This window comes from Saccostrea echinata, unplaced genomic scaffold (assembly GCF_033153115.1).
Source record: "Saccostrea echinata isolate AGI-Se365-2 ecotype Australia unplaced genomic scaffold, CSIRO_AGI_Sech_v1 ptg000033l, whole genome shotgun sequence".
NCBI classification, from domain to species: domain Eukaryota; kingdom Metazoa; phylum Mollusca; class Bivalvia; order Ostreida; family Ostreidae; genus Saccostrea; species Saccostrea echinata.
The window spans coordinates 1,080,588-1,152,676 of record NW_026889782.1 but is presented as its reverse complement, the minus strand read 5'-3'; the positions used below and the strand labels follow the sequence as shown (position 1 = coordinate 1,152,676).

Below are 72,089 nucleotides of genomic sequence, written 5' to 3'. Positions count from 1 at the left end.
GGGGTGTGTTGTTTGAGTCTAAAGGGCTTCTATGTCATCCTTGTTATAATAATAAAATAGAACGAAAATCACAAGTGCTCCATACCCTCTATCAACAAGCGGCACAAAATTCACGAATGTTGCATATCCTCTATGAAAACTGTTGCATATCCTCTATCAAAATATGGAAAGAAAATCACAAATGTTCTGTACCCTAAGTCAACTGGTAAAGTTTGAGGCTGACTGGACTTAAGAGAAAGAAACCATGCACCGAACAAAGATTTTAAACAAAGAGGCTATTTTTGACCTTGACCCTTGACCTAGAAACTTCGCTTAAGGTCACTGCACATCCATTGACCAGTGGCACTCTGAGAGTGAAGTATGAGCCACATTGGACCAAAAGGAGAGAAGATATGCTCCGGATCAAGATTTTTCATATAATTCTTCTATGACCTTGACCTTAGACATAGAAACATGGTTCAAAGTCACTGCACACCCTTTACCCAAAGACACTCTGTGGGTGAAGTATGAGCCAGATTGGGCCAAGGAGAGAAAATATGCTCCGGACAAGAATTTAAACAGAGAGGCTATTTTTGACCTTGACCCTTGACCTAGAAACTTCGTTCAATGTCACTGCACATCCATTGACCAGTGGCACTCTGTGGGTGAAGTATGAGTCACACTGAACCAAGAGGAGAGAAGGTATGCTCCGGACAAGGATTTTTCATATAATTCTGCTATGACCTTGACCTTAGACCTAGAAACATGGTTCAAAGTCACTGCACACCCTTTACCCAAAGACACTCTGTGGGTGAAGTATGAGCCAGATTGGGCCAAGGAGAGAAGATATGCTCCGGACAAGAGATCTCGGACGGACAGACGGACGGACAGACGGATCACTATAGGGCGCCCGCAGAGCGGGACCCTAATAACCGAGAAAAGCTTTAATTAATTTTTATATTCATCGGCACCTAAATTTCAGATACGAAAAAAAATGTAGTGTTTTTCGTTAACATTCATAATTTCTATATACTTTAGAGATTCACCGTCAAACTTTCAGGAAACTTTCCTTTAGGTCTCTTCTGCAGTTACCGAAAATTTTATGTCGATCCGAGGTGTTCAATGAGTGTTTTAGAGAAATATTCTAGGTTGCTATTGATTTGATTTTTTTTTTTCGGGGGGGGGGGGGGAGAGGAGTAAATTAATTATTGATTCTGACCTTTTTGTCAAAGGTCAAGGTCATCAAAGTTCAAGGTCATAAAAAACCCGGAAATAACTGTTTACTTTCTGGGGTTTTTTTTACTTCATCATGACCGAAATTACTCCAAACAAAATGTTCATTCTACACCTAAATTATTCACAACTGATCATCACTAAAGGTTTCCATGAAAAAATTACTAATGTTTGAGACAACTTCCGTTTTTGGGGTCCGCACTTCCGGTGAAAATATTTTGCATGGTCATGGTCTATCTAACATCCGCATTAGCCAAACATTTCTGTAAAAAGAAAAAAAAATTGAAAATTTCACTTTTTTGCACCCCTTCCTCTCACGACCGGAAGTGACGGCAACGTACGATTTTCACATGATGTAGATAAACTGGTTACTGACTATTAGTTGTGAATGTTTTAAACTTCAGTCATGTAGTGTTTTTTGAGCAATTTGGTGAACAAAATCTCAAATTGAGGACAGAAAAAACAAGTGACCGGAAGTGGATTTAATAAGATGGTTGACGTCACTGTAGACAATTACAGCCTCAATAACATATAAAAATCATTTCAAAAACTTTATCTATAAGCAACATTTATGCAAAAGTTAAAAATTCCGTAAATTACGTAGTTTTTCTCTTATAATCGGAAGTTGTCGTTTTGTTTTTTTGGTTTTTTTTTTTGGTTTCCGGTGAGACCAATACATATCGAAACTGTGAAGGAGATACATATATATGTTGCAAGATTTGCTTTAAAAAAAGAAAAGTTGAAATTTTCGATTTATTTGATCACTTCCTGTGACGACCGGAAGTGACGGCTGACGCTCTTATCCCAAATGGTTTTGCCTACTTCTTAAGTTCCAATTCTCATTTAAGTTTGGTGTCTTAATCTCTTACTATTTTTTAGATATCACTCGGACAGGTTCTCATTTTGCGGACATTAAAACACGCGACCTGAAGACAGATATTTGACGTTACTCTACGCAGGTGAGTTAAGGCTAGGTATAGGCATTTCTATGCAAATAAACTAATTTAAATACCTACAAACTATATCTATCCTACAGAGAAAGTTAAAACTTATTGCCTAATACATACTTGGTACCCACGACATGAGATAGCCAGTACGCATTACGCATTATGACGTCATATTATGACGTCATTGTTCTTTACTACACAAGATTATAATGGACATCAACAAAAATACTTCGGCGCAAGGGCATGCTCTATTTTATTTAAAGGAAACAAGGTAAATTTAGAAGCAGAATATTCCAACGTTTGCTGATATTGCTGCACAAATATCAACAGCTCAGTTGTATAATTTCTATTTGAAAAGTTTTAAGTTGAATCAGGGTAAAAATGTTCAGTCCGGTATAAGTTTCCTCAAATTCCGATCAAATGAGAAAATGCCTAGGATTTGTGCAGCAATTCTATTAATCTACAGAATATTCTTCTTAGCATTATACAATTTTTATGTAAAAATAAATAGGGTAATCCCTTGCGCCGACGCTGTTTTGTTGATGTGTTATATTACCTCCAGTAGGTAAGATCAATGACGTCATAATGTGTACTGGCTATAACATATCGTGGGTACTAAGTATGCACAAGAAAATAAATCAAAACATTCTTTGAATAATAAATATACCTCTTACACGTTTTTATTAGCTCATTTGCATAGAAACGCCTATACCTAGCCTTAACTCACATGCGTAGACATTTGCAGTCTGAATTACATATTTAGAAATCATTTCAAATACTTCATCTATAAAAGATATTTATGGGAAAGTAAAATACTCAAATTACCTAGTTTTTCTCTCATAACCGAAAGTTGTCGTTTCCGTTTCCGGTGGGACCAACATATTTCGAAACTACAAAGCAGATGCAATCATGTGATTATGATTTAATAAAAAAAACTTGAAATGTTCTATTTGTTTGATCACTTCCTGTGACGACCGGAAGTGACGGCTGACGCTTTTAACCCAAATTGTTTTGTCTACTCGTCAAGGTCTATCACACATATAAGCTTGGTATCTTAATCTCTTACAGTTTCTGAGATATCACTGGGACCAAATATTTTTGAAATAAACAAAAATTGAAAATATCTGACGACCGGAAATGAATTCTGAAAAAAAAAGAGAAAAAAGTATGGGATTTTTTTGTTTTCCATCATCCCTGAAAATTTCAAGAACATCCATCCAGCCATCTCTGAGAAATCGAGGGGGACAAGAAAAGGGGAAAAATAATAATAAACAGTATAATCACTATAAGGTCTCCGTCTGGAATGGAAGACCTTAAATACAGTAGAATTACTATAAGGTCTTCTGTCTGAAGCGAAAAACCTCAATAAGAAATAATACAATCACTATAGGACTTCCGTTGTGAACGGAAGACCTAATAATAATAAGAAACAATGGAATCACTATAATTAAGGTCTTCCGTGGAGACGGAAGACCTAAATAAGAAACAGAGTAAAAACAATATGTTCCCAAACTTCGTTCGGGGAACATAACAAACAAGCTCACATTCAATACACTGATCTCTTTCGCCACGCGGCTTCCCAGAGTGTAAACAAGTTATGAGTTTTTATTATGACATCACAAAGGCAGCATTATACATTGGCGAAAGTTAATGTCATATGGGCGCCATAAGTATATAATTGAACATATACATAGTAATAAAATTGACTGCTACTTTTTAGTTATACCGTTCAATTTACATTTAGTTTAGGTTTAAAAAAATCTCACAAAGTAATCTTCCTTGGTCCTCCGTATTTGTTCATTATTTTCTAAAACTTCATAATATATATATATATATATATATATATATATATATATATATATATATATATATATATATATATATATATATATAATCATTAGGATACGTATTGAAAAGAAGAGTTATCGTTATTTGATCTTCACTGCGTTACTAAATGTAATTAGAGGATAAAATTAATTCAAACTCACCATATATTTCTAGCTCACACAGTTTCATATTAATCGAGGTCAAATTCTTTGACCACATCTCAATGTATATGCTTGCTGCATCACGTTGAATGTTAAATTCTGTTGTGTTCAGATTATCCGAGTCATACGTCTTGTAGACAGTGTAGGGCCACTTACTAGGACTCAAGTTATCGTAATATCGAACTGCTACTTTTTCCTCAGAAAAAATCCCTAAAAGAAAGGATTTTCTTCATTCATACACTGCAAAAAGTCGATTATATATTTTTTTATACAAACCATTTTTTTTCAATGTACATAATACGTAAGGGCATAAGCACCAGAGTAAAATACTATAAATGATCAAGGAAATGGTTTGTAATGACATGTATATACATGTAATATCACAAAATAAACTGATAGGAAACAACATGGTAGGTAATCAGCACACATACCTCCCCCCCCCCTCTCTCTCTCTCTATATATATACCCTAAACAAAACAAATAAAAGGGTCGGCGCATATAATTGATTTCTATTTGGGATAAAGAATTGCGGTTGCAGGGGGGGGGGGAGAAGTATTTGTATTTTTAATTTAGTACAGATAAAATATTAGATGGATGCTTGTATTGATTAAACAAAATGAAATAAACACGCTAGCTATTATCTCCGGATAAACTGCACAACCGATCTCATAAATATGAGAACAATTGATGTTAATTGATTGAAATATGGAGATAACAAACACTAATCAAGCTCAAAAGTCTAATGAACAATACATGTACAAATAAGGAGCAGAGCAAACACGGACCTTTAAAAATATAAGAGGTCGAATCTGGTGCCATTGAGGAGTAAGCATCCCTTTTCGACCTGTCACACCCGCCGTGTGTTCATTGTCACGATCAGTCAAACGGAAAAATCGTGGACATTTCAGTGTTTAGATAATGATATAGTCTTTAAAATCAATTTGGCTTTGCGCTTTTTAAAAAAAAAAATCCCTTAGGGAAAAAGTTAAAGATTAATATTTAGATAAAAACTGACAAATAATAAACTGAATAATACACACGCTCGATTAAAACCGGTGTCGAATTTTACACATACGATAACGCACGTTCCACACAATCTTGGAAGAGGCACTCTTGCTTACATGTATCATAAAAATTCACTTAGATTGTCTGCTTAATACCCAGCAGCAGAGAAGATTTTCACAGATGATCAAGGGCTACCCAACTCTCTTTAACATGTACCACCAGAAACCCTGATCCAGGGGCTTTGGCTCGTAATATTGGAAAAGGCACACTTGCTCATCAATATTATTATGCATTTTTATTGTCTGCTGAATACTCATGAGCAAAACAGACTTTCAAAAAAGAATTGATGCATTCTCACTAGTGATTGATACAGCTCCGCCCTAACACCATTGCTTATCATAAACAATTACTTAAGTTTGTTTGGTTATACCAAAAAGCAGAGACAATTTTCACAGAATTAATAATTTTTCTTTATATGATCAAAAGACCCCCCCCCCTCCCCGAATCCTTGAACCAGGGCAAAGAACCTCATGATTCTGGAAAAGGCAACCGTTTAGTTTGTCTGCTAAATACCAAGAATAGAGAAGATTGTCAAAGAATTATTACATATTCACTATATGATAAATAGACCACCGCCTTATCACTACCCCTGACCCAGGGGCTATGATAGATTTCACAATTTTGAAGGAAGCAGCCTTGCTTTTAGTTTGTCTGCTAATTACCCACAGAGAAGAATTTTAATGAATAAATGCATTTTCATTAACTGATAAACACAACCCCTGCCCCTACAACTTCAAAACCCCTGTCCAAGGCCATGCATTTCGGAAGAGGCACTCCTCATATCTATACTCTTAGATAATGTGATAAATATACAAGGGAATATTTTTGAGGAATGTATGCATTTTCACTATACCAGTACGATCTGTAGAGCTCCGTCCTTTCACCGACCCCAGACTCTGAGGCCATACGTTTCGCAATATTGGTTCAATTCTCAGTGCTTTTAACACTCATGCTAGCAGTTTTCTCCCATTCCACTATAAATACTATTAGCCCAAACTGGTTAAACATTTCTTTAGAGGTATGTAAGAAGAATCGGAAAATATTCAAATGTTGACGAACGACGTCAGACGAAAACAGTCACTCAGGTGACTTAATCCAAGCAACCTTCTGAACACACACACACACACACACACACACACATATATATATATATATATATATATATATATATATATAATGTAAATTTATTATCATACCTTCGAATAACATTCGTAAAGATTTAATGCTGTAATTCTTCCCAAGATCTAACGAGATAATGAAGAAAATTCCATAAAAATTTAAACAGGTGTCAATAGCATCACCATCTGTTATGGTCGTCGTTTCTATCTTCGTCCGATCCATCATGGTAAACTCAGTAATCCTCACATTTTTGCCAACTGAAAGGTTGTCTAAAATTTTAAAGTTTGGAAATATTATTAAAACATTTATTTTATTTCTTGGTGCGTTTATTTGTATCTACATGAATATATTCCTCGCTTCATCGTATGTCCATTTGTCATTCCAAAGTGACGATGTGGTTTACATGAAAAATGTTTCTTTATAGAAAGGACTGCCTTATCACACTATAAAATTTATTAATATTTGCTGAAAGAAGCAAGCACTTATTTAAGGAAGCTCATCACACCCATAGTTTATTATACCCCGCTTTTGCGAAAGCTAGTAGACATTAAATCTCATTCGTCTGTCAGTCTGTGTGTCACTAAACAAAATTAACCTTGGTCATATCTTTTGAGTGAGAAATAGATAAGGCTTTCATATTTCACATGTGCATTACCTGTGACAAGACCTTTTAAAATGTACCATGATTTTTTATTTCGAGACCGTGACCTTGAAGTTTTAGCTTCTTTTCTAAAATGTTAATATTTTTTATAACTTTTGAATGAGAGCAGACAGGGCATTCATTTTTGAGATGTACATTCCCTATGACACGCGACCTCGGTAAATATGGTTAATCCGAAGGACCGGTCTCGACGTCCAACAGTGGGATTCGAACCTGCGACGTAAGATCAACTCCTTACTCCGCGACTCTACAACAGTAGCACTACCACTGCACCAAGCCGGCGACCGACCTTATTTTAAAATGAAATCCATTGAGCGGAAGTTACTTTCGTGTCCAAACAAAATTCAGAATTGGGCCGACGAGAATAGTTTCAAATTTTCAAAAACAAAACTGCATGTGTACATTTATGCACAAAGGCTCTAAAATGCATAAAGGTTCTAAATATAATTAGTGTTATTGCAAACACTAAATGGGGAGCAGATACACAGGAAGGTCGCCCACAAATCTTCTTATACTGGTTGTATAAAGCAAAAATTTAATCACAGCTAATCGTGTAGAACTCTTCTTAAATTCTATCGCTCATTAATCAGATCAAAATTAGACTATGGTTGTATTGTTCTTGGATCAGAAAGGACCTCCTACTTAAAGGCGCTTGATGTTATCCACCATCAAGGCTTTCGGCTATGTTTAGGGGGGGGGGGCATTTGAAATTCAATTTTATACGACTTCCGTCCTATTTCAGAGGGAGGAAATGAACGAAGACTCATCATACAAGCATTTGTCGTAGTTCACAAACTTTTCACTCATTTAGACAGGTCCCAATATACCGGTGAAGGTCTTCAGATTTAGACCTTTACTTGACACTCAGCACTTTTACTTGGCACTGAGCAGTGAGTTTTTTTTTTTATCATGCATACGTCTACCACGACAAGGAGCCTCGGTTGTAAGGTTTCATCCGAAGGACCCGCAACTTTCACTTCAAAGTGCCGAGCGCTTGGTGAAGGAACAGTTGCTACCTACAGACCCTGAAACGTGCTACTACCCCACACGCACGCTGCACAAACGGTACACGCTCGCTACACGGTTTGCACGAAACGCTACACGATTTGCATGAAACGTTACACGATTTACACGAACCGCTTTGCACGAAAGGCTGCACGGTTTACACGAAAGCCTGCACGAAACGCTTTGTACACGTTTCTCACACGCTTTGTACACGATCCTCGCACGCTTTGGCCTCGATCTGGATTTTTTCTATTCGGAATCTCTCGGAATTTATTTCAATTATTACGGATTAATAAAAAATTAGGTAAGAATTGCAATCATTCAGATTAAGTTAAGATTAAAAGTCGCTACACGAGTACTATATTAACAGATAAAATACTTAATGTTCAGTTATAATTAATTAATATTTGTCACTGAGTATGTGACCCGCCCGTTGAAATGCTTATCATCGTCTGTGTACAAACCTTTTTTCACTAGACTCATGCGCACTGAGAAAATAATTATATTTGTAATTCATAATCTCTTACAGCATTTAATGTTTTTACAATTATAGTTTGATATATAAAAAGTAGTTTTATTACTGACAAATAAACTCAGTTATTGATTTGAAAAAAAAATGATTAAATTGCGTATGATTTCTGTAAACGGATTGATTTTCTTTTCCTTTTTTTTTTTAAATTATTGATTGATTTATACATTTTTTTATTTAGTAAAACAATAATTTCATTTGATTAAATAAGGTACTGTTTAGAATTTGCAAAGGTAATAAGTAAACTGTATCAAACAGAAACATTGTGCAGGAAAGGGGGGGGGGGCGTAGATTACCGAGATCTTACTGTTGTATCTTCAAATCTGTACATGGTTAAATGTAACAGGCACTTGTTTCAGTAAGTATACCATCGGGAAAAAAATTATCATTGAAACAAGTGCCCGTTGTAAGAAAAAAAAAAAGGATATCCATATCCAGCGGGACCCGATATATACAATTCATTAAATGCACATTATTCAGAATGGTAAATATATCGTTTCATTACAGAGTTAAAATTTAATTTATCATTAAAATTTTATATGGTAGTAAAGCCGGAGGATAGGTATTGTAATTCTTTAGTTCTCTGTTGAGGCATTGTTTATCAAATAAAAACAATATACCCACCACCTTTTAAAATCCTTGATTTCAAACCCCGTCTAAATTTTTATGTAACCAGTAGTCGCGGCTCTTAACAATACCTTCTATACATGTATATATGTATACTTGTCCAATGTCCTAAAAACTATAAAAAAAAAATGTTCTAAAACTGCGTGATTAATAAAACAACTAATATATAATTATTCAGAATTTATTTCTTTATATTATTTTATTCACGAATACACTGGCAAATTAATTCAGAAATAATATATGTTATGCATAAAAAAGACTATAAATGACTCATCGTTTCAAAATTATTTGTATCACAATCTTGAAATATAAGAAAATTATGCTCGTTTATAAAGAAAAATCAATTAACTGTGCTCCCCGGCCTAGAATTCCAATACTTCACATTTATAGCAACGCACTAAATTTTGCATTTTATTTTTCACTCCTGCAATATCTATCTATTATTTTGTATTAATCACCGCGATATGTCCTTGTAATCTCGATATCCCGTAATTGTAAAATGGTGAAGAGATTCAAATAAATAAATGAAAAAGACAAGACCGGATTCCAAATGAATTTTCTTTAAAAATGTTCAGTATTGCTCCCTTTAAAAAATGTATTGAATCAAATACCTTAAAAATTTATGTGCATATAATTAATTACTTTGAACACATTTTCTGTTCATCTTTATTGAAATAAAAAAGAAAGAAAAGCAAACAAATATGTAATACATTACCGAGTAATTTTATTTTGTTGTTTCCCTATTTTTTTTTTCACCCTTAAAATGCCACCAGTATGATATATCCGAAAAATATTAGTTACAAACAACACAGAATGACATGTTGATCCATCGATAGCCATATTTAAAATAAAAGGACTTCCGAATGAATCCTATACGTTTCTCACACGATTCTTACACGAAAGTCGCACGTTTCTCACACGATTCTTTTACGAAAGTCACACCTTTCTCACACGCTTCTCGCTACACGGTCTGCACGAAACGCTTTGGCGCTTACACGAAACGCTACACGGTTTGCACGAAACGCTGCACGGTTTACACGAAACGCTACACGGTTTGCACGAAACGAAACGCGCACGAAAGTCATGCGCTTCTTTTTTGGGGTAGTAGCACGTTTCAGGGTCTGTATTTTTTTTTATCGACGCTGGGCAGTTGGGGCCGTGATTCGAACACACGACCTTCCGATCACGGAGCGAGCGCTCTACCGACTAAATCTACCGTTACGGCCACAGACAAGAGATACACAGGATAAAGAGCGAAACACGCTTGCAGCAGAAGGAGATATGTAATCTTTGGGCTTAAATGATACTGTACAACAGATCCAAGTTAGAAAACATTTATGAAAGATAAAAGAGGAGGCTTGTAAATGAAGTCATTGCAGATGCAGGTGCATCTCTGGGGTTCAGGCTAGTTTCCCCTGCGACATTAATCTCGTATACTTCTAAGTAGAAAATGGTGACTTGACTTCTAAAAATGGATGCTACATTCCAAATGGCAGGACTCTAAGGCCGACAAGTTTGCCAAACATCAGAGTCTACAACCAATCGTCCGATATATAACCAATTTCACTCCGTCGAACTTTGTGAGAGAACCCCACTATTAAGAAGTGAAAGTCTTTCGAGATAAAATCATATTTCAACGCCAGAAATAAACTTTTTGTCCCTGTATATGTCCTGATTATTATAGTAGTATAAGTGGACTTTTTAACAATACCCAAAGACGTAAGCGTACTCATGGAGACCATTCTTTCTTTAAACTTATTATACATGATGTCTCTCTTGATTCACTACTACCTAATGTTAAAAAAAACCCAGTTAGGTCTTCATCACATTCGCAACAAACTGGTCCTATGAAAGTTTTAAATACTCTATTTGAAAAAGTCAAAGAAAGTCCATATTTAGATTCATAGAGGCTCGGATCTAAGACAAGGGATATTGCAAATCATAGGCTTTTTAAACTGCCACGTTTTACGGAAGAAAAAAAACGCTCAAACAACCTATTTGTTCCTTATACTTCAATTTGCCAACATAGGAATTGACCGTTTAATGTAAAGAATATTCTTAAGCACAAAAGGGTCCAGTCTTGCATTCCAAGTTGAAGTCCTCACCTTGTATTTCTTAAAAATACAAATCGACTATAGCTTTCAAATTTTTTAATTACAACAAAAATAAAGTGCCTAGATATCGATCATCTGAAACATAATCTTCCAAATTGTTCATGTTCCTCGCCCTACAACTATAGTCTTGCTGGACACGTCATTACTGGTGATGTAAATATAGCTAATAAGGAGGACCTTAAATCACTTACTTTAAAAAAGTCTAAATTAAGGGCAACCATGAGCTAGAAGACATCGACACTTTGTCAAAATAGGTTAAAAGCATTAGATGGATATTGAAATCTCGCATTGAGCGATTGAAGGGCAATATGAAAAACATACATCTTTCTGTCTTCAATAATTCAGATCCGCCCGCGTAGCGCAGTGGTTAGAGCGTTCGCTCTAGAGTCGCGGAGTAAGGAGTTGATCCTTACGTCGCGGATTCAAATCCCACTGTGGAACGTGGAGACCGGACCTTCGGATGAGGCTGTATAAACCGAGGTCCCGTGTCGCAGTATGTGCTAATACGAAAAAGATTTCTCACTGCTCAATGGCCCTGAGTGCCGAGTATAGGTCAAAATTTGCAGCTCATCACTGGCAAGTGGTGGCGTCTCCATATGAGTGGAAAAATTCTCGAGAGGGACGGTCAACAGTAAACAAACAAACACTAAATCAGAAGTGAAAAATGAAATATGAAGGAAAATGAGTGAAATCAAAAACTGACATTTAGAATTACATTATCTTAATACATTTCTTCTCCTACAGTTTAAATTCTATGTTATCAAGGTACAGTACAGAAGTAGACTACACGAAGATAAATATTTCTGTATATTAACAATCGATGTTGCCATGTGTCAATATAATTGAAATTTCTGTGAAATTCCTTCAACACATTACTCCTCCTACAGTTTCCGTCATATTTCAGTAAGTCTTTGTACACAAGTAGACTATACTAAGATAGATTTTTAAATTAATTTTAAGTTTATACTAGTATAATAATAGTCTCGTCAGACTTCTGGTAAAAAAAATGTACGTCAGGTAATAATATAGTTTCAGTGAATATTTCTAATATATTTCATATACAATTAAAACAGTGTTTTGAAGGTATTTCCATCCTCACGAATTTATTGGTTCAAAATAGAAAAACTGCATTTATTTTCACTGAATATAGTTTGAATTAATAAATAATCACCAAAGAATGTATAGGTTGCCATATTTTTTAAGACGTAAGACATACTTAAACAAGAAGTATGTCAGCATAAAAAATATACATTTTAGTACACAGTATAATAAAATAAAATGTAAAAACTGGTTCAAATACATAATTCTGATTCTGAAAGTTCCACAATAATTGTTACTTTATAAATATGTTTGAATTACGAATATCGGTGAAACCATTTTATATTAGAAGTACAATATAGAAAATACCTAAATAAAGATACATCAGCAGGAGTTACTGCCCTTAGCAACATTTTTTAAGGATTAAATAATTTATTGAATAAGGAAAATATTCGATTTTTTATCTCGTTTACTTTAAACTATTTTTCATTACACCCATTGAAAAACATTTTTTGAAAGATATTTTTCTTTTGGGTATGAATATAAATAACAACAGTTTTAGCTAAAATCTATGAGATCACAGGAGGGTGATATTTCCTTAATTGGTAAAGGTCCATCTAATGGCAAACCGAAAAATTTTAACATGGCAATTTCTGCAATTGTTACATTTTGGGTGACAACTGATATGTTTAGCAAATGGATAAAATTGCATAAATTGATCGGGACTAAAAAAAATGCATACTATTCTTTTTGCTACGGACAAAGATCTACGTAACCTTATCACGTATTAAAAAAAAAGAAATATTGACTTACAAAATGCAGAAATTCCATACAGGAGACAGATGAAGACGTAGGAATATATCGCCACCTTCTTCATATTTACTCGAGTCAATACAAAATACAGAAAAGAAAGAAAACTTTTAAATCTTGATTTAAAAGGAACGAAGAGTATTGGATTCCAAGAATTTCGTTAAAGAATTTCTTTAAATAAAGATTCCACGAATTACGTTAAAGAATTTCTTTTAATAAGAAATGCATACATTAAGAAATCTTCGTAAAGGCAATATATCGTGCAAAAATTCCTGTTAAAATGCAAATGATTAACAAGATTTCAATTAAAAATTCCAAATTTCCGCTTATGTATGTCTTAATTTGGACCTTGGTTTCTGTTTGATTTCTTAATGATATTAAATTCTTTTAACCAGCCTTTGTATTTGTTAAACCGTTACAAGTTTCTGAGCCTGATTTTTTTTTCTTTCAACTCTTAGCACGGGAAAAGCAAAGGCTCAATTTCGTAAAATTTAAAATGTTGCATAATTTTTAAATCCTTGATGCTGTCTATGAGTTAAACTCAAAATTGCACCGTTTTGGTATTGGTTGAGTTCAACATGCATCGGACACATTCCTTGTCTCCAACCAACGTCACCAATACAAAAAAAAAAAACTTTAAAATATTTCTAACACAAGGGATCAATCGCGAGTTAGTCCCTTGAGGTAAAAGTTAATTTATAGTTACAACTGTGAACCCTGCAACCAGGTTGTAAATTAATTCAACTGACCAGGAATAAAGAAAATTAAGTTAATATGAAAAATATTCTCTGCAAAATATGACATTTTTACTGTTCTTTAATCTTTCTCAAAAATTGTCTAAAAATACAAAAAATGTCTAAAAATAACAAAATAATTGAATATATTAAATAATAAAATAATATTTAATTTAAATTATTTTATTTTAAAAGTATATTAAATTAATGAAAAAAAATAAATTAGACTTTTTCTTTTATTTGAATTTTATAAATTAAAAATAAATTTAATGAAATCTAGATAGTTATGAATGTCAAAAATAGCCATTTTTGCTTCGTGATAATTTGTCGTTTACTGATTTTTATTTGAAAGTTAAAAGTACATGACTATGCCCCTCTTATAGTCGTGTACTTATTTTAATTTTCAAATAAAAATCAGTACACGACACTATTGCATGCATTAACTTCTTCCTCGTTTTCCCTTTCGTGAAGATCATTTTATTGTGAAATTTGACACATTTTTATTGCAAATATCGGAACTGAAATGCATTGGTTTTTAGTCAATAACCATGGTCAGGAATCCTTCAAATACAAAGGTTTTTGTAGCTATTTACGAGGACGGGACTATCTTTTCTAGAGATTAATGAAATATAATTATTAAAAATAATTTCAAAAATTATCTTCTACTTTCAACATAAGTGCTGAATCGATCACATCAAAAAGTTGACAATATCAAGGGGTATGCAGTCAACATTCATTTCTGTATTTTATCATTAATACCAGTTATATCGAGAAAAACAGAGAAGCAGGAATCGATGTTTTCTCAAATATTGTTTTAGTGTTTGTAAGGTAAATTATTTCTGCTTGTGTTAAAAATATGCTCATTCTTCTATAAACATTGACAAGGTCCTTATGTCATTTCATAACGTTTAATAATTATTTTCAATGTAAAATCACTCCATTCTAATGAGTCGGAAACGTGTCCCTTGTTCGAAATTTTTTTTTTCTTCCTAACAAATGCATATGTGCACATTGATAAACGTATCGCCTTTTCTGGACACCACGTTAAAACTTGAAACTTATGATCTAAAAAATTTGATTTAATATTCATTTAACAGTAAATTAAGTAAGGCTTAGTGTCAGTTACAGATTTTTATTTTCTTCTTGTGAATTAAAATATATTTCTATTTAAAAAATATTCTTTACTGCTGCACAATGTTTTGCCCCAAATCCATGATTATTAATCAATCTACAGTTGTTTGTCAAATTCAAGAAAGCTGCTGGAGTGTCATAGCTCATTTCTTATTATCGAGACCCGGTGTTTACTACTGCGCAAGCATACTGATAAAAATAGTAGTGTATTAAATTCATGGCATAAACAGACGAATGTTAATAACGTCCGATCAAATGCTAATACATTATCATTAAATGATTTATAAAATAATTTGAAAATGTTCTTGAGTATAGAGTTTTCAGCGACATTAGAAATATCTAAGAAAAAGGTAATGGAAAATTGTCACTCTACAGCCAGTTAATAAGTCCACAAAATCTAAACAAGCTTGAAATTCATCCATACTTTAAAGGTGCTTAGACACGGATTTGAACTTAATATTTTCTCAAATTTTCTGTATAATATCACGACTTATATATTGCAATAACATTTCACACGAAAATATAATTAAAAACTTATTTTATCTGAAAATTATTGGAACTACGAATTCCGGGACGCGTTTGATTAACACATCTTTGCACTCACACAAATTTTAACTTTATCCTTAATATTTAAGAAAAGAAGCGATTTTGTTGTGTATAAATGAAAAATATTACATCTACAATCCAGAAAATTCAGAGTAGAAATGTTCGAAAGCAAAACCATCTCACCAGTATTGTCAGTCCGTGCTCTATGATGTGTACAGAGTTTAACAAATTGAACACACCCGTGAAACGTAAACTATTTTTGTAAACAGGGCACGAGCTTTGTTATTGTTAATGTATACGATTCACCGGGTGTGTTCCATTGTTAAACTCTGCACACACCACTGAGCACGGACTTACAATACTGTGAGTGGATTTTGCTTTCGAACATTTCTACTCTGAATTTTCTGGGTTATAGTTTTAATATTTTTCATTAATACGCAATAAAATTGCCACTTTTCTTAAGTATTAAGAATAAAATTAAAATCCAACGCGTCCAGCAAATAGAAGTTTTAATAACTTCGAGATGAAATAGGATTTTTATTATATTTTAGTATGAAATGCTATAGCAACATACAAGTCAAGAAATTATACAGAAAATTTGAAAAAATATTAACTTCAAATCTGTGTCCAAGCACCTTTAATTTTTCCTAGAAGCTTCGTTCTTTTTTTTTTTTTTTTTTTTTTTTTTTTTTTTTTTTTTTAACTTGGTTAAGAATAATCCCCACAAATTACAGAATTATTATTTTACGATAAAATGCCTTTCTATAACGAGAGAAAAGAATGAAAATATTTTGCTATATAAAAGAATTCTCAATAAATTCTAAACCATGGGGGGGGGGGGGTTATCTAGAACCACAAGTATTTCAAATAAATACAAGTATACAATCAATTCAGGAGAGAGTGTGATTAAACAAGAAATAATTAGCCACAAAGTTTTTGTTTTTTTTTTAATGTAGGTGGGATTTAAATCTATTAAGCCAAATAACCGGTGGGATAAGTTATTTAGCTCTTATAAAAGGAAATTCTAGCCCTTTGATGTAAAGAAAATTCTAACCCTTTGATGTTCCTACAGTTAGACGTTTGTTTAGTGAAAATTGCTTATTTATAAAGATCTGAAAAGGAAAAGTTTTCAGCCCAAAAAACCTAGATATACATGAAATAAGGTGAATCATTCAAAACTTAACCCATTTTGAAGCCCCTTTAATTTAATAGAAATCATTTTATAATGATCGGACTATCCTTGTTTGTCGTTTATATGTAAATAGTTATTCAAACTTACACCTTTAATTTAATACAGAATCGGACTATCTTTGTTTCTCATTTATATCTAAATAGTTATTTCTAAACATATGTTACATCCTCGATGAATTCATTGATTCTATCAAGTTTCAAAATAAAATGTCACAAGATGTCTCAGATGATATATTCTGATACTTTTGATAGAGAAAATAAATTTCCTTTCAATTCATTTTTTTTTATTTTTTGTGGATAACGTTTCCTTTTTGTCAAGTCAATACGAAACGAGACGTGTTTCTTAAACACAAACGCCCCGAGAGTGGCTTATTCCATTAAAAACCTATAAATCGAAGGGTTTCAATGAAATAAATTTCAAAATAAGAAATAACTGTCAAAGTGGATATTGCCGTTATGCCGCATATGAAGTTGGTCATTTTCCCGTAAACCTAGCAGAAACATGCCACATACGCCATATATTAATATGATTTTTTGAATTTGCCTAGGTTGTTATGATATTGCAGGAAACGTCAATCAAATAATCAGTGTCATCTCAATAATTTGAACAACAATTTGTTAACAAACATAAATCATACACCGTACTGAACAGTGATAAATATATTTATAACTACCTACGTTTTTTTAAGACTTAGGACAGTTAAGATTAAAAATTGATGTCAAATAAATAAGAATTCATAATGAAATGCTCTTCCTGTAGGGTACGCAAAAAATAATTAACATCAATCATTGAATATACAGCTTTTCAACAATACATATAAAGCAACAAAATCATCTGTAGTAGATAAATCACAAGAACGTAAATAAATTACTGTTTGTTTAACACTTGGAGCACAGAAAACAATGTGTAAACTATTACTGGATGTCGATAATACTAATATCGATCCTTTTACATTTCATTTTTTTTTCTTTAAAAAAACACACTGCTATATGCAGTAAAAAAAGGTAAACAGTAATAATATATATATATATATATATATATATATATATATATATATATATATATATATATATATATATATATATGTATATATATATATATATATATATATATATATATATATATATATATATATATATATATCCTCCAAATATAAAGTATCTAACTTATGTGGTTCAAACATATATACACTACGGTCAACGCGGATCCCGTATTTTCCCGCGCCCCCGCGATGGTGTTTTAATCCTTTCCGCGATACACCGTCGCGGTTTTATCATCGCGGTGATCGCGGGGACACGAGATTACCGTGACGGTGTGCTCTACCGTATTTTACTCAATGTGAAGTCGGTAATCCTTAATGTCAAAGTAAGGATATTAAATTGTGAATATATAAGATCGTTTTTTTAAAATGTGGCTTAAACATGTTAAAGTCATATATGGCATATTTTTGATAAGTTCAGGCTTACTAAAATTAAAAAGGTCTTTCTATTCGTTTTATTACCTTATATAAAGTTAGGACTTTTCTGTAAATTACACAATTTAAATCAATCGCGTTTTATAGATATTAGAAATTAAAAACAATAACTGATTTATTTTATACAGTCTCCGCATTTAAATATCAGACACAGTTTAAAGTCAATTTAACTACAGAAACGTGGGGATATTCAAGTTCAAAATCGGCGAAAATTTTAATTTGAACATAAATAACAAATATCATGTTCATCTACACTCAATCTCGTATTTTTATTTTTTAACTCAGATATGCCATGTATAGCTTTGAAATTCTAGAAATAATTCATAATTTTTTTTTTCAGTCTAAAGGGTGATATTTGAATGATACTTGGCATTTATTTTATCAAAATATTATCATTGTTGTAGTTTCTAATAAGTAACCTGAATTATATTATGGAGATCTATAACTCAACATAATTTTTTTTATTGTATTAAATATCGATTCGATTTATATTACGCCCTTTTTTCATCATAACAGTTTTTTCATACAGTATTACTGCAGTGGGTTTTTTTTTTTTTCAAATTGAAAATTGAAATGTATATATAACTGAAAAAAAAAATGAAAACACATAATTTCACGCCAAAATACCTCTTCCAACATATTCAAATATTATTTACAATAATCCCGCATATTTGAATTAACGATATTGATCACCACCTCATTTGTTACTTATGGGCCTGAATGAAAAAATGGATAACAGCTCTGTTAATCATTCTAAAAGAAGTCAACAATAGTCATTTTTATAAAGCTAAAAGAATTAAATGGTTGCGTTCTCGGCTGATAATTAATCAGAGAAGTCATGAACTAAATAAGTTGAAACTGACCAAACATGTGTACATGTATTACACAATCACAGCGTGTGCAGTGGGGCGTAGCTAATCCTATCGGTCGCCCACAATAAGACTATGGGTTCTCGGAAAATTCACTAGATGATCAAGCCCTTTTACGATAACCATGTTTTCAAGCCGTAAAAACTGCATGTATTACATGACCATATTTCAGTAGCCGGTCTTGACACCTTGATCACCCATCATACATGTACTGTAGGTTATATCAACTCATCAAACGCAATCCTGAAATCACAAAAATATCGTTAAACTCTTAAAAAGAATTTTAAAAAAAATAACAATAAAAGTCTTCTTTTTATAGGTCGGCGATCTTGAAAAACTTGGGACTGTTAGAGTAATTATTGAAGCCAAAGAGAAAGGTTTCACAAAACAGAAACTTTAAAAATCATTTACGGGAGTGGGTGTTAAATTACACACTGTAATTTTGGGTAGAGAAACATGAGGATTAGTTTGTGTGTGTGTGTGGGGGGGGGGGGGGGGGTTAAGAATAAAAATCTAAAATAAACGGCGAGGAACATTTCAGGAAACTTGTCTGTACGTATATGTTTACACTATACTGTATATATTTATTTAATCAACACACTTCATGAATGCCCAAAATATACATAGCATATCTTTAGAAAATAATCAATAAATATGAACAGTACGTCTCATTAAAACCACCACCCCCCCACTTCTCCTATCGTCGTCGATTTTTGAATATGAGATACTTATTAAATCTATTTTTCTATGTAATATTAATGCATAAAACTTGCTGTTTGTTTAAAGCTTTCAAATTCTGGAGGAATTCTGAATGAAAGGACTATATTCTGTAGTGGCCAGGATCTGCCCCCAAAATAAAACTTTGATGGAGAAATCTTTAATTATGTTCTAAACCAGGTGGATATTTGCAGACTTCAATGCATTAAATATTTTTATCAACTATGACATCATTAGTTAGATATGACGTCAATAAAATGACGTAAATTCCAAATTGCAATGATTTTGAGAGAAAATAGCGTATTTTATGTCGGTATTTTGATTGGAAATTATCGAGCGCAGGTCTGCTCAGATTAGATCTTTTGATATAATGTGTAGAATAATAATATCAATGAAATATGTGAATATGGTACCTGAGCAAGCTTGCGCTCTATAAAAACTATAGTCAAAATTGAACAAACTCTGTGCATTTTGGCCTCTATTTTAAAAATAACGGAAATCCAAATAGTTTGTGACGTCACAGAGACAAGAAAAGCCAGCTAATTTTTCCAATTTCATAATATATTGTCTTAATTTGGATTTATTTATACAATATATGCACTTTTTCTCATTTCAAGAGATTTTCAAAATTTGACTATTATGGGGGCAGGAATACGCCCTTACCGTATATAGTTCTTTCATTTTTCTAATAGTTCCTGAGAATTTAATGTTGTGTTGATTAATGAATCAATGGAAAATGTTGTATGAAATAATTTGCTACTTATAAAATGGACAAATTATTTCATAGTTTGCGATGTATTTCAAGTTTTACGACGCAGATTCCTATTCAATATTAATGCAAAATTTTGCATGTCCAGGTATACAAAACAGGTAAATCACAACTTTAAGAAATCTAATCTATCTAATCTATTGTAGTGCAGACGTATGTGTATATCTATTACATAACACTTCCTGTCTTTGTTAGTGCCAAGGTTCTGACTGTACAAACTCGAACCTAGCCCGGGGATACATAGAACCTTCTATTCCAATTGTATTTTATCAGTTTAAAGTAAATTAAATTTCAAAATCGAATGTTGCATATTTGCACATGCTGTAAGATCCTCTGAGCTATTAATAACGTTTTTTGTCTGTAATTGAAGGTAAATAAATTAAAAAAAAAAAACAAAAAAAAACGTAAATTCAGGAAGGGTTATCCATGGTATCACATGCATGAAGATAATGTGTGATGCCCAGAGCATGGGAAGTCAGTCAATAGGTTAACCGTCACTAGAAAACAATCAACGAATGAAAACTTAAACTAACTTTGAATCAGTTTTAAATTTTTGAATTATCAGTTGATTATGGACCGAAAATAGGGTAAAGCTTGCTATTTACGAATAAACATGTATCTAAAGTAAATTAAAGTTTGAATGATAATATTTATAGACAGGATATATTTTTTAAATCATATTTTACACCCGAATCATTGTTTGTTTGTAATACCTGGATAAATACCGTACAAAGCGCACTAGATCGGAAGTCATGAAAAAGAGTCTAGTATCATAATACATGTTGTACGTTCATACGTACTTTCTCAAGTTTAAAATTTTCAAGGACACTTGAATTATTAATAAGTAATACAGAAAAAATATCTATTCATTTGAGGATTTTATTCTGAGCGCCTTTTTTTCAAATATTGCGACTATTTTAATTATTTAAAATGGTTAAATGACGGAAAAGTTGTTTTCAATTGACAATTAAATCATTGAGTTATCGGATGATCAATAACTGTGATATACAAAATTAATACATATGTATAATTACGAATAAGTTACGAACAATAAATGAACACACAATATATATATCTAGTCTCCATATCATGCATTCTTTCTTTCCTTTTCTTTTGTTTCTTTTTTTTTTATTTTTGAAAGAGGTGTGAAATAAGTAAAAAGATAAATTAATCAAATATAAAAAGAGAGACCTAAATAACTGCTAAGACTGATTTTATCCTTTTAATTTTTTTTTTTTACTTCTATTCATTCTTGTTCTGTTTTTTTTTTCCGTCGGGGGAGGTAACTCGCGTTCATGAAGAGAATAATTTTTACCTGAGACGGATAACACAAACCGCGATGGTGTGGATTAGTTGAGGACCCGTACCGCGAGAACACGCGGTTTTACCTGAGTTACCTGTGTTAAACCGCGATCAATTTCACACCGCGAGGACTCGCGGTAAATACGGAAACCGCGTTGACTGTAGTGTAGGAAGATCAATATACTTTAACAGGACACATTTTTGGTCTTAATGATCACGACGCTTTGAGGATCTTGCAACTATATGACGTGTCTGAATGATCGAGACTAAATGAAAAGACAAAACAATTAACACCCCCCGGATCTTCGATCTTGGAGCATAGATATACATTTCAAAAAAATAATGTATGATGTATACATATCTCACATCATGGGAATGCTTTTCTTTTTAAAGAACACCGCCACAACAGTTTTTTTTTTTAAAAGCGATTTGTTTGTTTCCCCTATGTATATGAAAGCTGACCCCTAACCTTAGTTCTCCGAGGTCATGTAACATTAAAACCAATACTGCGGCATATAAATCGTTAGAGCCTGAACAATGGACCATGGAGCCATGAGGTCCACAGTTATGGTAAAATGTTGAAAACTTATTTCTGGGCTCTAATTGGCGACTAAATTAGTCGCCATGGCGCCTAGAGTTTTTGATTCTTTTGATATCATATATATCAATCTTTTTGGTTTAAGTTGGGTCTTCATATTGAAAATTATCTATATATTTCAGCTATCCCATTTTCCGAAAGACTCTTAACACGGGTTTATATATACACAAAAGGCACAGAAATTATCAATAGTGAGCGTAGCCTAATGGTGTACGCTGATCTATTTTTGTATTTGGGGTCTCCGGTTCAAGCCCCTCAAGTTCCAGAATTTTTTTTTCTTCTTCGTATAAATCATAGTTATAAGTAAATGTTTAGTTATTACTTTTTTTAACTTTAGTTAATTAATTTTTAATTATCGTATTTTCCACTTCTATACACATCAGAAATAAACAAAATAGATATCTATATACATTTTTGTTCCAACCTGTTTGCGTACCATATATATTTTGTATTTAATGTTACGGTGTAAAATATGACCTTTCTGACTTATCATAAATAACTGTGTTAATTACCTTTTCGGACTTTGTATCAATTGTAATAAACACTTTTCGTATATTTCGTCAAATGTGATAAATTCTATAAATTCTGCATAGCCTTAGTCCTACCTGAGGCACAGTCAAAGATGGACAGTTAATCCCTTAATTGATTTCTTTTTACATTGATCTACAGTTCATCTTTCATCTTCTTTAATTATATTATATACATGCCGCAAAAATATCATCATTTGCTCAAGAATTTTTTGATAATTGATTTCTTCATATTTTCTTGTTAATCTTTTTTTTTTGTTTAATTCTATCTTTGTTCAGTATATATGTTTTTGTTGTTAAAAATTATAGTAAGTTGGAATCGGACCTTCGGAGCTGATAGTTCTCAAACTCATGTAAAAGTTTATTCCATGCTGATTCTATATAAAAGTACATAAACTATAACGCGTGGTGGGTTGTTTGAGGTCTTATGAATCTAGGTTCAACAATAAGAGGAAAACTCTACGGTAAGCCCAGAATCACAGCTGCTTTTTCAATAAAAATGGAACTCGTAAATATACTTACCTTGTCATTGGTCATTTGCAAAATTACTTTGTTAAAAAACAATCTGATTGTACAAGTACTCTGAAGTTGACATTTAAAAGATGCTCAAGTGTCTGATCGATAATATCTATGTGGTTTTTGGAGACCAGGTCTTCCAACAATCTATTGGAATTCCCATGGGTACCAATTGCGCCCCGTTATAAGCAGACCTATTTTTGTATTCATATGAAGCAGAATTTGTTCAAGATCTTTTACGTGAAAAGAAGAAAAGAAGAAAACACTTGCTGTGGCCTTCAACTCGACATTTAGATATATCGACGACGTATTGTCAATTAGCAATGGTTATTTCTATTCTTATGTCGAACGAGTCGCCCGTGTGGCGCAGTGGTTAGAGCGTCTGCTCTAGAGTCGCGAAGTAAGGAGTTGATCCTTAGGTCGCGGGTTCGAATCCCACTGTGGGACGTGGTGACCTGTCCTTCGGATGAGACCGTATAAACCGAGGTCCCGTGTCGCAGTAGGTGCTGGCACGAAAAAGACCCCTCACTGCTCAATGGCCGTAAGTGCCGAGTATAGGATACGTCTCCATATGAGTGAAAAATTCTCGAGAGGGACGTTAAACAACAAACATTTCAACGATATATCCTAGTGATCTTGAGATAAAAGATACCACAGAGTCTGACACATCTGTTTCATATTTGGATATTTTATTAGAAAAAAAACGTTGATGGTAATCTAACAACAAAGCTTTATGATAAACGGGATGACTAACTTTTCAATCGTCAACTTCCCCTACTTATACAGCAATATACCTTTATCACCTGCATACGGAGTTTATATCTCTCAGTTGATTCGATACGCCAGAGCATGCTCTACGTATGAACAATTTCTAAAACGCCGATACGAAAAGTGATCTAGATATTTCATGAAAACAAAAATTTGAAAACAGTGAAGAAACTATCTTGATACCTAATTCTTTAAAATTTCAACTTAGTATTTTTAATATGATGAAAAATAATTGATTTGATTATAGTGATATATGCATAAACGCAGAGAGGCTGCCTGTAAAATAAACGAGAAGTATCTCATCTACACTTTAAAAGTGTTTATCGCGAATTTATAACCCGAAAGAGAGCATAAATTTACAAGGAAATCTTTTAAATGATATACATGTAATATATAGGACAAATCCTCATATCCATTGCGCCGAGTGAATCTATTACTGGTAATAGGTACTTTCCGTTTAAACCTGGTAGTAGGCGAAATACTTAGAAAGGGCGCTATACCTGTTTCTCCATAAGTCTCCAAATTGGCGACCATTTTAAATTGACTTAGCGATCCTCAAATTTGATTGACAATCTGATTTAATATTGATTTAACAGTATTTTAAGGCTTAGTGACAGTTTAACAAGTTTCTATTTTCTTCTTGTGAAATAAAATTTATTTATCTATAAAACATTTTCTTTCCAGCTGCACAATATTTTTCCCTAAATCCATGATTATTAATCAATCTACAGTTGCTTTAATGTGTGTTTTAATTCATTTCTTTCTTTTTTATCTTTCTTTTTATCTTTTTTTTGTGATGGGTTGTTGACTACTTTGAAAGCATGCTTATGAAAATAATAGGGTATTCATGGAAAAATGTAAATAACGTCCGTTCAAATGCTAATACATTATCTATAAACGATAAAGGATACAAAGATAACTGTTTATAACACTCACACCCCATTCTAAACCGTCAAGGGAGCTCGGTCGGTAGAGAGAGCACTCTAACCGTTTATAGTTTAATATGGTTTTCTTTATTTTTGTAATTATTCTTTTAAGCTAAAATGCCTTTCTATAACGGGAGAAAAGAATGAATATGTTTTGCTATACAAAAGGATTCTCAATAAACAACTGCGAACGATAGTATTGTTCTCCCGCCTACCTTCAAGTCAATTTTCAAAAGTTAATATATTTGAATGATTTTTCATATTTATATAGATATTTATATGAATTTTCATTAAACATGACTTATTTGGGAAAACGATGAGAGATAACTCTATAATTTTGGTAAAACTTGTGTTTTTCACTATAGAAATCAATGGAAAACGGAAAATATTTTTAAAACATCTTTCCCCCTCCTGAAACAAAAATTCCATTTTACAGGTAATATGTATTGTTAATTCACAAATTCATACCAAAGGTTTTTGTGTTTCACGGGGGGGAACATATGTTTACAGAAAAAAACGACAAAAATGCTCATTTTTTCACCAATTTCGAAGGCGTTTACAACTTAAATGTTGTATTTTATCAATTACATATGTTTAATTTTATATGTGTAAATCATAAGGAACGATTAAAAGAACGTTTATCCATATCCAAGAATATTTTAAAATATGCTGATGCTTTCAAGCCTGATTTCAATGGAAAACAACGTCTACCCCCCTTATAAAAAGACCTGGAATTAAGAGTAATTTACTATTTAACACTGGTATTAAAATTATAAATCAGTTACCATTGAACTCTTCTTTGCATTCAAGAAAGATTTTTTGGACAAATTACCATTAGTATTGAATTAAATGGGTGTAAAATGTAGGCGGTAATCGGGAGTTAGCGTGCTTAGTTCTTCTAAACCAAAGGGGATTTTATCTAAAACCTTCATTATCCACAAAGCGTTTTTTTTGTGTACGTGGGATTTAAATCTATTAAGCTAGTTACCCGGTGGGATGTCATTAAGCTCTTTAAAAAAAATTCCAGCCCTTTGATGCTCCTACAGTTACACGTTTGTTTATCTATGTTGCAATTAAAGATCTGAAAGCAATAGTTTTCAATCCAAAACCTATCGGTGTTTTAACAGACAAAATGCTATTTTGGCCAACTTTGGAGATTAATTTTAAAGTTGCAAAAATAGATTAGATATAGATGATATAAGGTGAATCATTTGTCATTTCTGACATATTTCATTTTGTCAAATAAAATCTCCAACATGTTGAAAACTTACCCATTGTGAACCCCTTTTAATTAAATACATATCAATTTATACAGATAGGACTCACTCTGCAACTCGTTTATATCTAAATAGTAATTTTCCAAACGGTTTTTATATTCTTGATGAGTTCATTGATTTTATAAAGTTTCGAAATGAAGGTGGTCGCAAATGGTCTCTGATGGTACATTCTGATACAGAAAATAAATTTGCTTTCAATTCATCTTTTCAACTTTGTGGATAACGTCTCCTTTTTGTCAAGTCAATACGAAGCGAGATGTGTTTCTTAAATACAAACGCCCCGAGAGTGGCTTATTCCATTGAAAATCAATAAATCACAGAGGTGTCAATGAAATAAATTACAAAATAAAAGAAATAACTGTCAAAGTGGATATTGCCGGTCTGCTTCAAATGTGGCTGGTCAGTTTTCAGTATACCTAACAGAAACATGCCACATACGCCATATATTATTATAAATTTTTGAATGTTCCTAGGTTGTTTTGATATTGCAGGAAACGTCAATCAAAAAATCAGTGTCTTCTCAATAATTTGAACAACAATTTGTTAACAAACATGAATCATAAACCGTACTTACTTAACAGTGATATATTTATTATTACCTAGGGTTTTTTAATAAGATTTAGGACAGTAACGATTACAATTTGATGTCTAATAAATAAAAATTCATAATGAAATGCTCTTCCTGTAGGGTATGCAAAAATAACTAACATCAATCATTCAATACAGCTTTTCAACAACACCAATATCGATTCATTTAATTCATTTTTTTCTTTAAAATTAATGTAATATGCAGTAAATAATGGTAGTAATAAAACCTCTCATATATCTCTTCCAAATTTAAAGGGTCTAACTTCTGTGGTTCAAACGTTATTAGGAAAATAAATGTTTGTATCAGGACAAATTTTTGGTCTTAATCATCACAACGCTTTGAGTATCTTGCAACTTTATGACGTGTCTGGATGATCAAGACTAAATGACAGGACAAAAAATTTACCCCCCCCCCCCCGGATCTTCGACCTGAAAGCTATAAATATACATTTCAAGGAAAGACTGATATACACATCTCACATCATGCGAATGCTGAATTTTTGAAAAATTAACTACATGTATGCCGTTGCAGTTTTTAAAAATGAAAGCTGACCCCCAAACCTTATTTCTTCGAGGTCATGTTATTGTCACTGAGCAAAATTAACGTTTTTGAATTAAAATAACTTTTTAATATATTATACTAAATTTGGACGTCTATCTGTGACATTCTTCATCTGTTTTTACTATGTGTGTATTTCTAATTAATTGTGTCTTATTTATCTCATTTTCTTTGAGGCAGGATTAGGACATTCCAATTGGCACTCAATCACTCTGTCAAAAGAATTGATATTCCTTAGGTGAAAATGCCTTAGTACCTGTTAATCCCGTATCAATTACTTTGTTTATATAATAATTTAGTAATTTCATTCATGTCCATTACAACAAAGATGTACATCTGTTTATCAATTAAATCAGTCAGTGTCAGATTTGAATCATTTACTCTCAATATTACAAAAAGCGATGTTCATTATACTTTCTTCAGTTTGGAGGCCCGATGCTCTAAAGGCCACATCCAACTCGGTTAAGACTTGTAAGATATTGTTGAAATTCATGTTGATTGTTATCTACCATCGTCTATAATAAATTCGGAAACCTGATTTTACCAGTTCATGGATTGTATATTGGAAGCCATAGGGAATACGGCACCTTTCTCATTTACCTTGCATTACGGCCCCACAGCGACGCAACTTTACTACCCGCCATCCTTCCATCTTTCCCGTTTACGCTTAAACAGTGGATATTGTCAAAGAATTACTTTAATAACTCTATAACCAAAATCTAACTGGTTATACATGTATTACATTAAAACAAATACTGCAGCATGTAAAATTTTAGGGCCTGAACAATGGACCAAGGAGCCATGAAGTCCACAGTTATGTTCAAATCTCTATTACACACACGAAACCTTGTCACTGCGCTGTAGAATACACAGTTGGAACTATATGCATTTTCAATACTCTACGAACACCAAAATGTATATTGTTTTCACTCAATTTAATCAAAAACAACAATCCTGTTAAATTATAGTAACCCTGTGCGTTCTAAATTATTTTTTCATTTTTTTTCCTCGCGATGTTCATTTGCGGTATTTAACTTTCGACGTCACAAACGATTCTTACTTCCATTAAGCACGGTAATTCTGATAAATTCATAAATATGATAAACAAAATTAAAACTATGGAGTGAGAAAATTAGATAATGTAAATATAAGCATTTCAATGCTTAAATAATAAGTAAATCTAGCCATAAGCAAATAGGAATTATACCTGTACTTGGCAAAAATACTCTTATTTCAGACAAGAGCAATGGAACTTCGGAGATGGGCGAACATAGCGTGCAGAAAGCCTATAGCTTCAGAAATATAAAAATCATGTTCAGTTTGTGAATTTTATATTTAGAGTAAAGTTCTCATTATTGAAATTTATGAAATTGTGATAAACAACACTTTTCTGAGGAAAATTTTCTCCGCAAAATTTATTCTTTTATTAAAAAAATTAATGTGGTATTCGTGGGGTTCGAACCCTAGCAACAAAAAATCCTGAGCATCATTTTCTTTGGAGACTAGCACGCTAACCACTAGACTACACAAGTCCTGACGAACAGTGGCATTTAAATCATGTTTGTGATATGACCATTGACTTAAGGGACTTCAAGTATTTCTCGAAAAGATGCGAATTTTATGTCATAAAAGTATATTTTTAAGGTATAGTGGGTCATTGATCCATATTTTTGGTAACCCAAAAATGTGTATTTTTATGCAAACTTTGAGGATTAACTTTCAAAAAGGTGGAGCGAAGACCCACTCATATCGAAAAATAGTGTCATAGTATGAGAAAATGACCCTTTTTGCCCGCTTTAGTGTGTGTCTAATATTTCACAGGCAAATAATTTCAATCTTTGAGGGATTTTTGCAAATTGTAGAGATTTTACATAAAGTATATTTTAATGTTAGACGAAATATCAAGGAAATTTTTGATATAATTGAAATTTAATTTTTCATCACCATGTTTGTCACACTGTAGGCTTATCGCTCGTCATGTTCACCCATCTCCTGTACAAATTTTGCATGGGGCATAATGGAGAACTACTGCGTGGGCATTAAAAAAGAGCTCGGTGTATTTAAACCAACTTAAACCAGAGAAATCTGGATTGGGTTACGTTCTTTTGATATCATAGTATAGACTGTTATATCAAAATCTTAACTTGGCCTCATCGTCGCAAACCACGTTTTTGAGTTCACAAGCTGATGATAGAGAGAATCGATGTGAATCACCCGTGGGTTACCGACGATGTCTTGGCCTTCATATTGAAAATTGTCTATATGTTTTAACTGTCCTTTTTTTCCGAAAGACTCTTAACACGGGGTTATATATACACGAAAGACACAGAAGTTATCAATGCCAAGCGTGGCCTAATGTACGCTAAACTATTTTTTGTGTTTTGGGTCTCCGGTTCATGTTCCTCAAGTTCCTGATTTATTTTTCTTGTTTGTATTAATCATAGTTATAAGTACGAGTATATGTTTAGTTATAACTATATTCTTTTTAACTTTAGTAAATATTTGATTATCGTATTTTCCACATTCTATACACATCAGAAATGAACAACAAGATATCTTAAAATTTTTGTTCCAACCTGTCTGCCTACCATACATTTAAATTTAACGTTACCTAGACTTATTATAACGGGATGTTTGACTTTTTTGGAAAGAAGAGACACATATAAAAGAGAGAAAGTTACACGTTGACGACATACTTAAGCTGCAGTAGCATGAAAAAAGTCAAGAAAAATCTTAATACTTCATTCTGTAAAATGTCAAACTAGGAAAATATTTTTAAAGATAAACACGATATATAAACACGATTTTTTTTGATGTGAAACAAAATGATTAAATTATTTGAGAAACATGATGTGTAATAAAAAAAATAATTACTTTCCGCAAAGTTTTACTAAATAAGTCGTTGTAATTACATAACAGTTAAGCAAGATCTGTAATTAAGGATTCAACCTTTTCATGAATTTTCATGAATTGAAGAAGGAAGTGCGTAAACAGTATATAGACACGCATGTCCGCGTGAAATCATACAGGACGAGGTACGTTGACTACGATTATGGATAAAAGGTTAATATCTGTCATTACATAGTAGATGGTTAATACTGGTTGTTTTAAAAGATAAGTATCTTTAAGCATTAGATGTGTGCCATCAATGTCAAAAGTTATTTGTATACCAAACGGCCTACCTCGTTTTCTTGACGCCATTTTTGTTTATTAAACTAAAAGTAGCGACGGTGTCACATGACGCATGAATTTAAATAGAGGCATTACTTTCCTAGTAGGAAAATAAATAATTATAATTTGAGGTCTTTATAACGCTTTCATTTTCAATTGTGTAATTTACAGTATTTTCGTAACTTTATTTGGTAAACAAAATAAATAAATTTCCAACTTTATTTTTAACTGACGCAAGTTATAGCGTGTATATCTTTAAAATTATGAAAAATACTTTGATTTGATTATAGTGATATATGCATAAACGCAGAGAGGCTGGTTGTGAAATAATAAAAGAGAAATATTTCGTCTATACTTTAAAAATATTTCTCGTGAATTTATAGCCCGAAACAGAGCATAAATTTACGAGGAAATCTTAATCATTTACATAATATACATGTAATATAGAGATCCAACAGGTCGAGGAAACTATTTACTGTGACGTCAGAATAAATTTACATGCTAAATGAGGCACCCAACGTGACTGGCAAACCGACCAATCAGCTAAATTAGTTGCACTATGGATTACTACAAAAAATACTACATGTACGTTTCGAAAAGGCCAGTTTTTGAAATCGCCCTCGGAAAGACATGATGCATTTTTCCAAGCATTTTACACACTAAATATAATATGTACATCATTATCTACTAGTTCTGTGCTCACATTTACATACACATGATTTACAATGGTAAAATTTGGGTTTTCTCCACTCCATTGCACAAGTCCGTTTGTTGATAATAGCCTGGCAGTTTTTCCCGTGCTGTACTATCGGTCAGTATGGATTTCACGTGACTATTCCCTGGTACAAAACAAATCGACTCCGAGGTGTACTCACGTATTTTGATTGTTTACTACCTATACAACTTCGATATATATGCTACTCAATACACGTTCTATGATCAATGTACATAAGAATTAGAATGCCGTACAGCAATAGACTTACGTTTTTTATAACTGCGTTAACTGTTAATTTCTAGTAAACAAATAACAAAGTAACAACGAATAAAGCCAGTAGCATGGCAAATTTACGAATATCAAGTTATAAAAACTGGGTTCTTATTTACTTGTGAAGACTTTGTGAGCGGTATTTCAACGTACTATTTAACACAGAAAATCGACTTTGTTTGTTGATGTGAGCATGGAAAATCTTAATTAGTACATATTCTTCGTATTTTTACAAAAACATTAAAAATAGTTATTAGATGACTTTCCCGCAGTCATTTGAAATCGCGTCCTGAATTTGCCTGACCCACGTGTTTGTAGTAAAATACAAGTAGAGCTTTTTCAAAAAGCTTACCGTCTTTAGCAACAACCTTAAACAGTAAACGGACCTAAACCTATCAGGCCGTATAATTCTTGAAAATTTCTTGGCTCTGTATTTCTTCATTAGTTTTTTTCTGACATAAGCTCTACCAAGTGAAACGTGAACAGATGCTCGGCTGTCTCCGTAAACTTCGACTCTGCTGCTGAGATCATTCGGCAAACCTCGGCTGATTCCGTCACCTTTGTGATATGTAGATGAGGTACGAATCGGCCGAGGTGTTGCCGAGTGCTGCCGAGATTAGGAAGACAGTGCAGAAGAAAGGGTAAAAGAATACATACAAGTTGTAAAGCTTGCATGCAATAAAGATCAATTCTGTTAACAATGAAAATATAGAAACGTTTTTTTGGTAATTGCTATAAAAAAACTATCATGTTAAATCGAATTAATTAGTTCCAATTTCCACTGTTCGTTTTGTCATATTTTTTACGATTGAAAATCTTGAAAAAAAAAGTCGGACGAAAATTAGTTCATCAGAAAATTATCTCCCTTGCCTTGAACAGCATTTCAGCCAATGAAATAATTGAAAATTTTCTCATCATGCAATTTCTACCAATCACAATAGAGAGGAAGTGCATAGTCCGAAGACTGTAAAATACATCAACTCTGTATACCGTCTTCCAAGGAAGACGATAATAAACATGTAGTAGACCATCATGCTTTTCGGCTCATTCATTGGATTGGACGATTGCTCGCTGTAAGCTCCTCTGTGCGCAATGACAACAATATCCATATACAGTAGATTCCTCGACCTGTCCAATGTGCTGAGTAAATCTATTAATAGTAATATGTACTTTCCATTTAAACCTGGTAGTAGGCGAAATACACGGAAAGGACGCTATTGTCGACCATTTTAAATGGACTTGGCGATCCTCAAATTCAATTGAAAATTTGATTTAATATTGATTTAACAGTAAATTAAGGCTTAGTGTCATTTTAACAAATTTCTATTTTCTTCTTGTGAATTAAAATATAATTCTGTATAAAACAAATTCTTCACTGCTACACAATGTTATGCCCAATCAATCTACAGTTGTTAAAATTTCAAATAAATCGGGTTTTGAATACTGCGCAAGCATGCTGATGAAATTAATAGTGTATTCATAATGTTACTTACGTACGTTCAAATGCTAAAAGATTTTCTTTAATTTTGAAAATAATTTGAAAAGGTATTTTAATAATATAGTTTTCAGGGAGATTAGAAATGTCAAAGAAAAGGGTAATGGAAAATTGTCATTCTACAGCCAGTTAATAAGTCAACAAAATCTAAACAAGCCTGAAATTCAACCATACTAAAAATAATTCCAAGAAGCTTCTTTTTTTTTTTTTGACTCTGTTAGGAATAAGTTCCCACAAATTACAAATAGAGGCTGGCAGAATTGTGATCCAATTATATCAAGAGATGAAAGATATTGTATTAACTGTCTACGAAGTAAATATTGTACAATTTTTAACAATACATGTATAGCTTACGAAATTCTTAATCTTGCAGATGTAAAATCAACAACAAATATCTTTAACTTCATACGTGAAGCTTTTAACATAAAATCAAAGCGACTATATTTGGACACTGTATGTATGACTTGCGCGACAGGTGGTTTGTCAATAAATAAAATTAAATAAATATCCTGGGTTTATTTTTTCGTAACTTGATTTTAATGTACAAGTCATTGTTTGGTAGATTTTTTCTCATTTTGGTAAGGATATTTCTCCAAGTTTAGTAACATAATGAACAAGTCGCATCTGCTCCATGGCCCTGAGTGTCGAGTATAGGTCAAAATTTGCAGCTCTCCACCGGCAAGCAGTGGCGTCTCCATATGAGTGAAAAATTCTCGAGAGGGAGATCAAACAATAAACAAACAAACAAATACATGTAGTCTTATTGATCATAAATGTTTAAATTACATGTATAAAGATTTATCATAACAAATTGTTTTAAAATGCTCATAACTGCACCTCAGTTTGCTTTAAACAGGACACCAAAGTAAACATATACTGAACACATTTGGCCCTTTTTTCCACATAAATAATCTTTTTAAATCTTTAATATTGCTTTCCAGGCAAGAATCCGACTTTGAGCATGCTTTTCTCGTTCAAACCAAACATTCATTTTCATTTTGCTTCTAAATATATAGCATTCCTGAATTCTCATTCAATCAAATCATCCGTTAGTTAAAGTATATACAAGGATTTTTTTGATGAACACAATTTAGCAAAGGGGAGATACTCTTACTTGCTTTACTTATTATAATTTTGTTCTCTGTTTGCCTCCTACATACCCAGGAGCAGAGAAAAAAAAGGCACCTTTACTTATAATTAGATATATATATATGTACATTTATATTACTGCATGTTATTGTTGGCTAAATACTCGGGGGCAAAGGAGAAGATTTTCAAAGAATTAATGCATTTTTACTATATAATCATCAGAGCTCACCCTAACACCAGAACCCCTGACCCAGGGGTCATAAAAATTCAGTTTTCGAAGAAGCACCCGTCCTCATCATAAATATGCATTTAGTTTGTTTGCTTAATACCCCAAAACAGAAAAGATTCTTAAAAATTAATGTATTTTTTACTTTATTTATAATCATTAGTGCCCCGCCCTAACACCAGATCCCCTGACCTAGGCACCATGAAATTCACAGTTTTGAAAGAGGTACTCTTCCTCATCATAACTAAGCAGTTAGTTTTTTGCTAAATACCCAGGAGCAGAGGAAAGAACGTTTTAAGAAATGATGCATTTTCACTGTATATGTAACAAATCCATGCACCAGAACCCCTGGCCCTTGGTCCATGAATTTTCGTAGAGGAGTCAATGTTCATTACAATCAAGCCATTAGTTATAATAATAATGATAATAAAATAAATGTATAAAGCGCTAAATATTAATAAAATTACTCTAAAGCGCTGTACAATAAAATGCAAGTAAACATAATTTAAGAACTAAGAATAGATTAATTACATGTAATTTAACATATGTGTATTAGAAATTATAACATTAAAATTATAAAGTTACATACATACAGTAAAGTCATTAAGAAACTGTGAAGATTAGAAAATCTTTTGAGATTTGTTGCTCCAAGTATTTAAAAAGCTACTCTATAAAAATGTGTCTTTTAATGTCTTTTAAAAATGTCCAGGGACTGGGCCTGTTTTATGTCAATTGGAAAGTCGTTCCAAAACGCTGCTGCCCAACTGAGCCGACGTTCGCCATATGTCTTTGTCTTCATTTTTGGAAAAACTAACCGCGGTGTTGACTCAGATCGCAGTGATCTGGCGGGCTTGTATTCAGTTATATGATCCTCAATATAAGATGGAGCTGACCCTTGTATTGATTGGTAACATATGTAAAGATTTTATATTGTGGCCGAAAGTAAACGGGTAGCTAGTGAAGATCTGCTAAAATAGAAGTAATGTGCTCCCTTTTCGGCGATCTTGTTAACAGACGAGCTGCAGTGTTTTGGACTCTTTGCATGCGTTCTAGTGTGTTCTTTGAAACTCCATATAGCAGGCAGTTCCCATAGTCCAATCTAGCAGTGATTACGGCGTTCACCGTGGTCTTACAGGCTTTTTTTTGTTAGAAAGCGCCGTATACGTCCAATATTGCATATTTGGAAATAGCATGACTTGACGACCGAGGATACCTATTTTTCCATATTAAGGTGTTGATCGAAAACACCTAGGTTCTTCACACATGGCACGCTTTCAATGATATTATCACCAACTTTAAGTTGTAATTTTGGTAGATGCTTTTGATACTGCCTTGTGGTGAAGATTATTAGCTCGGTCTTATCTCGGTTCAGTTTGAGTAGGTTTGAGGTCATCCATGAACCAATGTCGCTAAGGCACGCTTCAAGTCGAGAGAAATAATCGTTCCAATTTTCCACTGGTCTAATAATCACGTAGGTGATCTATCATCTGCATAGCAGTGATAATAATTCCATGTCGACGACATATGGTTCCTATTGGTTTGGAGAAAAGGCAGTACAGTTTCGGCCCGAGTACAGATCCTTGAGGGACACCAAAAGGCAGCTGTCTTGAATCTGATCGGACGGATCCAATTGTGACACACTGTTTCCTGTTCTTGAGGTAAGACTTTATCCACTCAAGAGCATTATCACGGAATCCATAAGACACAGTAAAGCGTTGGAACAGTATCTTATGATCAGTGACATCAAAAGCAGCGGATAAATCCAGAAAGACAAGGACTGCTGAAGATTGTTGGTCAAGACCTGTCACAATATCATTGTGGACCTTAATGAGGGCCGTTTCCGTGGAGTGCCTGGGACGATATTCTGATTGAAGTGGGTCGTAAAGAGAATTCGCATCCAAGTGGGCATCAATTCTACGAGCCACAACTTTCTCCAGTATTTTTGAAACAAAAGTCAAGTTAAATACGGGTCGATAGTTTTTCATCACTTCCTTATCAAGTCCGGGTTTTTTTAAGAAGTGGACGAACTAAATGTTCCTTCCAAGCCGAAAATTTGGAGTGCGGAGTATAGGTAAAAATTTGGAGCCCTCCGCCGGCAAGTGGTGGCGTCTCCACATGAGTGAAAATTTCTCGAGAGAAACGAGAGAAACGTTTAAGAACATACATTTAATCAATACACCCAGCAGAAACAGACCACATACGCGACATAATGATACATATATTTGAATGTGCCTCCCTTGTTTCAATAATATTCCAGGGAAAAAATGTAATTATCGTTGCCCTCTCATTAATTTGAACAGCAATTCGTTAACACACAGATGAACAATAGTGAACAGTGATATATTTATACGTTCCTTAAGATTAAGGACAGCGATTATTAAATTAATGTCAAATAATTAAATAAGTATCGTATTAAATAGAATGCGCAAAAATAGTGTGTTAACGTCAATCATTCAATAAAAAACATTTCAACAATACCTTTAAAGCAACAAATAGTATCTAGAGTAAAAAAAATCTCAAGAACGTAAATTATTTACTGTTTGTACCACAGGTGGAGCCTCGAAACAATGTGTACACGTTTTATAGATGTCGAGAATACTGTTCCTGATTCATTTAAAGGTCGAATATAAAAGAAATAGGTATACTTCTAATTTATGTACTAGTATGTTGTAAATAATAATGAGTTAACATTGAAATGCTAATTGTAACCTGTGAATGTTTAAAAATTTGATGTAAACAGGTAGTATTACTTGTTGTTAAAAGACCAGTTGACTGCTATACTCACCTACCTTCCATTTGTGCATGAAAGTAGTGGACCAGCTTTGGGGAAACGTGACACAAACCTTTGTGGAAGGCTTCCAGGCCAGATGTTTGTACTGCAGGGGAGAGTTTCTTACTGTCTGTCAGCAGCAATCGTCCATTAACAATTTTTTTTTCTGATTCAACATATGCTCTAGAACCTGCAGGGTAGAAATCGATATACTGTTTAAGTCGTAGTATAGTTTTAAGCTAATTAAATTTAAAAAAAAAAGGAAATGAACAAAAGGTTCAATTATAACTTAATCTGCAACCAAATTTGATAGCATTATTTTAGATACCTTTTCTGAGCCACACTCGGTCATCATCAAGTTCACCATGCTCACATCTTGGAAACTGTGAACCAAGCCCCTCATGTACATTGCACACATGGTTTAAGGTATTCAATGTGTAATGAAGGGATTTTGAACAATTATAAATCATCTTAAACTAGTTAAAAATGCATTGCTAGATAACGATGAAAGTGAAATGAACCGAATTCACATGACAGATAAAATGTAAGAAGCAAGTCCTTTTGCACCTTTAAAGTTTTTGAAGAGTTATCTGCCCTTGTTTCAAAGAAGAAAATTTTAATTTTTTCAAAATATCTATGGCGAATGATTCATTTTGTGTCATATTAAAATAAAGAGAGAGTTTATGCATATATTCACCAAGAGATTTGTATGAAATTCAAATTACTTTTAACAATATCTTAATAACACATGCGCTGCCCATAGACTTCAATGTTAACTTCAAGGTACAATTAATTGTATATTAATCAAAATTTGGTAAATTCCTTTGGTGGAGTATTGTAGTTTGATAATACCTTCAAAATGCTACCATGATTTAAAAATCGGACCATTCATTTATTAGGTACAAAAAACGGTAGTTATACATCGAAAACCTTAAAATGGAACACAATTTCACAAATACTAAGCTGCTCTCCGTTTCCTTCACAGCTTATGGCACACCAGTAGGTGTGGCTACTGATGGATTTTGCCCCCTGACCAAAACCTCACAATTCTTTTTTTTTAAGCTACTGCCTCCAAGTTCTTGAATATCCCTAAGAGAAGAAATTCAATTCATTGAATATGCTATATACAAGATTCCTATTGTAAAAACTATTTACATTTATAAACACTTTTAATCAAAATTACCTTTAGCGATATACCAGCAATGAAAGCAAAGGATTATTTTAGGATGCTCTTCACGGGGATACCTTTTAATTTGAGAGTGGCGATCAATAACCAGATGTGACACTTCAACTTGCTCCTTCTCCAAAAATGCCAAACCTCTTTTCAATCCCTCTAGGAGGTATCTACAGTTATACATTTATTGTGCTCTAACCTGTACTAGCTGTGTTTCTACAATCTTGTTTGTCGGAATCCATGCATGACGTAGCTTCTGAAATTTAATGTTATTCAAGCATTTAGTAATGATAAAATCACATTTATATATATATATAAAAATTCAAGTATTAACAAAATGAAACTCCGAAATTGTGTTTTCTACTTAATTTTTTTTTTGGTAAACATCAAATAAATTATTATTAATGTAATAAAAATATATATTTAGTAGATAAAACAGTAACAAGAACGTTATCAATTAACCTTACAACTAAATTTTAAGTAGTTTGGGTCATTTTTGGAAAAGCAGTCAGAGTCGTTTCTTTGCACAATTGTATCACTTGTTGTTTGGTTTTCCAGCACCAGTAAACACTGATCTGTGTTGTCTGCAGATGTAGAACTACTCTGTGGACATTCCCTATATAACACCATATCAAAACCCTGAAAATTATATAGCAGTCAAAAAAAAATTTCCAACCCAGAAAATTTCTTGACAAGCAAAAAAAAAAAAAGAAAAAAAAAGCGGAAATTCCATTTCCAGAACGTGAAAAACATCTATTTCGTGGTGGTGATGGTGGGGTGCACGCTTAGGGGGGGGGGGGACCTCCCGACCCCCCCCCCCCCTACGCATGTATAGTATGCGTGTACTTATTCTGACAGACAGCCAATTAGAATTCTAAGTACATGTATACAGTGAACAGTACTGTTGTCTTAACATATTACAATATCTTACCATTAAACGTCTCTTCTTAAGAATTTTCTCCAGCGCTGCTGATTTTCTGGGAATCCTAGCAGCCTAAGCAGGTGTTGGCGAGTACAAATCTCTCTGCCTTTTACAAGGTACAACCGGGCTTGAATAATCCAAAATAGTTCGGATGGCACCAGGTTTCAATATTTTAGATTTCACTTTAAATGCTGCACATTGCACCATCTCGCCGTTGATAATGTTCCCAAAATCGGCAATATCTTTATACTTTCGATTTCTCGCTATCTCTTATGACGTCACGCAACAAGGGAGATAAACGATTTTCAATAAACGCTTCACTGGTCACACAGGTGCATTTAAACGACGATTAGTGATAACAGTTGGTGACATGAATTTTAATAGACCATCGAATCTTATTCTCAATGCTCCAGAGGCTTATAATCATGAATAATTCTGTATTTTCAAGTAAATATTATATTTGACCTTTAAGTTTAATTTCTATTCTTAAAAAATGTCATTTTAATTAAAAAAGTTGATACACAGTATTAAAAGTCTGAATCTCTGCAAAATATAAAGTGTTAACTTCATTGACTCAAAAGTTATTAGGAAGATTAGGATTTATGACAGATTTACATAATAACAACAAAAGTACGGTGAAAATTTTTTGGTCTTAATCCTCAAGACGCTTTGATTAATATCTCGCAATTATATGAAGGGTGTGGATATCATTGTTGCTAAAGGAAAAGACAAAAACAATATGCCCCCAGCATAAAAATGTATATTTTACTCTCTGGTCACTAATTTAAAGTCTGATTTGAATATACAGTACATTTAGGCTTATGCTTGCTCTACAATCTGCAGTCTTTTTTCTTCTTAATGTCTGCGCTACGCATATGAAAGTTGACCCCCCCCCCCCAACCTTAGTACCACGAAGCCACGTCCCATTAAAACCAATAGTACACTTCGTAAAATGTTAGGGCCTCAATAATGGACCAGAGAGCCATAAACTTTACAAATAGGGTAAGGGGTTGAGTACTCATTTACAATAACCCAAGTAGAATGTCTTCAAGATGCCCATGAATGAAGAAGATGTTATGTATATACATGAATGAGCAACTTATTTAAATCATGTAGCTTTAACTCATGGGTCATGTACTTCATAATTTTGGTAAGGTGCCTTTTCCTAAATAAACTTCCTAAACTTTTTTCCCTAATATTATGTGAAGGTATTCACATGTCTCCATTTGCAAATGTTTAATGCTACATCATAAGACAATTACTTTTCCTCGAAGTTGCGACATACTAGTCATTACGGCAAACAAATATCAATTTTATTGTCTAGTAATACGAGATGTAATTGGTCTATGAAGTTACGTAATCATTGAGAGAACCTAGTTGACGTTTTATTAGCGTACAGATTAACTTGATACAGATACATTTGCTTAGAAAGAGCAATTGTCCATCATGTCCGTTTCATTTAAAAATCAAGTACATTTTTAATGAACATTATTTGAATCTTTCTCCGCATAAAATTATCAAAAAAGCTTCTTCATGCCTAATTGTAATCATATTGTTTAGGGCGAATTTATTATTCAAACATTTGAAGTAGCAAGTAGGTAAACGTTGCCTTCTCATAAAACATCGCTGTCTCTTATACTCCCATTTAAGTGAAGTCTTTCAGCTAGAGAAACAACACATTGAAATTCGCAGTTTTGTCACTGTTTCAAGATAAACTAAAAGGGACGCGTGCAGTAACTACATGTAATAGTGCCTTTGTTTGCTCACACATACAACAGAAAAAAAAACCCTCTTTCTTCCTGGCGTTTTATAGCTAATACATGTAACTGCACGTACTATTCTGAGCTACTTTTTTTTTACATATCTGCCAGAACAATCTTTATAGGTAAGTTTCATTTTTGTCAATTGTTTTGTAAATATGTCGATTACGCAACATTAATTTGTGATGTACATATATCTGGAATGCTAGTACTTGATAACGAGTTCCCGGGTCACTAAATATTGATAATTCAGTAATAAACTTCATCAAAAATGGTCATGACGAAAAGCGTCTCATACACAATAGTCAATGCAAAATTTTCTAATTAACAGAATCATTTACTTCGAGCAAAATTGACAACTGCAGAAATTTTCTTCATTTAAAAAGTTTGATATAATTGATAAGCTTGTCAATTAAAAAAGTAAAGATAACAAAGATGTAAGCCAGAACTACACATACATATACCTTTAACATGCTTGTTTTATTGAAAAACGAAAAACTACTTAATAGAAGCATTTACACTCATAAATAGTGCATAGGGGCAACTAGGTATATGTAAGCATGTACATGTATTAAATGAAGTGTTAATTGTGGTCAAAATACTAAACGTACTTTTCTTCTAACAATGTATAGAGAGCAAACATGATCCTTTTTCATAACAATGTTATTAACTCATTCTTTTACACAGATGCTGAATCTTGGTATACTTAAAGTGATATCTTTCGATTTTATTTCAGCACGAGCAATTATGTTTTTCCTCGCCATGCGGATTACACTGTTAGCTATATATAGCAAGGCGTACGGTGAGATTGAGTTTTCTGTATAAACTGTTTTTTCTTCCGGGAGATTATCTATCTTCAATCTCCCTTGGCTACCACGCACATGAAATATCACTGCGCGAGCTATATTTTGTATACGTTTTATAGCACCCCTTCTGTGTGCCAATTTACCCAGCAGTGTGACCACAGGCACTTGGGGTATGCCCCTCCCCCTTGTCATTTTTTTTCTTTTTAAATCTGGGATCTAGTCAACTTTTTCCTATTTTGGTATTCTAATATGCACTATATGTGAGTGAATAATATGTTATCGATAATTTAACCCTTTTGTCTCTATAACCTGTTTTAAATATATCGTTTTCGACTGATAAATAAAAAAGAGAGAAGGCTTGCAACCCTTTTCTCGTCGTCTGGCCCACCACGCTTAAACTTCGCGTGGTTATTTATCTAAAGCATAAAAAACATGGAATATGCTTACATCAATAAATTTGTTACACATTCTTTTTCCTTTTCATATTTCCATTTAATTTTTATGTGCCCCCGATTTGTAAATATTTCGATTAAATCATTCGCATCTAAGGTAAATTTTGTTAGTGTGCACAAGCTGGGACGGAAGTGCAGTAACGTTGTAACTCCCGGCCTTGTAATAACAATTTTGTGAAATTTGGTTGTTTAGGTCGTATGTTAAATGTTAAGGTATTCAATGTATAATGAATGGATTCTGAACAATTTTTGATCATTTTAAACTAGTTAAAATTGCACTTCTAGATAACGATTACAGGGAAATGAACCAAATTTTTATGACTGATAACATGAAAGAAGCTAGTCATTTTGTACCTTAAAAGTTTTTGAAGAGTTATCTGCCCTTGACGAAAAAAAGAAAATTTTAATTTTGTCAAAATATCTGTGGTAAATGATTTATTTTATTTCATATTTTAATAAAGAGAGAGTTTATGCATATTTTCACCAAGAGAGCTGTATTGAATTCAAATTACTTTTTACAGTATCTTAATAAAACCTGCGCTGCCCATAGACTTCAATGTAAAATTCAAAATTATTTGATAATAATCAACATTTGTAAATTCCATTGGTGGAGTATTTTTATTTAATAACACCTTCAAAATGCTACCATGATTAAAAATGTCGGTCCATTCATTTATTAGGTACAAAAAATGTTCGTTATACATTGAAAACGTTAATCTTCATCCATCAGAATCTGCTGGTTACGGATTTCTTGTTATATAAACAGAATATACACAGAACGTACCGTTAATTTTGAAGAGAAAATTCGGAATGTTTTCCGTCTCGCATTCAATGTTGTGAATGACATTACACATACGAGGGTTGTTTGGAAATTCGTGGACTACCGTCATGACATTTTTACTTAACGTCATATTATATCCAAAATTGGAAGAAATATTTCAGGAGTAAATTCAAATCATGTGTATTAATTTTTTTCATAATATCGTGGTTTATTTCAAACTTATTTAGACTTTAAAAAAAATGCAAAAATCGGATCATGGTCAAAATTTTGCAATTTACAATCAAGACACTAAATAATGTTTGAAGTAATATTTTCTGTAAAATGACACACAAACGGAAAAATTCTACACGTTCAAATTAAGAATTTATTTCTGATTCTCATTTATGACTGAATATTTTGCTTCATTGACAGGAAAATCAGTTTCAGAAGATAGGTAGTCCTCAATGAAAAAGCAAAAAAAATGACGTCGTAGAACGTCACGGAGCAGCAATTAACCATACAAATTTGTATTTTTACTCTGGAAAACTCCAGAAAAAAACTTTAAAAATGCCGTAGATAGTAGGTAATATGCAAGCCATGCATGTGTGTGTACATGGTACATGTACAAGCGGTGTTTGAATGATAGGCTACTCCGCTAAGACGATGGTGATCTGTGAAAAAACGGATTATCTGTAAAAATCTTATCAAAAACATTAAAAAGTTAGTAACGTCATGCTAAGAGTTTGTTGCTTCACAGATGCTGATCTTGTGAAAGCACACTTATGCAGTGAAAAAATATAACATTGACAAATAAAATGATGCTACTGGAACAATTATTAGTAAAATAGATTTCAAGTGATAGGGAAACGTTTTAATGTGTGCACTGGTATTGGGCATTACTGTGTGAAATGTACAAGGATAGTGTTATGAGAACCTCACATCGGTATGTTTTTGGCGTTACAGTGTTGTTGAATTTGCTTCGTGGTTACAAAACGTGTTGATTTTAAAGTTAAATGACACGAATTCTAATAAATTACAAGACCAGTCCTTCGGATGAAACCGTATAAACCGAGGTTCCGTGTCGCAGTAGGTGCTGGCACGAAAAAAGATCCCTAACTGCTCAATGGACCTGAGTGCCGAGTATAGGTCAAAATCTGTAGCTCTCCACCGGCAAGTTGTGGCGTCTCCATATGAGTGAAAAATTCTCGAAAGGGACGTTAAACAATAAACAAACAAACAAAGGATAAATTACAAGGAATGAAACTTCACACTGAAACAAAATAATTTTTTTTACATATGATAATATGCTCAATTTAAATTTCTTGGAGATAGTATAAGGAAGATTGCATAATCAACGAACTTTCCAAACAACCCTCGTAATGATGACGCCCGAAATACCGGGCACTTCCGTCCCAGCTGTGCAACCACAAACCACTGAACATCCGTTAATCGGAAGTCTTTAAATACGGACAGTGTGTAGTACAATTATGATACTATAAACAGCAAAGTGTGTGCCAATAAAACTAGATAGTGTGTTGCGTAATCTCGCAATGCACAAAGTTCCTAAAATTTATTTCTGACAATATGACATCCAGCGCAAGCGGGAAATTGAATTGATACCACTACCGAGAGAAAAATTCCTATAATATATATATTGTAAATTCTACTGGCAGCCTACAGGCTTATAGCAGGAAGAAATACTTTGTTAAAAATCCCGCATTTACCTTTAGAGCAGAAGTAGATGTACGTCACTACCCCCCCCCCCCATCCCCCGTAAAAACTTGAAAAATAACAATTTCATTTATTGACGATTATTGTGTAACCTGTTATACGGTGTTATGGATGTTGTACTTCAGGTGCTCTTACTTCATTTCCGTCAAGGATAAAAGTAGCGAATATGCATATTTAAATGATAAACTGATATTTTTTTGCTTTCTTTTTCTTTTTAAATATTAGCTGTTAACGCCTTATGATTAGGCCGAGTATTTAATACAAAATTCTGTATTCAGAAAAAAATGAAATGTATTGATTAAAGCACAAAATTATTCATTAATTTTCCTTTTTTTATGTAAGCAAATTTATTACGAAGTACAAATTGTCACTATGCTCTCAGTGAGGAATATACAAATTTTACCGATAAATTTATTAGAAAAATCTACTAATAGTCTTTCTATATATAAATATAATTTTATTAACAACTTATAGTGTTCTCATTGATTTACCATTATTTCAATGACCATTCAAACAAAAGCTTTTTTTATGTTCAGGCAGCTATATTCGCCTCGTTTTTCTTTTTAACATGGGGCTTGATCCTATATAATGTTATAGAAGTTTCCCTCAATATTAAGATCGGTGAATGACGAAAATAATTTGCACATTTTCCTTTTTAATCGGTTATCACACTTATTTCTTTTATATCATTTAAATCAAGTTTTGATTGAATAATTCAGTGATGATGTATAATGAAATAAATAAACGATTGTTTGTTGTCAGTTTCATTCAAAATTGCCAGTAACTTAGATCCGCCAAACGGAACCGCCACCGTATTCACGTTTTTGCTATTTCATGGCAGTTTATAGAAAATGAAAGTAGACTTTTAATTTAATGCAAGATACTTACTATGCGTGTGAAATCTGAATACAGTTTACGGACATCATCTTGTATCTAGTGTATTCTTAGGGGAGTAAATAGGAACTTTGGTGCATCCGTTACGGAATTTATTTTCAAAATTTATTTATTTACTTGAATAAGTATATAGATATATGCTATACTCTTGCTGCGTCTATTTCTTTTACAGGTTAAAAAAAATACAACAAACTTTTATATTGAATTTATTTCTTAATATACATTTATTTGTTAAAAACATTTGTCAATTTTTGACAATAGAGTGTATCTTTGACCAAAAGCGTTTCCATAACCATTTCGGTTTATGAAGTCGAGTACAAAAACAATGTTTTCATATCATGCATCATGGAATTGCAGATAGCCCCCCCCCCCCCTTTTCTCCGTGATTATGATGTAAGCCACTTTTGAACGGACTATATATTGAAGATGACGCTATTTAAATGGCCTATCTGTTTTTGGTTTTATTTTTGTTTTGTTTTGTGTTATTATTATTTTTTTTTTTTATTTTTTTTTTTTGAGCATATAAGAGAAAACCAGTATATTTACAGACCTTCCTACCTTTTTTATTACACGATTATAATTTAAATCCTCATTCTGGCGGAGTTTCAGGGACATAAGCGTAATTGTACTGACGTCTTATTCTACATCCTCAAAGTCAGACTCTGTATTGTGTACCCTATAACGAAGGACGTAAAAATATTTTCAAATCATTTATTGACATAATTTTTTTTCTTTTCTTAAAAATACAGCCCAACTTGTCGTAAATTTACAACTCCACTCTTAATGAATTTTTTTGTCAATAGCTTCTCAAACATCATTTGATTGATTGATTATATGTTATTTTCCCATTTGAGAATTTTCATTCAATTAGAGACTCGCCATACGGTGAAGGGCTTTAATTAAGACCTATACCGGGCACTCGGGCCAACAGAGCAGCGAGGATTCTTTAAATATCGTGTCAACGCCCACCGTGAGCTCAGTTTTTAAGGTTTCGTCAGAAAGACCCGTGACTTTCACATTTAATGCCGATCGCTTGACGACGTAACACTTACGTCTTAAGTTTGAAATCTTAAAAGTTGTTAAAAAATTAAAACATCTTTAAATAAAGGGATATCTGAGCATGACATTTAAGAAGAGTTATGGCGTAATAAAGTAAAAAAAAAATGTAAACAAGCGGAAGATAGGCAGGTTTGTATTAATGTTCCAAATTGACGTTTCATCCTACAGAAGGTATTGTTTGATTTCTGTTTAGATGTGTAAAAGTGCCTCTACGTGTATACAACAAATAAGCAAACCACATTTCGAAGCTTTTTCCAATTTATATGAATTGGACGGATGTAAAATTGATGGGTGAAATTTCAGGTAAATTAAGACCTAGTAATAAATGAAAGGGTTCTCAAATTGAAAAAAAATTGAAATCCTTTATTTATGGCGTTTAGTAACTACGTAAACAGCTGAGACAATTAAATGTCCTGGGTGCTTTAGAAAACATGTAAACATTTAGTTTCCTTACTTTGTTGATATGCAAACAGAAACATATGGAAGTTTTATACCAAATTATACAAAAATGCATTAAGATTTTATAGATACCCCCCCCCCTTTAAAAAAAGAAGAAAAAATAATAAACATCAACCAAATTAATTATGGTGTCAAATATAAAAACAATAAAAAAAAAATATATTACTTAAAATTTTCTAGAAGCAATAAGACGCCTTTTATCGAAGCACTTCACCGTTTCTTGCGATTATGACAAGGAAGAAATAGAATCCAGAGTGCAAAGATACTGTAAAGTGGTAGCTATACATAAGTTTTTGCATTTAAAAAGGGAAGCTAATGGAAGAATAGGCTATCAAAATTAAAAATTAGAGGCGCGTTTGGTCGTCTGACTTGGACGGCATGGCGTTACGGATAATACAAAACATGCCAATCTCAATCCAATTTTAAATGTTAAATGTATTTGTCATTCCAATTAAAGAAAAGAAGAACTAAAATATATATGTAAGAGAGCGAGAACCCTACATTTATCATCCATTAATAAACAATACGATATTTCCGAGGCATGGGTATTGTATTAGATGTACCATACGATAAATAGATACATACGATCAACAATAGATATAAATTGATATCGTTGTCATTCCTACTCTTGACGTATATAAAGTCCACAACAATAAAATATTTCATTTGCATTTTGTTAGGATTTGTTCATCGACATTAAACATATTGTTTACATGTTTATGTTACGTTTGTCCCAGAAATGTACATTTTCCGACTTTTTCACAAAAGAGCGCACTAACAAGTATAACTCTTCCATAGTGGAAATGGAACCTATTGAGGAATGAAAAAATAGTATATTTACTAAATGCATAGAAATATTTACTATTGACTGAAGTAATACATTACTTGTTTCTTTCGTTAAATTACTAGCTAGTGAACTTACGTAGCACTTAGTAAAAACTACCTTCAAATTAGTTATTGTATTGACAGTGATTTTATTACTTTGCTTATTTTTTTCTGATTATTTTTTTTCAATGTTCTCTACTGTGAAATATGATCTTGATAAGATCCTATGTACAAAACTCTAAATAGTTTAGATGTCATTTTTTAATACACTACTATGCCAATTTTCCACTTTGTATTTAAAGAAAATTTAGCACTGGGGAGACCTGCGTATCAACAATATAACTGGTCCCCTATACTCGCGGGAGCAGCCAAGGCAGTAGATGGACAATATTTAGATCGCTCACACAGGGGGAATGAGTGTACAATATCAGATGATAATAAGGAGACAGCGTTGTGGAGAGTTGATCTAGGGAGTGTTGTCAGTATCAGCCACATCGACATCTACTACAGGACGGACAATGAGCCAAGTATGTGTGAAATGTGGTTTTGCTTTTAAGAACATTTTTGAACATTTCCAGTTGTAAAGTTTCATATTAGAGTGTGTAAGTACATAGTACAGTACAGTCCTAAATCTGGGTTCGGTCTTGGGTGCTGATATCATGTTGTAAATTTTGAATTTACGGGGGGGGGGGGGATGCAAAATTTACATGTAAATATTGCATTTACCTCCCCCTAGTGATTTAAAAATTTACAGCATGATACTTCACTATATAGCCATCTCTGAGTAGTCACTACTTAATCCAAGTAACTTTGGTCATTGTAGTTTAACTTTTGCTAAATAGACTTTGAGTATGTATATAAATAATAATATTCAACGCGTACATTACACATAGTCCAGAAAAATAACCGTACAAGAAATACCAAAAATACGATGGTGACTGTCACAATTTAAACCCAAAGCCAATTAAACATATACCAAGTATATTAAAACTATAGCCCTTGCAACAAACTGTAAGCGTAATACAATTAGAGGTGTATTCTTTTTACCACATTTGGTGGAAAGCAGTTTCCGCTAGTTCAAGTACATCGCTAATATTTGGAGTAGATATATTTATATCTACCAAGTTCAGATATGCGCTAAATCAAATTTTCCCTAATTTGTTGAAAACTAAAACCCGTACACGCTGAATAAGATGTATTTACAGTAATAAATAGTTATAGTAATTGTTAAATATTTTGAAATCGATATACAGTGTCGATTCTCCAGGAATACTTTCCCTACGAATAATGCCACTGCAACAGGTTTTCCAAACTTTATCTTGTTTGTTGTTTTTTAACGTCCCTCTCGAGAATTTTTTAATCGTATGGAGACGCCACCACTTGCCGGTGGGGTGCTGCAAATTTATACCTATACTCGGCACTCAGGGCCATTGAGCAGTGAGGGATCTTTTTCGTGCCCTCACCTACTGCGACACAGGACCTCGATTTATACGGTCTCATCCGAAGGACCTTTCTCCACGTCCCGCAGTGGATTCGAACCCGCGATGTAAGGATCATCTCCTTACTCTGCGACTCTAGAGCAGACGCTCTAACCTGCGCCACGCCACCCAAACTTTATCTTAATTCAGGATAAACGACTTGCGCGAGTAATTCGGTTCTCAAAAAATTTCAAAATGAATGCATTTAACTAGTTTATTGATGAAAATTGCGAAAAATCACTTTTGCTTAATTTTTTTTTTTTTTTTTTTTTGAGAACGACAAATGGTGGTTTCATTTTCTCAATCCGATTAAGTCCTGATTATTTTTTCGAGCGCTGTTTACACCTAGTTGCAATGCCGGCTTTCATGCGTCATTGGTATGGGGACGAAGTTTCAGCGTCTCATGGCTGTAATCCAAAACATTCACGATAGATTTTTAAGAAAATTGAGACTGTGGATGTAGACGGTTTAGTGTTTTTTCAAGGTTGTACGAATGGCGTCAAGAATAATGAGTGATTTCAAAATGCAATGAGCTTTGTAATTCGAATTTTTACGTAAAATTCGGAGCCCAGATATACAGAGAAAGCTGGAATTTCATAGATGGCAGGGCTGAAAAAAAAAACACTGATGTGATAAATGGTAAAGTTTAGATACTGAATAAGATTAAACAATTGAAAAATATAATGACCTCATACTATTATTTAAACGGGTCATACATGTATGCATGTAATGTTAAAGTACAGTGGTTTATAAAACAACCATTTACGACCCAGTGCTACTACTTGCATTGACATAAGAGTAAGAAAACATCATAATCACGAACTCGGCAAAAGATAAAGATCTCATTCTGGCATTTGAAATCTAAAATATTATTGAAAACTATTATCATTATTCATCTAGGGGGTTACATGTAGGTATAACACACTGCACCAGCCATGTATTTACAAATTATGAATTACAAATGTTTCCTACTGAGGGAGTGAAAATGGAGAATACCACCGAGAAGTCAATAAAATTTTTATAGTAACAGAAAGAGCAAAAACATTAAGGTCACCACCAGTATATGACCACAATATCATCCCAGGCTTCCAAAAAATATAGGTGCTTTACTGAGACAGCTTTCTGGTAATTTTAAAAGAATTCATGCGTTTTCATTATATGATCAATAGACCCCTACACCAGCATGCTTGAAGTTCACGACGAGATACTTTTGACCTGACGCCGGGTAACCTCTAACATCCATTGTAAACACTTGCGCCGCAGAAACCCAATGTGGAAATAAATTGTTTAACAAAAATGCAGACTTTGAATTCTACGGGTAACAGGCAACAATTAAATGAATATTAAAAAAAACTTAAGCATTAAACAATGCTAACCTCTTCCATTAGCGATCCATTCATTATTTAAAAAAAAATCGAGGCAGAAATCAAACTAGGTCTTCTATTCAAAGTTAGGGAATGAAATGTAAAAAAAAAATGACTAGATGAAATAACTTTCCCTCTATGAAATACCTATAATTTTCTTTTTCGAAATAGCAATTCTCAAAAATTAATGTGAAGTCAAATCGAAAGAAAACTTGCTATCAAAAATTGAAATAATGACGATTTCCATTGATAAACACTGATTCATACTGATTAAAGTGGATTTTATGAAATACGTTGAAAACTTGTTAACAGCTTATTTCACGCACAGTATGTTCCGACCAAATCTAAGTCGGAACTAGCTCGTAAAAAAGACCTTCGTAGTTCAGAGACCAATTTATGTAAGGAGTGTAGACTCTTACTTCAACCTAATTCCTGAACCCCTATCCAGGGGCCATACATTTCAATATTTTGAACAAGGCCCAGCCCTTAGGCCTGAGGAGGTAACAGACTTTCACTATTTTGAACAACTCCCCGCCCTTAGGCCTCAGGAGGTTACAGACTTTCACTATTTTGAACAACTCCCCGCCCTTAGGCCTCAGGGGGTTACAGACTTTCATTATTTTGAACAAGGCCCAGCCCTTAGGCTCCAGAAGGATAATGACCACAAATTTCAACATAATGTTCCCCTTTTCCATAGAGGCTATATATCAAATTTGGTTGACATTGGTCAATCAATCCCAGAGAAATATCTGAAAATATTCAATTATTAACGAACGATGACGACAAAAAGCAAGAGGTGGCATTTAAATGAATTTCATACTCAAAATAATGAAACAGATGATGGTCATACAGAAAGATTTCTGAGAAGTAAACCCTAGTGTCATGCAATACGCATGTACAATTTTCCATAAGGGATTGTAAGTATGGTAAATAAATATAGTTAAAACTGACGCAAATCACAAATTTACCGTCAATTTTTTTAACTTACAAAAGTATTTCAACAAAAAAAAAATAAGGAAAATACACTTGAATTTTCAAACATGAACTTAAATTCATATAAGAATAAAAGGTATCAACATTTTTATTTTAAAACTGTAAACACACTAAAGTTTAACGATAATATGCATTGCTTTGTTAATCCCAATGTGTATTTCAGGCCATCTGTAAAAATTGTTTGTTTGTCCTCTCCCGACCGACTGGCTAAAATGACCCGACTTTTTCGAATCTCCTGGAAACAATTATTTTTTTGTTACTACATGTATTTCCGGAATTTTCTCATCTGGTCAACAACTATTTTATTTTATCAATTTTACAAGATTTTGAAAATTCAGCATTAATTTTGAAATTCTCTATGAAAAAAAAAATGTTTCTCCTACTTACAGACCCAATATTCCTTTCCTGAGTCGGGAGAAGGCAAATACTGTAATTATGATGTTCTCATGGCTATTAAAATCGGAGATAAATGTCAGGAATTAAAAATAATGAAGTTTGTCATCAAAATATTTGTTACATGATATAATGTGATGTTAACAAACAGTCATGTTTACTCATGGCTGATTAAATGAAAGACTTAAAGGTTGAATGTTTGTCACGTGATGATACAGATGATTTATACAGATTGTAATACACGGCGTGGTAATTACCTCAAAATAAATAGTGACTATCATATATATTATCAATAAGGAATTTGTCTATAATTCGGAAAATAATGATTTGTAAATTTTCAGGTCCTGGTCGTTATTATGATCGATTTGCAGGGTTTTATCTGTACGTTTCAAATACAACGTTGAAAGACGATGGTCATCTTTGTTTCCATGAAATGCAGAATGCGATTGGTACACCTGTTGAGGACCAGAGCATCAACTGCTCTGTACAGGGACGATATGTTATATTCTACAAGCTTATCTTTTAAAAAGATTGGTGAGCTAGCGCTGTAGCTTAATAAAATACAGAAGAAGATATCTGAACCATTTGTTAAATTTGCTGAATCGATTAATTATTAATAGGAAGGCAGATTGGTGCACTTGGGGTTGAGTTTGGGGGGGGGGGTCACAATTCAGAATGGTGAATCTAAGAGTGTGCTTCACGTCGGCAATGGCATAACTCCTAACTGTGCTTCAAGCATTCTGTATTTTACTGTAATTTCAATTTCGAGGTGAAAAATAAAAGGCCAGTAGAACCAATGAGCACCTTCGGGCCTTTCCGGCAAGCTCGGAAAACATATCCGAGGTTGCCGCGGTTTTCCGAGCTTGCCGGAAAGATCTATGAAGGTAGATTAGAAAAGCTATGTATTTATTACAACTTTAGAAATAACAGTCTTGGTTTTATAAGACCCGAGTTACTGTTACTTTTTGTTCATTTACGTGCAGGTTAGACAACAAAACACGAAACTTCAGATCATATGTATTTTCAGATGATAAACACTAAATTGACATGTTTTTCCGACATACTCTGAAAAAGATTTTTGTTGTTGTTGTTGTTGCTGTTGTTTTTTCCGAGCTTCCACTTAGGTGGTAAAACTGTAAGGAAAGCTAGATGTCTAGAATCTTGGCATTATATGGCCAAATTTTTCTTGTACTTTTATGTGTAGGTTAGACAATAAATAAAAAAAAATTCAGAATCCGGATCTAGACTGGTATTGACTGTCTCTAACCTACGAAATGTATATCGCGCATATCAGACAGGAAAGGCCAGTGTAAATTCGGATCATTTCTATTTTTGTATGACAAAACGAAATTGTTATCGTACAGTCTATCTACAGTAGTTTTCCCAGAATCCCCGACCGTGAAGTCGAGCATGCGTATTTCAGAAATATAGACTAACGTAGTTGCTAGCGCTCGAGAGCGCTAGCAATAATGAACGGAAACCGGATGCGACGTATCCTAGCTACTATTCAACATATGCATATAATGATTTGTGTGAAGTGCAAGTTTGGGGTGAGCTTCAGTATTTTAATTAATAAACATAAGTGAAATATTTAATCAAAAATTTACATTCTTGAATTTTAATAAAATGTTTCCTTCAAACAGGTTGCCCTAATACGTCATACTACGGAGAAAAATGCAGCAATAGGTGTCCTGATAAGTGCCAGGAGGGTAGGTGTGACGTAACAGGGGACTGTTATGGATGCGTGCCAGGTTATCAAGGTCCTCGCTGCAGTCAGGGTATGTATGCAGCTATTCCTCAGTAGCATGCGTGTCTTCCTCAGAAAGTCTTTACATTTTACTTCGAAAGAATCATAAAGGCTGTAATGGTTAAACAAATTTAACATTTGATTGAATATTTTCAAAATATTTCTTATACATTTTTCTTAAAGAATGTAAAATCTTAATCCTTTATTTAAGTCTGTAATGACCTTCGGTATGGATTGGGATGTGCTTTCACCTGTGGTCACTGCAGTGAGGACGAAACCTGTCACCATGTCAACGGCACTTGTATGAATGGTTGTAATTACGGAGTGGAAGGAGATAAATGCCAGAATGGTTGGTTTAGTTACTTTGAAATAGAATATATAATTTATAAATAAAAACAAGATGTGTTTGTGAAACACTAATGCCCCCGTATGGCAACTTATAGCAAAGGTTTAACTTTCTCAAATGCAAATCTAATATGTTGGTACCCAATGTAAGGTCTTTTCTCGAGGAATTAACCTGTGAAATATGGAAGCCCTAGCAGCAACCATTGAATAGATATGGGAAAGGTTAAAGATTTTTTTTAAAAAGTATATCAAGGTCAAGGTCAAAGTAAATGGTGCCCAAGAAAAGGCCTTGATCCAAGAAATAAAGTGAAATATGAAAGCCGAAGCACCAATCGTTCAAAAGTTATGACCAACGTTTAAGTTTTCCAAAAGTAGATCAAACTCCAAGGTCAAAGTTGTTGGTATGCAAAGGAAGGTCTTGTCACAAGGATTATACATGTGAAGTATGAAAGTTTAAGCATCAACCGTTCAAAAATTATGGCCAAGGTTAAAGTTTTTTCAAAAGAAGGTCAAACTCCTAGGTCAAGGTCAAGAGGTCAGAGATGTTGGTATCCAGAGGAAGGCCTTGTCACAAGGATTATACATATGAAGTATGAAATTTTAGCGCTAACCGTTCAAAAATTATTGCCAAGGTTAAAGTTTTTCTAAAGAATGTCAAACTCCAAGGTCAAAAGGTCAAAGATGTTGGTATCCTCGGGAAGGCCTTGTCACAAGGATTATACATGTGAAGTATGAAAGTTTTAGCACTAACCGTTCAAAAAGTATGGCCAAGGTTAAAGTTTTTCAAAAAGAAGGTCAAACTCCTAGGTCGAGATCAAAATGTCAAAGATGGTGGTATCCAATGGAAGGCCTTGTCACAAGAATTATACATGTGAAGTATGAAAGCCCTAGTACCAACCTTTCAAAAATTATGGCCAAAGTTAAAGTCTTTCAAAAAAAGGTCAAACTCCTAGGTAATGGTCATAGATGTTGGTATGCAAAGGAAGGTCTTTTCACAAGAATTACACATGTGAGGCATGAAAGCCTTAGCACCAATTGTTCCAAAGTTATGACCAAGGGTAAAGTTTGGTAAAATTTTGCAAAACTTGGCGAAACTCCAAGGTCAAGGTCAAATATGGTGGTGTCCAAAGAAAGGTTTTGTCACAAGAAATACACGTGTGAAATATGAACGCAATAGCTCCAACCAATCAAAAGTTATGGGCAAGGTTAAAGTTTTTGCGGACAAACAGACAGACAGACAGACGGACGGACAGGGCAAAAACTATGTACCCCCGAATCTTCGATACGGGGGCATAAATACGTTAATGTAGCCTTTCTTTCTATTGACAGACATGTTGGTTCAATTTTTTAAGTTCATGGAGAAATCCTTTGGTTCCCTGACAAAACAGTACATAAAGTAAACGATTCTTCACTATAGTTAACTAAACATGTATTTTACTACAGTATCAGAGTATTTCTTGTAGTGAGTCAAAGTTTTTGCTTTAGTAAATCAAAGTATTTTATACTATGATTTCATATTGGAGACACTTCAAAACAAAAATTTAATCAGAACTTGAGAGTCAGCATCGTTAAGTATTATTTAGAGAACGAGACGGGTTCTGTATCGTCGCACAAGTTTCCGCCCCAAAATTTGTATCTACGATACAGAACCTGTCGAGTTCTCTAAATGATTTGTGATACGATCAATCAAAAATAAGCACCGCCCACTTTATCGCTGTGCAGCATCCAAACGTCCGCCAGGATTCGTTTGTTTTCTCTGTGGATGAGGCCTCGACGGGGAGTATACATCCGCAGTATATATATTTCCACGGACAATGTAAGATTTAGTCAGATTAGTTTTGACAACGGGGTAGACGTAATAGACTTGAAGTCCGTCTTAATTGATAAGTTGGACGATTTAACCTTGTAGATGGAGATTGATCCTAATTTATTTCAGGGGTGTTAAAATATCAGTTTAACTAGATACACATACAGGCGATATAGACAGTTCTTAGATAGACTTTGATGTTACGGATTTTTAATTTATTATTGAAATAAGCAATATTAAAAAGGAAGTTAAAGAGATGTGCGGCAGCCGTCAGCAATAAGGATTTGAAATGAAATTAATTTAAAAAAAAAAACCCTAAAAATGGACTTGAATGAGTTTGCACGAGAAGAGTCGAAAATGGGGGGTGGGGGAGGGGGGGGGGAGTGCGAATTTCACCTGCTGTATACTGCATTCGTGAATCCATTGGCTTCACTATTTTGAAGGGGACACAAAAAGCAGGTTTTCAGGAATTTATCCAACATAGGATGTTTTCCACAATTGCAAATTTTACTTTTTGTTTGGATCGAAATAACGTGAACATTATTTATGGAATGCCTTTACTGAAGTGATTGAGAAATTTTGACATTTTACATTCCTAAAGATATATTTCTCCAAAATTTGTAACAGGAAAAAATCAGCATATACTATTTGTACGTGCTTTTGATAATTGAATCAGATTTAATTTTAGACCGTGCTGTATTTTAGATACAAAATAGTTGGCTAATACAAGACTGTATATAGGGCTAATTCAGAACGGAAAGTAGCTCCAGCCACTATAGATCCGTTCTGTATTGCTAATACAGAACAACAAATTTCAAAGAAAAACACTGCTATCGTGTCAAAATATATTATTAATCGGTAATACACATAGTTGCACTGATGTTCAAAAACAAAACTTTGGAGGGCTTGATGACTCAAACTTTTCTTTTGTCTTCTTCCCTTATATAAGTAGCAGTATACCATATCACCTGCAAATTGAGTGTTTGTCTCCAAAATGATTTGATACGCAAGGGCATCTGCGTACGACCAATTTATAAAATGAGGCAAAATACTGACAAATAGGTTGATGATACAAGGATATAACAATTTTGTTTATAGTCAACATTCTGCAATTTTCTTTGGTCGATACTATGACTATGTTTGCAAATACACTCTGTAACTCGAATGTTGACTGACATTTTAATACACATTGTTGGGTCATTATTTTCAAACTGAATTGCTTTTGGATGTTTGTCATGACAGGGTTTTCTCTGCTCCCAATTTTTCTTGTTCCAGTGCACTTTTGAGGTTAATAACCGTTCGTTATCCTCATATTTCAGCTAGAATACCCAAGGTATCATTATCATATGACATTCCAGGCATACTTATACATATATAAATATCTTACAGTATACGCGCAATATCTTACAGTATACTCAGCATTGACAGAACCGACCAAATATAGTACTTGATCCTAAATTGTATTGTTCCAATGAACTTTTGAGTTTGATAATTGCTCGTTCTTTTTATATTGCATGAATACCTTATCTACAGATTGTAGAAAAGTATGTTTGTGTGCTCAGTCTCGGACACATCTCTGTGATACTGTTTGTTTTACCAACGTTTATGTTTGCTTGTTTCATTTAAAAAAAATCCACAAAGTGTGGTTTTCTTTAAGAAAATTCATCAAAAATATGTGGACAGGAAAAATTTGGATTTGAACCAACAACATGCAGTTTCAAACGGTATACCATGTTGATTCTCCTGTTCCTGTAATACATTTTCATTTTGGGGTATTTAATGTAAAAAGTCACTTCATACTGACTTTCTGGATAATAGGACAAATGTTATTAACAAATATTTTTACAGAGTGAGTCATCTTCATTCCAGTAACCGTTCACGGCACTCGGCACTTTGAAGTGAAAGTTGCGGGTCCTTCGGATGAAACCTTAAAAACGGAGGCCCCGTGTCACGGTAGTCGTTGGCATGATAAAGATTCCTCACTGCTCAATGGCCCTGAGTGCCGAGTAAAGGTCAAAATTTGAAGCCTTCACCGGTATAATTATGGCAACGTCTCTATATGAGTGAAAAATTCTCGAATGGGATGTAAAACGACATTAAATCAATCTATCAATCATTCCTTTATTTTCAAAATTTACCCTTTTTAGGTCACCTGAGTCACTCAGATGACCTATTGCTATCCGTTTTTGTCCGTCGGCGTGCGACATGCGTCGTGCGATGTGCGTTAACATTTGAACATTTTTAGCTTCTTCTCTGAAACCGCTCAACCAATTTCAACCAAATTTGGCATATAGCATCTATGGGTGAAGGGGAGCAAAAATTGTGAATTTCATGATCCCTGCCCCCCTGGGGCCTGAGGGGTGGGGCTAAAACCACCAAAATTAATGCAATCTTTAAAAATCTTCTTTACTCCTGGACATCAAGCAGTCAAACTGTTGGCATGATTGTAATAAGCATTGACCCTCTACCAAAATTGTGAAATTCATGGCCCCAGGGTCAGGGGTTCTGGTGCTAGGGAGGGGTTATATAGATTATATAGTGAAAGTGCATTATTTCTTTGAAAATCTTCTTCTCTGCTCCTGGGTATTAAATAAACTAACTAAGTATATAGTTATGATGAGTAAGAGTGCCTCTTTCAAAATTGTGAATTTCATGGCCCCAGGGGCAGGGGTTCTGGTGTAAGGGCGGGGCTCTATTGATTATATAGTGAAAATGCATTACATTTTTGAAAATCTTCTTCTCTGCTCCTGGGTATAAACTACAGTAACTAAGTACATAGTTATGATAAGCAAAAGTGCCTCTTCCAAAATTGTGAATTTCATGGCCCCAGGGTCAGGGGTTCTGGTGTTAGGGAGGGGCTCTATTGATTATATAGTGAAAATGCATTAATTCTTTTAAAATCTTCTTCTCTGCTCCTGGGTGTTAAATAAAGTAACTAAGTACATAGTTAGGATGAGCAAGAGTGCCTCTTTCAAAATTATGAATTTCATGGCCCCAGGGGCAGGGGTTCTGGTGTTAGGGCGGGGCTCTATTGATTATATAGTGAAAATGCCTTAATTCTTTGAAAATCTACTTCTCTGCTCCTGGGTATTATTGAAACAAATTAAATACATAGTTTTGATAAGCAAGGATGCCTCTTCCAAAATTGTGAAATTCGTGGCTCCTGGATCAGGGGTTCTGGTGTTAGAGCGGGGCTCTATTGATTTAATGTGAAAATGTTTTAATTCTTTAAAAATCTTTTTCTCTGCCCCTGGGTATTATTCAAACAAACTAAGTACATTGTTATGATAAGCAATGATGCCTCTTCCAAAACTGTGAAATTCATGGCCCCGGGGACAGGAGTTCTGGTGCTAGGGCGGGGCTATATAGATCCTGTACTGAAGGTGAATTATTTCTTTGAAAGTCTTCTTCTCTGCCCCTGGGTATTGTTTAAACAAACTAAGTACATTGTTATGATAGGCAAGGATGCCTCTTCCAAAATTGTGAATTTTATGACCCCAGATTTAAGGGTTCTGGTGAAGGGGGGGGGGGGGTCGGGCTTCTATTGATTATAAAGTGAAAAAGCAAAATTTATTTGAAAATATTCCTTTCTGCTTCTGGTTAAAAAAGCAATGAAGCTAAGTGTATAGTTATGATGAGCAAGAGTGCTTCTTCCAGAGTAGTGAATTTCATGACCCCTGGGTCAGATGTGCTGGTGTGAGGGTGGGGCTCTTGATAATATAGTAAAAATGCATTAATTCTATTAAATAAACCTGTTTGCTCCTAGGTGTTAAGCAGATAAACAAAGTGATTAGTTATGATGAGCAAATTTATGGTCCCAGGGTCAGAAGCTCTGGTGTTGGGGGGGGGGGGGGGGGCTCTATTGATAATATAGTGAATCTGTAGTAAATATGCACTATTGCTTTAAAAATCTTCTCCGCACCTGGGCATATCAGAGGCAAAAAGAGTAAAAGTTTTAATAAGGAAGATTATTTTTACCAGATTTTTGAACATCTGGACCATTTGGTCAAGTGTTCTGGTGCTGGCCAGGGCTCTATTATTTTGTATTCTACTGAGAGGAGTTATTCCCCTTTGCCATTTACTTTTGATAATTTATCACTGTAAATAATGTACTTGAAAGGTAAATAGAATAAGATAATTATGCAAAAACTTTTATTGTATAATACAAAAGGTACTTTCATAGTTTTAATGATCAGATAGACTTGTAAGTAGTAGATAGATAAAAATGAGACAAAAATAACTTGTCTTATTAAATGTTCATCAAGGACCAAGGGAGGCCAATGTAAGAAATTTTAACAAAGGATTAAAATAGTACATGTACAGAAGCATTGATAATTTGTTAATATACTGTATGGTGATAGTGATAATAGGGGATCAGATTTATAGAATATAATTTATAAACTGTTAATGAATATTAAGACCAATTATTTTGTTGATCATGATCACCCTATTTTTCTTGCTTTTTGGCAACAAAATTTCACCTTTCAGTTCATTTTATACTCTATGCATCCTTTAAATTGTTGTATCATACTCAGGTGACCGTTAAGGCCCTTGGGCCTCTTGTTTTTGTCCCCCGCTTTCACTGAAAGCGGGGGATATTAATTTGGGTCTGTCCATCTGTATTTCTGTCTGTCTGTAACACTTTCGTTTCCGCGCGATATCTCGAGGGCCCTTTGAGCTTTCGCAATGAAATTTTGCATAGCAACTCCCTATGCCCTAAAGAAGAACCCTACGTTGAGGTCAAAGGTTAAGGTCATAAATTTATAAATTCTGTTTTAACACTTTCGTTTCCACGCGATATCTCGCTAATTCTTCGAGCTTTTGCAATGAAATTTTACATATAATACAGAATGTCCATGGACTTTATATTACATCTATTAGAACTGTTTAGTAAAGGCTAAATTAGACACGAAGCATTGTGTAATATTTTGACAATATCGAACGTGAATATATAATCATTATATGTGTACTGTTTGCATTTAATTTAGTGTATAAGCAAATGCCACTTTGGTCTAGGGTATGATTCTTGCTTAGCAAATGAGAGGTCCCGGGTTCAAATCCCGGACGATCCCTTTTTTAAAGTTTTTTTTTATTTACTAAATGATTGTATTCAACATACATGTATGAAATGAAAAAGTTATGACGTCTGGCGTGTTCAAACTTCTCATAAAATCATTATTACAGTGTGGTAAATATTCTATATAAATGAATCTTCTATACACATATTAAAGAATAAGCAATCAAATCTTTATATCCATGTTGACATTGTTTATTTGCTTCAATATACATGATACATTTAATATTTCTGCTAATCCGCGGGGGGGGGGGGGGGGGGTCCGAACCCCCCATCCCTAGAACTGCGCATGCTCTTCTTTTTTTCCTTAAGCGGGGGACACAACTTCTCTGAATTAGCTTGTTTTAAATGTTCTTATTCAAATACTACAACAAAAAACATACGTATTTATGAAAAGTAGATATTCAGAGCAACTAACTCAAAATTTTCCTTTTCTGAATAGTTTCAATATTATGTTTGATATTTGTTCTTGTGTGTATTTCTGGCTCGACAATTTCACCCACGAAAGAAAATTAATCTTGTATAATATTCGCAATTTTTCCAGAATTTACATCAATAATCTGATATTTAAAAGATACTTAGGCTATAAATTTAAAGAAAGTCTGTAGTTTCAAAGTAAATAAAATTACTTAAGTTTTTAGTATAATAGAGTGATTATCTAAAGTAAATTTTTGGTGAGACTTTAAATTTAAAATTAAATTTGAACTCACTTTATATGTCTAGAAATAAATACCGGATTAGTGGAATTTTTAGCGAGACGCAATTTCAGCGATTTCTTCTCAAAATTCGGTTTATAATTTTAGCGAGAAGTAATTTTAGCGATTTATTGATTCAATCAGAATATAAAATCTTCCTGAAATTTATTCTTACCATAAGTTCAGACAAACACCGTTACGATTTTATTTATTTACAATGTATAAATCAATAACATTTCGAACAGAAAGATAAACATTAAACAGGGTTGTACATCACTATTCATCTATAGCAAATCACTGCAGTATAGTTAGAACAGTAATTCATATTGTATCGGCATGTGTCCCAGTCACGTTAGTATCGATTTATTTACAAACATCATCAATTCCTCTCTACTTAAATCCATTTTAATGATGTCTGGTTTGATGCATAAATAATCATAGAGTTTAAGAAGCCATTTCGCACCTTATGGCTTCATTCTGCTAACGCTTATTAAATCCACGTTTACACAGTCATTATCTTCAAAAATACTGGCAGCTACCTCCCCCGCATACCATTCGTGGAATTCCTTTTTAGAAAAAATCTTAAGAACAAGTCCATTGGTTGGAGCTTGTCTGTGCAGTTTGGGGGACAGTTACGTACTGAATGTGGTGTTTCTTCAAAAGTTCGAGAATGGGTTCTGTAATTTGTCAATATCGAAATAGCCAGTGTTTGTTGTGTAACAGGGAAATCGCCTTCCGTCTCTAATATTGTTGATATATCAACGATCTCTGTGATATAGTCTTTCATGGTTTTTTTTGTTCGCCCAGTTGTTTTCTGAATGAGTGATATTCAAAGTTTTTGGAAAAGTGAATTTTGGGTGACATTGATAGGTTTTCCCCCCGTAGATAAATTGCATGGGCAGAAAAGATCCCGACAAGGTCCCAGCAAATGTAGCTTTAAAAATCAGTTTTTTTAAGTATATTAACAACAGTACTTGATAGAATATTTGTAGAAAATGATTGTTTTTCTTTGAATTTTGTTGAATCTTTTACATGTAAATTTCAACGATTTATCCCATGCCAATCAGCTGATAAGTTTAATATGCATAAAAAGACAATGCAAACTATTTATTTTAGAGCAAAAATTTCTTATCAACAACGAACAATCATGTAAATAAACATACTTGTAATTTGCCTTGTCCCTTCGATCCCTTTAATCTCCACACGCTTTGATCCCTCGCGTGCCATTGTCCAACCTGCTACAGGGACGATATTGACACGTGTCTAGTCCAAGTTCAGGATAAGTTTCGCTGGAATTTTATAGGTTTCCACTTTTGCCTGTATTCGTTTAAGAAACTATTTTTTTCCATCTTCATAAGCAACATCAAGAATTTTCTTCGACGTTGTCCCTTTCCATTTGACCATGCCCATTGTCAATAGCAGCGATTTTGCTCAGCTTGTAGATAAATCTTTGTGACTCCAAACGAACTCCTGTCCCTTGACAAGACGACACCCTTTGTGGAAGCCCTCACAATAGATGTGTTTACAACTGCACTTGAATCTCTTAATCCAATAACCTATTTTTTTGGACATTGGCGTCCAGTTCATCGCCGAACAATTTTCTGCCTCTTTTTTCTAAAACTTTAGCTTCCTCACCACGACAAGTTTCAATATCTCCACTCTAAAAAGCGCTTTCGTTTCCCGGCTTCTTAGTTTTTAAGTAACACTTTTTAAAATTTCTCACTGAACTTTCACACAATTTATTCTCTGACCCGGCCGAAAATTTGGCGACAGCTTTCGAATTTCCGAATTCTGCAGTATATTTTCCGATTTCATATCTTTTTGAAGGAGAATAGGTAGAGTAAGTCCATCACTCAGGTGACCTATTGCCATCCGTTTTTGTCTGACGACTTGCGTCGTCCGTCAACTTTCGAACATTTTCAACTTCTCTAGAACCGCTAAACCCATTTCAACCAATTTTAGCATATAGCATCTAAGGGTGAAGGGGGATAAAGATTATGATTCTCATGGTCCCTACCCCCCCCCTGGGGGCCCGGGGGTGGGGCTAAAATCACCAAAATTGATGCAATCTTTTAAAATTTTCTTCTTTACTCCTGGAAATCAAGCAGTCAAAGTGTTGGCATGATTGTGAAATTCATGGCCCCATGGTCAGGGGTTCTGGTGCTACGGCGGGGCTATAAAGATCATATAGTAAAAATGCATTATTTCTTTGAAAATCTTTTTCTCTTCTCCAGGGTATAATTTAAACAATCTAAATGCATGGTTATGATAAGCAATGATGCCTTTTCCAAATTTGTGAATTTCATGGCCCCTGGGTCATGGGCTCTAGTTTTAGGGTGGGGCTCTATTGATTATATAATGAAAATGCATTTATTCTTTGAAAATTGTCTTCTCTGCTCCTGGGTATTATTTAAACAAACTAAGTACATGGTTATGATATGCTAGGATGCCTTTTTCAAAATTGTGAATTTCATGGCCTCTGGGTCAGGGGTTCAGGTGTTAGGGTGGGGCTCTATTGATTATATAATGAAAATGCATTAATTCTTTAATTGAAAATCTTCTTCTCTGCTCCAGGGTATTATTTAAACAAACGAAATGCATGGTTACTATAAAGTATAATGCACAAGGATGTGTTTTACAGAATTGTGAATTTCATGGCCCCAGGGTCAGGGGTTCCGGTGTTAGGGCGGGACTCTATTGATTATAGAGTGAAAATGCTGTAATTCGTTTAAAATCTTTTTCACTGCTCCTGGGTATTATTTAAACAAACTGAGTGCGTTATGATAAGCAATGGCGCCTTTTCCAAAATTATGAATTTCATTGCCTCTGGGTTAGGGGTTCAGGTGTTAGGATGGGGCTCTATTGATTATATAGCGCGAAGCGGTTTTTAAAAAAAGCGTAAACTGTTCAAGCCCACTTTATACCGTATAAATTGGGTAGCTTTTAATTTCATTCCTCATAATTTATTTTTCATTCATTTACTTACTGTTAGAAAAAAAGACGATTGCCCTTAAAAAATAACTTCAAATTGTACAAAATTTAAATCATCAGGCTGATCGATACTTTCTGGACGCAAGTCATTGTGACGTAGGCAACCCAATTTATACGATATAAAGTAAATTTTTATCCAATCAAATGGGGCGTTACAATCAAAATCAAATTATTTTAATTTATGAGTTGTTAGTGAATACTAATTATTTCATTGATCCCGATCATCCCTTGCTTTTGGGCAACAAAGCTTCATCTATCAGTTTATTTTACACTCTACGGATCCTCTAAATTGTATTATCTTCAGATGACCGTTAAGGCCCTTGGGCCTCTTTCAAAAATTTCAAAATCGACATCTCAGAAACAAACACTTATCCACAATCAGAAAGGAAGACACTTAACCATTTCCAAAGAGAGTTCAAACTCAAATGACAAGTCAAGAACAAAGTTTTCAATACTTTAATTATATTGTGAACGAAGCTCACGTACCACTAAGGTATTGTAAAGAAATACCTAAGGAAGATATCTCTGTTTAATGATGTAAAGTGTTACAGAGTTATCCTTCTTTACGAACCTTTGTTAATCAATAACTCATAATGCGAAATGAATTCTTAGCGATATTCAATTTTAGCGGTCTGAACACCCTCGCTAATAATGTCAAAATTTAATCCTGGCTAAAAAATAAATCTGCTTATACGGTATTTTTTGTTTACATCTTCGATATATTAAATATTGATTGCAAAGACCACAATTTCTTTTTTAGAATTTCAGTTACAATTTATGCTGAAGCATTAGCATTTAAGGCTGTAGTACAAATATTTACATTTGCTGTGTTTTTCTACTAAGCCAACTGTGAAATTGATTTGAAAATCATTTTTGTGTATACTTACGCGTAAAAATATACACGGTGAAACTCGTGCTAAAGTAACGTCACAATGAGGCTACAGAGACGTTAATAAAAATGTAACGATATAGGGCAGCAAGAAATTCAAATATTTAGTATATTATTGGTGCTTTTAAACTTGTAAAATGTAAATATAAGGAATATTTTTAAGTTTAGTGTGAATTATTGGTGTGTAAATCACAGACTTGCACGTAGGCATATTTTTCATGAAGCGCTAGCGCGCTTCATGATATATGCCTACGTGACAAGTCTGTGTGATTTACACACCAATAACTCACACAAAACTTAAAAACATTCCTTAAGTATATAGTAGTGCATGTGTATATCTCTTATAGAGAGTTTGACTTTTGTATTTATCTCGTTATATAACTTCATTATCCTGAGCGCGCACACTTTTACTTGCATTTTTTATTATTGTAGAAAAAGTCATTTTTATTGCTGAAAAGCATAAAATTTACTAGATTTTACATAAGTGATTTTATAGTTCATTTTCTCGTTTACAGATATTAAGAGATGCAACTGTTGAAATTGTTTTTATCACTTTTAGCGATTTTATTCAAAGCGCCATGTCCACAAAATATTCGAGAAAAAATTTTCTTCGTTTGCAGTTCTAACGTATCATATAGGTTTAGCAATTACCATACATATAGAAAGGTATCTAGTCTTACGAGATGAACAAGCCAAAGTTTAACATTCTGTCAATTGTCAAACCCAAGCAAAAGTAATAATTAATTGCGTTTATAATTAGATATTTATGCTTTGATTTGACAGCATGTCAACCTGGTAATTACGGACGTGATTGTAAACATGTATGCAGCCAAAACTGTGCAGTAACCAATCGATGTAACAGGACAACAGGGAAGTGTGACGGAGGCTGCAAAACAGGATGGAAGGGAATTCAATGTGATCAAAGTATGTTTACACGAATTTTTGAATAAAAATAAGAACTTAATTATATATATATCATAAGGGGACAGCATCTTCATGTTCTGTTCTTCATGAAAGGTGATTGATCTATGCTTGCTGATTGTAAACTATGTCAGTTGTATCAGCTGATCTTATGCTTAAGCTATTTATACAATACTGCTGGATATTGTAACTTAGAAAACGTTGATGTGACTATTACTGGCATGATTGGTTTGGTACGAATGTGCAATTAATTTATTTAATCTTAAAATTGGAAACAAATAACTTTGTTTTTACTAATTGTTTTGTTTTTAACTTTCATTTACCTGACAACATTATTAACTGAATTAAGGGTATGGTAAAGCTGAATGTACAATAGTTATGCTTCATACGAATTACAACTGCTTCCTGGTAATGCTGAGTTATTGCTGAAGCTGACAATTTCGAAGTAATTTAAAGGTTTGCTTATACAGTATTGCTGAATAATCTACAGGAAAATAGTCCCTCTTCTCTCAGTCATTCTGCATTGTGATATTTTCAATCAAGAAGATGCCGCTGATTAATGTGACCACACCTTGATATCTTCATAATTTCAGTATGCTCTTATATGAAGCATCATAATTTTTTTTTAGGAAAGAAGAGTCTTTCGATTTAAAAAAAAACTGGGAGGGATTGAGGAGAGGGGGCGAAGGGAGGTTAAAAGGGGATCGTTGGTTTTGTTCATCTGTACGCATGCGCAGGGCGTTTCGCAGCACAGTTAAGGGTACAAAAAGGAGGCGGGACCTAATTTTTACGGGAAATATTAACTATGACATCACACAAAACAAACAATCCTTAAAAATACCAAAAAATGAAGGAAGTGATTTGCAATTTTAAACTGTAGGAGATAATTAAACTACATCAAAACTTACTATAATGTGCGTTTTTGTTGTTAGTTAAATCCCATATAGCAAGGTTTAAACAAGTCACTGATTGCACTGCACTCGTCGATATGACGTCATTCCGTAAAACTTGACGCAGTTTGTATGCAGTGAGAGGCGGATCAAGTACTATTTTCACAACGGAGAAATGTATTTTATAAATAAATAAAATATTATTTGAAGATTTTGGATTAATTTGGATGCAATGTCCTTTTTATGAATTTGTTCATATATTTCCCTTACATTTCCTAATTAACGGATACTGCCGTATATTTGTTTGCAGGTACATTGGAGGATGATCCAAGGGTCTTGACAAATCGATCTAGTGCAAGGGCATACCCTCAATGGATCATGACAAGTTTTTAATCATAAACTCTAGAAGTATTAAGCTATTTGAAAAGTGCTGCGATCCTGTTGAAATCTTGAAACTGAATTAATTATTTCTATATTTAATGAACCTGACCAGCAAAAAATTCAGTATGCGTTCATACAAATATGATTTTAACAATGAAATAGTAGGATCTATATAGGATCACAGCACTTTTCATAAACTACAATGGGTGTTGTACCTATTTAAAAATTAAACTTTGAATTTTATCTTGGTTATGCCCTTGCACTATTGACAATTATAGGTGACCTCAATACCGCAAGTATAAGTGCAAAAATTGTGTGACTGCCACATCACGTGACAAGTCTAAATAGAAAATCTAATCGTCCTCAATATGTAGTTAATAACCATAATTACATTTGTCCGATATTAGTAAGGAACTATAAAGAATCGCCATCCTGAAAAAGAATTTTTTTTTTTTCATAAAAAATCGCTGATATTTCCATTGCGCAACTTTACTGTACTGCGATATGGTAATTTAAATGTACGAATTACAAAATATCGCAGGGATATGTTGGTCATCGTAGTAATTCGTTGAAGTTTTATAAGGGTATAAGAACTCTAAATTGAGTTAGTTTACTTTCGCGACAATAGTTAGCCAACGACTGAAAAGTTTTCAGATGTCTGAATCGGAAGATAATTATCAGTCCCCAAGAAGATTGCAGTATTATGCTCAGACTTCCTGCGAAGGGCAGCATTACTGGAACTGCTGATTTTCCAATGCTTACGTCTATCTGACATTGGATAAAGCACGTACAAAGAGGAAATCATCCTTAAAGGACCAGAGTCAACACTGTCGAGGGTATCAGATACGAGTCTATATTTAAAGTAATCCCATCATAGAGAAGAGATACAAACAGAATCTAGAAATTTCGCCTCATTTTTAGTGGGAATTTCGCTGAAGCAACGATATTGATTGTAGATTTTGATTGGAAAAATAAAAGCTCAGAAAGGTTTTTTTCAAATTCGGGGATAAATACGACATCCATAGAGATGACAAAAGAATATGATAACAATCCTGGAAAGACAATTCTGAGAACGCTGGAGGTTTGGGAGGAATAATTCCAAATATCCTATTTTGAGAATATAGTTTTCAACCCTTTAGACTGTCTCCTTTCCACATGAGTTTTAATTCTAATGAGAACCATGGACTGCCTGTATTTATGAAAAATACAATTGATTTACACCGTTCTGGTTTTAGACGTTCTGTTAGTATTCTCATTCAGTGTTAATGATTTTTCTACTGCCAAAGAGGTAAGATTTTTTGTGTTATTTATTTGTCAAATCACATGAAACTTTATTCATTATACTATATAATAATATAATTATACTAATACTATTTAAATTATTATTCAAACTATCATGTCTTTTTTTCTATTTACAGGTAGCAAGTTTTAAGGCAAACTACTAAATGAGAGTTATGATTTTACGCTTGGTGCTTAAGTAAATTTCTGCCCCACGAATTCTCCCATTTTAGTTCTATTTATAATTAGTGTATACAAATGCTTTCTTTTCATTTGGTGGGAAAACAATGATCACATGGAACTGAAGAGTCAGTTCAAAGAACATGTCTTGTCCTGCCAACGTAATGCTGATGGGACATGTATTCACACCCTACATATCCAGAGCTCCTCTACCCAGTGAGGATTTCAACTGAGGTAAGCTTGTATTAAATAAAATACAATGTTGACTGTGTAATATATTGTTAACTGATACTTTTTTTTTTACATCCACACGATAAAGCAATTGCCGCAAGTGACGTATCCCGTCCAGCCCTGTGGTTGTGATGATGAGAGTGATGAATCTGCTGAAGAGATAAACTAACCAACCAACAAGATACTACTAATAGAGACATCGATTTGAAGTAATCTATATATTTCCACTGTATTAAAGAGCTATAGCGCATTTGATAGGCATTTTTGCCTACTCTACTAGTGATTTCTTAAATTCATTGTTTAACCAAAATTTTGTGTTACAATCTTAGTTTAAACATGCGTAAAACCAAACCACACAATAATGATATTTCAATATTTATAGTTACCTCGTATGATAAATATGAAAATTATCCAGTTTGTATGGAGTGTATAGTAAATATTATGGTATCCACCTAAAGATGACAAATGTTGCCAAAGACCACCCTTAACCAGAAAAACAACTTTTGCAGACCTGCCTACCCTTCCGCTTTTGGCGTAATTCTTCCGCTTTTTACCACAAAATTACGCTGTTACGCCATGAAAACTAATTTTACGCTTTAAAAATTTGTCATAGAAAACATCTTAATAAAGTTAAAGGAGTTCTTACGCAGCACAGTTAAGGCTGCAGTAAGGAGGCGGGGCCTAATTTATACGGGAAATGCTTACTATGACATCACACAAAAATATAAGTTCTTCAAATTACCACAAAATAAAATGATTTGCTATTATAAATTTAAGAATAGCTTTAAACTACATCAATACTAACTAGTGCATGCATTGTCGTTGGTTAAATCCCACACAGCAATATATAAACAATTCACTGATCACAATGCACTTGTCAATGTGACTTCATATCGGAAAATTGACGCAGTTTGTATGCAGTGAGAGGCGGATCAAGTTATATTTATACAATGAAAATGTATTTTGAAATTAAATAAAATATAAATTGTAGATATATAAGAGGCCGTTAACTTGGATGCGATGTCTGTTTTAAGATTTTATTCATATACTTCCCGTACATTCCCTAGACAAGCGATACTGTCGTATATTTGTATGCAGATTCATTGAAGGGTAATAGAAGGGTCTTAATATAAATCGATATATTGCAAGGACATACCCTCAGTGAATTATGACAAGCTTTTACACATAAACTCAAGAAGTATGAAGATATTTGAAAAGTGCTGCGAACCTGTTGAAATTTTGTAAATGAGTTAATTATATCTATATTTAATGTACTTGACCAGCAAAATATTCAACATACGGTCTAACAAATGTAATTTTAGCAGTTAGATAGTAGAATCTATATAGGTTCGCAGCACTTTTCACAAACTACAAAGAGTGCAGAAAATAATCATGTTAAACTTAGATTTTTAACTTGGTTATGCTCTTGCAATATTAGAATTTATAGATGACATCAATACTTCAGGTATATTTGCTAAAATCACGTGACTGCCACATCACGTGACAAGTTTTCAGTTTTCAACCACATTGCATTTGTCCGATAATAGTAAAGTCCTAAAAAGAAATGCGCATCCTTGTAAAGAATGTATTTTCTATCTAAAAAATTCGCCGATATTTCCATTTTACACCTTAACTGTGCTGCGTAAATGAAGGTTAAATAATACTAAAATATAGAGGGTCTCGATTCTTAACGATATGATTATTTACGATACAATCAACATACGTGGAATACTTAGAAGTTATAATATGCCTTTAAAACGGGTGGCATGCCAAAAATTATAAAACTAATGAATGATATGTGTATAATAAGTAAAGTCAGTTCAATTTTCAATTCAGTTTATTCTTGCATTGCTTTAAACAACATAGAGACAAGTAAATGTAAAGAAAACAAAAACGACAAAGCGCAATAATGTACAATTTGTATTAACATGGAAATGTAACTCCAAATCATGTCATTTGCTGGAAATTAACAAAACGTTCATTAAGCATGTAAGTTGTAAGTGTAAATAAGTTTGATATGACTGTATTTAGGCCAGGCCCCAAGACCATAAACTGAGTACAGACTTAAGTCAAAATTTTGATTTTTAATATCTTAAGTTTCATTTAACGTATTAGCTTGAAAATTTGCAACTGTGCATAACGCTTCAATACAAACATATGATGAAAATTTTATTTTATAATCAAAATTATTTCAAAAGTTATATCGATATGAAATTTTGACTTAAGTCTGTTCTCAGTTTATGGTC

General features: G+C 33.5%; 1 protein-coding gene and 1 long non-coding RNA gene across 2 annotated transcripts; one reads left to right on the top strand and one right to left on the bottom strand.

The window, feature by feature from the left end:
* Positions 1-37,691: 37,691 nt before the first annotated feature.
* On the bottom strand, positions 37,692-38,778 carry LOC133198936 (uncharacterized). Its single transcript, XR_009722678.1, has 3 exons — positions 38,718-38,778; positions 38,275-38,433; positions 37,692-37,727 (listed from the first exon to the last, which is right to left on the bottom strand). It is a non-coding gene; the product is annotated as an uncharacterized LOC133198936 (long non-coding RNA).
* Positions 38,779-41,962: 3,184 nt separating this feature from the next.
* On the top strand, positions 41,963-66,932 carry LOC133199079 (dendrite extension defective protein 1-like). The gene is made up of 7 exons (XM_061334964.1): positions 41,963-42,002; positions 48,489-48,713; positions 52,756-52,927; positions 53,879-53,964; positions 54,058-54,192; positions 54,373-54,510; positions 66,746-66,932. The coding sequence occupies exons 1-7, from the start codon at positions 41,963-41,965 to the stop codon at positions 66,910-66,912; spliced, it is 963 nt and encodes a 320-aa protein (XP_061190948.1). The 3' UTR covers positions 66,913-66,932.
* The last annotated feature ends 5,157 nt before the right edge of the window (positions 66,933-72,089 follow it).

Bases quoted from the DNA above. Each gene is read 5' to 3' on its own strand.
- LOC133199079 (XM_061334964.1), top strand. From the start codon at position 41,963: ATGCGGATTACACTGTTAGCTATATATAGCAAGGCGTACG. The intron at 48,714-52,755 runs GTATGTGTGAAA...GTAAATTTTCAG, and splicing joins CAGGACGGACAATGAGCCAA to GTCCTGGTCGTTATTATGAT. The intron at 54,511-66,745 runs GTTGGTTTAGTT...TTGATTTGACAG, and splicing joins AGGAGATAAATGCCAGAATG to CATGTCAACCTGGTAATTAC.